At 36.1% G+C, this 72,089-nt stretch overlaps 2 protein-coding genes and 1 pseudogene across 2 annotated transcripts; 1 reads left to right on the plus strand and 2 right to left on the minus strand.

Annotated features, from left to right (window-relative positions):
- Positions 1–32,564: 32,564 nt before the first annotated feature.
- On the minus strand, positions 32,565–32,903 carry LOC132613141 (ubiquitin-conjugating enzyme E2 variant 1D-like; annotated as a pseudogene).
- Positions 32,904–33,431: 528 nt separating this feature from the next.
- Positions 33,432–41,217, minus strand: LOC132615187 (probable peroxygenase 5). The gene is made up of 7 exons (XM_060329755.1): positions 41,199–41,217; positions 39,424–39,462; positions 39,240–39,338; positions 39,027–39,112; positions 35,670–35,764; positions 35,048–35,173; positions 33,432–33,733 (listed from the first exon to the last, which is right to left on the minus strand). The coding sequence occupies exons 2-7, from the start codon at positions 39,455–39,457 to the stop codon at positions 33,598–33,600; spliced, it is 576 nt and encodes a 191-aa protein (XP_060185738.1). The 5' UTR covers positions 39,458–39,462; positions 41,199–41,217; the 3' UTR covers positions 33,432–33,597.
- An 11,628-nt stretch (positions 41,218–52,845) lies between these two features.
- On the plus strand, positions 52,846–54,452 carry LOC132613142 (uncharacterized). Its single transcript, XM_060327190.1, has 3 exons — positions 52,846–53,098; positions 53,365–53,948; positions 54,042–54,452. The coding sequence occupies exons 1-3, from the start codon at positions 52,846–52,848 to the stop codon at positions 54,450–54,452; spliced, it is 1,248 nt and encodes a 415-aa protein (XP_060183173.1).
- The last annotated feature ends 17,637 nt before the right edge of the window (positions 54,453–72,089 follow it).

A 72,089-nucleotide genomic window follows, 5' to 3' on the forward strand; every position in this document is an offset into this window, starting at 1 on the left:
CATACCTTCCAAACAAATCATGTTGATTTCAAAACTATTTTAAAATAATGAAGACTTGGATCATTCTTTTTAGACATTAAAATCCTCTCTCCGATTTCCGACGATTTCGTCATATTTTAATACCGTAAAACTTTAAAACTTTAAAACTTTACCGATATTAATCTTATAATGATTCTTTTAATTTGTTAATCGGTATAACTTATTCTCCTCAAATATTTATAAAACGTTACACAATCCTGCGTTTTCTTTAGTTTATTTACAGCTAAAGTCTTTTAGTAAAATTATTACCTTTTCTAAAAAGTCTTATTTTAAACAACATTATTATATCTCTATTTATAACTTTAGCAACACTTCAAACTATTTTCCCAAACATTTAAAATATTATATTTGTATATTTTTAGTCCTAATTAATTAACATAAGTCCGGTCGGTTAACCATTGTTAAATGGGTCTTAAAGGATGCCTAATACCTTCCCTTTAGACTAGTTAAACCCTTACCTAGAATCTTAAGTTAGTAGACCTTAAAACGGAGTTAACTTTAAAAATAACTTTAATGAACTTTAGGTGTCCTAATTCACCATAAATAATTAGGTGGCGACTCCTTAAACTTTAATTAACCCCGGAATTACCGAGATGTTATAAACTATTTTGACCTCGGTTAAAATAGGGTATAACAGGAAGGTGGGAGGAATTTCTTTTGAAACTCTAGTGATTTCACCTATATATCTATAATCCGTATTCAAAGTGCTAGGTTCTATTTTATTGAACCCATTGTTCAGCTGCTCCATCCGTCGTTGGCCGTATATATGTTGTAAGAAGTAGCAAGTGAGTGTATAGTTGAGATGCGTGCAAGTTGGTCAAGCCATCACTATTATTTATATGAAGGGAAAAAACTAAAAAATTGATATGGTATGTCATAGCTCGAGCTCATAGCGTGTATCATTAACTTTTGCGGCCAGATACACTTCACAGATATAATTGTCTCCTTCGAGCTATGCTATCGTTGAGTTAATAAACGTGCGCATGTGAATCCGATTCTGATATGATATTTGCTTAAGGTATCATTTAGTGCACCCCTTCTTCAAAAGCTTACAACCTTATAAAACTGCCACATGCCTATATCTTTTTCTACCCATCCTCTGTCATGAGCGTCATAATAACTCTAATTTTGAGTAGTGAATGTCTTGCTTGAGTTAATGCTAATTAATCATCGTGGATGTTAGATGCTAATTAACCTTGCGGCATACTTTAACAATTGTTTCTGATAGATAAGTTAGATTTACACAGATAAAAAGAGGTCAGAGAATATACGACTACTTGTTAAAGTGATACTTTTAAGTCATCACTTTGTCACATAATTTAGGCTAGATTCAAGATGACGCTCGAACTTTTTGCTGCACTTTCAGAAGTTAGAGAGCTGGTCATCTTGACGAAAGTGATTTCCTTTTTTAGCTAAATCAATAAATGAAAATAATCAGAAATTTCAGTTCTCTCTGTATTTATACTTTTATTTATTTTCTTTAGCTTTAATCCTTACGCGTTGGGTGCGGCAGGGGTATGTAAACAGTTGATTTTTTTATGATTGCTCAATTAATAATTATTTCTCAGCAATATTATTTTTTTGGTTGATGAAAATTGAAATAAAAAAGAAAGGTGATACTCCCCACCACGCCAAACATAAAGAAAACACCCAATAAAAATAAATGCTGAGAGTGAACTTTTTTAGGTTATCATTTGTTAATTGAAAAAGAGTGAAAATTACTCATTCGTCAAGTTGTAATGAGAAAATTCTGACAGAGCAGCAAAGCTGTGAGCAATTTCTTGAATCTAGCCTGCATTATGTACGAAGTAATGACTAGAGAATTTTATACTTTGACAAGTAGCCTAATATTCCCTAGCCTAATTTTGTAAAGATAACTAGACGGCCTATGCCCCTGCTGCGCACGGGCCCAACACTTTAGATTATAGTATATATATATATATATATATTATGTTCAAAATATGATTAATATAACATTGTAGTTTGTGCTCCGTATCTAAAACTTTATTATATTAGTATTTGCTACGAATACAAAATCGGCAAAAATTTATTAATATTTTTTAAAAGAGAAGACTTGTTTAAAAGAAAACTATTTTCCTCTCTTTGAAATAAACAATAGCAATATTTAAGCATCAGTTGATACTTTCAATTTTAATTCGATTAATTTAAAGGTGTAAAATACTTATTATTTTTTATCAAATTTTGATTTGGATACTTCTAATTCAAATTATTAAATTAATTTTACATGTTTAAAACGAAATAAAGTAGAAATTGATTTTCTATTTAAACGAATAAATACTATTTTTTAATTTTTGGTAAATATTCTCGGTTTAGCTCATTTTACTTGTCATGTTGTCTTTTGCATGGTTTTAAAAAACGTCGATTAGAATTATAATTTGACTAATTTACCTTATTCATTATTTGATCTCCATTTGATATTTTTTTTTTACGACATTAATCTCTTTTCACATTTATTAGAGTAAGAATAGAAATGAAAAAGTAATTAAATTCTATCTTATTTTAAAATATAAATATTTTAAGTATATTTATTTTAGTAAACATAACAAATAAATGACATGGCGGAATAGCAAATACCACAGTTCGATATTTAGATTAGATCTCAGGCTAATATAAAAAAAAAAAATTGCATGGTTTGGCTACTTAACCTTTTGAAGAAAAACAATAATATGGGGTCCATATTTTTTGTTGTACAATAATTTCATTTGCTCACACTAATGAATTGATAGGCATGTGGCAATGAATCTATCATTATTGACTTAATGGGATACTTTGAAAATTACGTGAATATTGTTTGATTTTTTAATATGGGGTGCACTTTTTTTTTTCGGGACATTATTAGTTTGCACTATTTTTATGCATATATATATATACTATGTTCAAAACACGATTAATATAACATTGTAGTTTGTACTCCGTATCTAGAACTTTATTATATTAGTGTTTGCTACGAATACAAAGTCTGCACTTTTTTTTTTAACATTGTTTTTTTTTAATATGGGGTTTATTTTTATTTTTTTTATATTGCTTGATTTTGTTAATATGGGGTCCACTTTTTTTTATTTTTTATATTGCTTGGTGTTGTTTAGTATGGGGCCCACCCCTTTTTTTGACATTATTAGTTTGCACTGTTTTTATGCATATATATATATATATATACTATGTTCAAAAAACGATTAATATAACATTCTTAGTTTGTACTCCGTATCTAAAACTTTATTATATTAGTGTTTGCTACGAATACTAAGTTTGCACTTTTTTTTTTCAACATTGTTTGTTTTTTTAATATGGGGTTCACTTTTTTTTTTTTTTATATATTGCTTGATTTTGTTAATATGGAGTCCTTTTTTTTTATATTGCTTGGTGTTGTTTAGTATGGGGCCCACCCTTTTTTGTTTTTTTTTGGTAATGGACGGACGACGAAGCATGGGTCTAAACCCATGCTTCTATATAGTTAAAATTTTACAGATAGTCATCATTCAACCTTTATAATTGAAAAATAATCACTATTATGAAGTTTCAAATTCCAGAAGTAAAATTTAAGACAATATTATCATGAAGTGTCATATGTAAAATTTGTAACTCTATAAGACTATAACAATGACTAATTTTTCGAAACAAAGCTAAAAAGTAACCGGTGAACGCTATCTCTATTTATTTATTTTTCATTTCAAAATTTGATATCCCTTTCAGCGTTTTTCGTAAATTTTAAGCCTCTTACGCGGTTAAACAAACATACAAAGGGAGGGCAAAAGAAACAATTCCATAATCAAACATATTTACCAAAACTAGCTAGTCCTCCAAAGTACTCACAATTAGACTTTGGAAAATGCGATTGTTGGGATCCATTTATAATGGAGAGTAATTCAACTGCATTTGATTACTACTGATTTGAATAAATATAGAGTTTAAGTTATGTGCACTGATAATAGAAAGAAAATTCAGAGCATCAGGTTAATTAAGATCATGAGCCATAGCAATCGGCAACTGCCTATGTTTTTTTTTTTTTTTTCAATTGCCTATGGTAATCCTAATATATAGGAGTAATTTTTAATTTAAAAACCTGTTGTAATCAGTTAAAATATAAAATCTTTACACTATAGTATATTAGCTTGTATTGATCAGAAGAGATACGTAATTAATGTTCATGACAAACAAAGAAACGTTACAAACAAACAAAAAAAGGAATACAAAAAAGAAAGAAAGGTTCTGGAAAAACTAGAAAGAAAGGGAAAGGCATATGTACTGATATTATTCAACTTCCATAGTAGCCACATTTGCAACCAGGTTCACTTCAGTAATACATATTCATGTCCCATCTGCTGTGAGCTTCTTTTAAAGAAGAAAACAGGCTATAAATAGGAAAGTGCAGCTAAGAGTAAACAAACAAGTGAATTTAACAATATATGGAGATTACAAAAAGGGGATGAGATATAAATAATTCAGGGTCTTTCCTATAGTTTCTCTGAACGCTTCATGAGGGTCCTTGCGATGTAAATAATTCAGGGTCTTTTCTGAAGTTCCACTGAACGCTTCATGAGGGTTCTTGAGATGTAAATAATTCAGGATCTTTCCTAGAGTTCCCCTGAACGCTTCATGAGGGTTTAAAGCTAATCCTTTTGAAGTGTTTGGGGGAACTCGCGGATTCATTCTGATAATCCCAAATACTCAAGCCTTGTATAGCTCCTCAAAAGTCAACTATTTCCTTGTTGTGAGTTTTGTTCTTTTAGTTGATTTATTCCATTTATTTCCTTTAATTGGTCATATGTTACTTAGTGACATAAATTCATGCAGTATACGTTGAATATCTACAACATCACATAGGAGCTAATTCAGTGTGTGCATGACTCTTTCATGAAAAATTGTTGTTAGAGATTTCCCATTCAACCAATTAGGAATAGTATGAGGAAATTTGCCGTACGTTGCAACATTCAATCAAAAATTAATATTGATTAGCCGTGTCTATCATTATTTTATGTGAGACAAGTACCTTAATTGTTTACAATTATATTTTATTTTCGTAATTAAGTATATTATTGTTACATGTTACAGTGAAAAATTAAAATATTTTCAACCGACTCAGAGTAGTCATAGTTATAGTTATAGTTTGCTCGCATGCTACATTTGCTGTGATAGACCCTGGATCTATCTTTTCATATGTGTCTCCATACATTTCCTCTTATTTAGAGTCTGGAGAGAGGACTTGAGTTCTTACTTGATCCTTTTGTGGTAGATCGAGTATACTAGATCGTACCTTTGGTTGATCTCATTGTGCTACACGTGCTTGACTTTAATGTCATTGTGAGTCTGAATTGGTTGGCTTTATGTCATGCATGATGCACTTGATTTCCATGCCAAGATAGTGAGATTTAACTTACTGGGCAGTTAAGTTTAGAATGGAAGGGTATATATGCCAAGGAAACTTAAGAATCATGTCATCTTTTTCTCTAAGGCTCGCAGGTGGATTAGTCATGATTTCTAGGTTTCATAGCTTACCTTTGTGATACCCAGACTGAGGATGTTGCCATTGATAGTGTTCCATTGTTTTGTGAGTTTCCTGACATGTTCCTAGGGGACTTGCCGAGATTACTCATATGCGGGAGTTAAAGTTTTGCATGAATACTTTACCAAGGACTCAACTCATTTCTTTTCCCCCGCACTATAACAAATTTGACCTAAGGCCACACTAGGTTTAAACAATATGACTTACAAAGCATTGTCAAAAATATATAAGGGCACACTTTCAAAGTGTGGCCTTTGTTTAACGCTTTTGGCTACGGAACATAGGCAACGCCTGAAAAACTTGCCCTTTTGAAATATAGATTACGTTTTATAAGTGTTGCCAAATTATAAAATAATTGGCAATGCTAAATTATACGTTTTATAAGTGTTGCCAAATTATAAAATAATTGGCAATGCTAAATTATGAAAATTGCTACACTTTAAGCGTTATATATTTATTTTTATAAAAGCTAACGCTCTATAAAAATATTTTCACAATAATTAACATTTCCTCCATATTTGCTTTTAGGGAAAATTTCCCTCACGATCAATAATTCTGAAAGGGCAAAAGACTTCCCTCCTCCCTAAAATTTCCCCTCGATCAATTCTAAAAGGCAAAAAAATTCCCTTCTCCCTAAAATTTTCCCCGTTCAATTCCGGATATTAAAGGAGCGTCTAGGTTGAGAGTAGGATCTTGGAACATTGGAACGTTAACGGGGAAATCCATAGAGCTAGTTAAGATTCTTCAGAAAAGGAAGATTAATATAGCTTGTATCCAAGAGACCAAATGGGTAGGTCCTAAAGCTAAGGAGGTAGACGGGTATAAGTTGTGGTTCTCTGGTAGGTCGAAGTATAGAAATGGGGTGGGCATTTTAGTAGATAGTGAATTAAGGGATCAGGTGGTAGAGGTTAGGAGAGTCACTGATAGGATGATGTCGATTAAGGTGGTCGTTGAAGGACTCACTTTGAACATTATTAGTGTATATGCGCCGCAAGCGGGCTTAGGCGACGAGGAGAAGAGGCGCTTTTGGGAGGATTTGGACGAATTAGTGGGAGGCATACCGCCTACTGAGAAGCTATTCGTGGGAGGTGATTTCAATGGACACATCGGACCTATTTCAGGAGGTTATGATGATGTGCATGGAGGCTTTGGCTTCGGGGACAGGAATGGAGGAGGAGTCTCACTTTTGGATTTTGCAAGAGCTTTTGGATTGGTGATAGCCAATTCGAGTTTCCCAAAGAAGGAGGAACACTTGGTAACCTTCCGTAGTTCGGTGGCTAAGACTCAAATTGACTTTTTACTCCTTAGGAAGGATGATAAAGGTCTGTGCAAGGATTGTAAGGTCATCCCGAGCGAATATCTTACAACCCGACATAAGCTCTTGGTGATGGATTTAGCGATCAAGATGACGAGGAAGAAGAGGGTCGTGGAGGACCGACCTAGGATCAGATGGGGGAGTTTGACCACTATTAGTGCCCTGGAGATGGGAGAGAAATTGAAGGATATGGGGGCCTGGGATAGTAGTGGGGATGCGACCAGTATGTGGGATAAGACGGCTAGTTGCATTAGGGTGGTAGCAAGGGAAGTGTTGGGGGTCTCGACAGGTAGTCGTGGTCAGCATCGAGGGGACTGGTGGTGGAATGGAGAAGTTCAAGGGAAGGTGGAAGCAAAGAAGGTGGCGTATGCGAAGTTGATAGAAAGCAAGGATGAGGTGGAGAAGTGGACGAATACAGAACTTTATAAAATGGCGAGGAAAGAGGCGAAGTTGGCGGTTTCGACGGCAAAAACGGCAGCTTTTGAACGCATGTATGCTGACCTAGAAGAGAAAGGAGGGGAACAGAAATTGTTCAGGCTAGACAGGTCAAGGGAGAGAAAGGCTCGGGATGTGGATCAAGTAAAATGCATCAAGGACGAGCATGGCAAAGTATTGCTAGAGGAAACTGTCATTAGACGGAGATGGCAATCATACTTCTCCAAACTCTTGAATGAAGAAGGGGACAGAGACATTGTGTTGGGTGATTTAGAACATACAGAACGGCGTCGCGACTTTGGATATTGCAGGAGTATTAAGGTTGACGAGGTTAAGGGTGCTGTTCGTAGGATGCGCAGGGGAAGAGCAACCGGACCTGATGAGATTCCGGGGGAATTCTGGAAGAGCGCGGCCCCGGAAGGTTTAGAGTGGCTGACTAGGTTGTTTAATGTCATCTTTAAGACGACATTGATGCCCGAAGAATGGAGGGCGAGTGTAATGATCCCTCTATACAAGAATAAGGGAGATATCCAGAGTTGCAACAACTATAGAGGTATCAAACTGCTAAGCCATACTATGAAAGTGTGGGAAAGGGTGGTGGAGATGAGGGTGAGGAGAGGTGTGTCTATTTCAGAAAACCAGTTCGGATTCATGCCGGGACGTTCAACTACAGAAGCCATCCATCTTATGAGAAGGTTGGTGGAGCAGTATAGGGAGAGGAAGAGGGACCTACACATGGTATTCATCGACCTAGAAAAGGCTTATGACAAAGTTCCAAGACAGATCCTATGGAAATGCTTGGAGGCTAAAAGTGTACCTGTGGCGTACATTAGGGTGATCAAGGACATGTATGAGGGAGCCAAAACCAGGGTGAGGACAGTAGGAGGAGACTCAGAGCACTTTCCAGTTGTGATGGGGTTGCATCAAGGATCAGCTCTTAGTCCATTTTTATTTTCCTTGGTGATGGATGGATTGACACGGCAAATTCAAGGTGAGGTGCCATGGTGTATGCTTTTCGCGGACGATATAGTCCTGATTGACGAGACTCGTAGCGGAGTTAACGCTAAGCTGGAGTGTTGGAGACATACTCTGGAGTCTAAAGGGTTTACGCTGAGTAGGACCAAGACAGAGTACTTGGAGTGTAAGTTCAGTGAAGCAACTCAGGAGGCTGACTTGGAAGTAAGGCTTGGTACCCAGGCCATCCAGAAAAAAAGTAGTTTCAAGTACCTTGGGTCTATTGTGCAAGGCAGCGGGGAGATTGACGATGATGTCACACATCGTATTGGGGCAGGGTGGATGAAATGGAGGCTTGCTTCCGGAGTGCTATGTGACAAAAAGGTGCCACCAAAACTTAAGGGCAAGTTCTACAAAGTGGTGGTTAGACCGACTATGCTGTATGGGGCGGAGTGTTGGCCAGTTAAGATCTCTCACGTTCAAAAGATGAAAGTTGCCGAGATGAGAATGTTGAGATGGATGTGTGGCCACACCAGGAGTGACAGGATTAGGAATGAGGATATTCGGGATAAGGTGGGGGTGGCCTCGGTGGAAGACAAGATGCGAGAAGCGACATTGAGATGGTTTGGGCATGTGAAGAGGAGAGATACAGATGCCCCAGTGCGGAGATGTGAGAGGTTGGCTATGGATGGTTTTAGACGAGGTAGGGGTAGGCCGAAGAAGTATTGGGGAGAGGTAATTAGACACGACATGGCGCAATTACAGCTTACCGAGAACATGACCTTAGATAGGAGGGTTTGGAGGACCCAAATTAGGGTAGAAGGCTAGTAGATAGTCTCGTTATCCGTTCTTATTAGTAGTCGCATTATTGCAATATAATTTCTTGTGCTCCGATTTCTGCTATTATCTGTTATTATGTGTTATTTCCTGTGCTTTGGTTATCCTGTGTCATCTGCTCCGATTTCTGCTATTATCGGTTATTTTCTGTGCTCTGAGTATCCTGTATTATCTGTGTCGCTTGCATTATTTCATTTCCATATCACTTTAAATCTCTTATCCGAAACTCCTAACCTTATCTAACCTTATCTGACTTCTCTTTATGCTTTTATTGAGCCGGGGGTCTTTCGGAAACAGCCGTCCTACCTTGGTAGGAGTCAGGTCTGCGTACACTCTACCCTCCCCAGACCCTACGATGTGGGATTTCACTGGGTTGTTGTTGTTGTTGTTGTAGATCTATGCTTCCACAATTCCCAACAAATGATCGAAGCTAGGCGTTGAAGTACACAAGCATGCATGGACAAGATTAGTAGGTTTGGACAGCCACCAAATCATAAGAGTCCTCTTGAGATGATCAGTTGCTGGAGTGAAACCATAAACCTGGCTAAAGAAAAAGACCGATTTTTGTTAGCGATATCACCATTGAAGAAAATATGATGCACGTTTTCCTCCACTAGTATGTAGCAACAGTATCAATTAGAGGGACCAAGAAATGCATATATATAAGTATACAAAAAATTGGGGCAGATTCAAAAGTGGTCAAGTTTACAATGATTAATTATAGGCTAAAATTTACAATGATTAACTACAAATTCTAATTTACAATATAATTTTTGCGACAAAGTTTTTCGTGTCCAAAATCTAACTAATTTTAGGACAAAAATTAGTTTATCACAAATTGAATACATCATTAATTACAAAATAATGTGTCGTGGCTAATAGTACTCAATAAATACCGCCAACTCATTTTTTGGAGGGAAACTTTAGTGGACAAAACTTTGCTACGAAATTTGTGTTTCGTCGATAAAAATATGTGTCTCATGTATTAATACGAAATTCAATTTTTATCACGAACACTGAACAATTAGTGACGAATGTTAGGAGCATAATATGACTTTTGAAGAAGAATGATCATAAATGTTGTGAGCTCTAGGGTGGATCACTGTGATGATGACCCGCCTGGGCGTGCCCAACGGCGATGTTAATTTAAAAGTTGCTTTCTCATCGTTTGGTTGTAATTTTGTTTCTTTAATTTCTTGCTATGTCCTAATTATAGATTATTACTTTATTTAGTTTAAGCATTTGCATGAGTAGTTTTCCCTATCAAAAAGCAAGGTTGCTCTGGCTCACTGTACTCGTAGTTTTCTATCTCTGTTCATTCTGTCTTTTTCGAAAATATAACCTCCAACGTTTGACAATAATCTAAACTTGTGAGAGAATTAATGCTTTATGCTATTCAAATATTATAGGCAGAACACCCAAAAACATTACATATCTAATTTTGGCATGGACTAATAATTGCATACTTAAACTCATATTCTGAATTATCTTTTGGAGTTGGCTATTTCATAGCCTTTACCCCGTTAGATGCTGACATGACAAAGAGCGTAGCTACACTCTCTTTTAGGCACATGTGAATAAAAAAGATCGGAAAATCAACTCACAAACAGAGTATTTTGATTAGTCAATCACTACATAGTCATGTGCATAATTTAATTGTTCCAATTCTGCATTTCTTATTGCGTCAACTTAATTTACAATGCATATTTTACCTCAATTCTGAATTTTTTTAAAACTTTTATTTAGATGCAATGGCTATTTGTTCCAACTGTTTATTTCTTTTTTTTAATTTTTTTTTCAGGCTAGTTTATTAAAAAAAAAAAAAAGGCTCTAACTCCATTATTTTAGCCAAATAAAATTAGTTTTATCCAAAATAATAAAGTATCGGCTGTGTATTTTTTTTTTAAATGCAACTAATGGCTATTTTTTTCAATTGTGTATTTCTTATTTTTCAGGCCTGCTTGTTAAAACATAATTGGCATGAACTCCACTATTTTAGCCAAATAAAATTAGTTTTATCCAAAATAATAAATTGTATTTCTTCTTTAGATGCAATATCTATTTCTCTTTCCGGGCCAGAATCAATTTATGAAAGCTAAAACTTAAAGCTTCATTATTTTAGCCAAATAAAAAAAGTTTAGCTAAAATAGTGGAGTTGCAATTGCGTACTTCTTCTTTGGTAAACTTACAGGAATAGCTATCCTTTAGTAGATTCTTACCTCTAGTAGCTATCTTTTTAATATTACCAACCATAGCTACTATTTAATGAACATATGTAATTTAATGGGTGTATTTGTTTGTTTTCAAATACATAGTAATTTTTTTTTTCTTTGATATATTTCATTGATTTTTTTTTTTTTTTTGCTATAATGTATTTTTGTGTCTTTTTTTTTTTTTATGCATTTCAGTGATTTTTTTTGGATGTGTTTTAGTGATTTTTTATTTTTATTTTTGACGTATTTCAGTGGCTTTTTTTTATGTATTTCTTTGATGTATTTCAAATACATTGTGTACGTTCCAACTACATATGAAGCCAAATACATTCAAATTTGAATAGATTTCAACAAATACATTCAGATACAAGACAAAAAAATTCAAATACATGATAAATGCATTCAAAAACAGTGTGTTTGGCTATTAACAAAATACACTAAAAAATACACTCAAAAAATACAAACACAAGTACATTCAAAAAACAATGTATTTGTGAGATGTAGATTTTTTCAATGTATTTGTATTTGGCTTTTAACAAATACACACAAAAATATAAAAAATACACACGGCCAGATCTGAGACACCACCGCCACCAAAAACCCTGATCTCTCCATCACCACCAAAACCCTAATCTGAAACTATGCCATTCACTTGACGAGAGAATATTGGGATTGATTTCTTGCATAGCATTCTGCTAACCTATATTATGTTTATGTACTGAACTTAATATTTCCTTTGAATGGTGCATTGATTAAGAAAAAGAAAAAAGACAGTAAATGAGTTAGAAGAGAGGGGTGAGCACAGAGGAAGAGGGAGAAGAGAGAGAGAGGGGTGGCGCGGCCATGGTGGTGGTGGTTGAGAATGGGGGAGAGAGATTTTTTAGGGTTTTGAGAAATAAAAAATCTGAAATGGATAGTAATTGGGAAAAAAAGAAAGATATATGTGTTTGAGTATGTATTTTTGATATAGCTATCAATTGTAATTTAGAAAAATTAATTAGCTACTAAATATAATTAAATAAAAGGGTAGTTAATATTAATAGTTAGGTCTTAAAAGAAGCTACACTGAGTAAAAATTCCTTCTTTTTTATTTCTTCCTTAGATGTAATGAGTAATTATTGCAACTATAGATATTATCTTCTTCGGGTATAAAATAAAGAACTTGGTTAGAGCTCTATTAGTTTTAGAGAAATAAAAAGATTTTATCGTGAATAATGAAGTACCAATTGTATTTTTTTCCAATTTCAATTATATATTCCGCATCTTTTCCCCCAGGTCAAATCTGTAAAAAGTTTCAGTTATATAATTCTTTGGAGTCTAGCCAAGATGTTTACTAATATGACTAGAGAAAGAAGATCAAAAACCTAATGAATTTGAAAAGGTTAAAAAAATTAAAATATCACGTGAACAAAAGAAATCCACGTGGCAGAAGAACAGATGAGATCGTCCACGAGTACTAAAGCCAATCAAATAAGCTTTTACAGGGGAGTAATTACAAATATAAACTGTTTACACATACAACTAATAATTCGTGTCAAGCTTTGAAGGGGTTTCAGGTAGGAATTTTTATTTGGTGTAACTTCTTCTAAGAGGTAATTATTGATAATAACTATCTTTTAATTTATTTATATTTAGTAGCTATAATGATTTTGTAAATTGTCATTCGTAACTATATCAAAATACATCAAGTTGGAGTGGTTTAACCCAAGTTCAAACCCAGTCAACAACATTACTTTTCTTATATATTTTTCCTAGCTTCTTCTCCTTATATTTTGAGGGTATTTAAGTGTATTTCGTCATATATATCATCAAGTTGGAGTGGATGAAGTGGTTATTGGGCGTCGAACCCAGCCAACAACATTACCTTTCTTACATATTTTTCCTAGCTTCTTCTCTTTGTTTTTTAGTGTATTTTTCGTCATATGTATTTGACCTGAGTGTCTTGTATCTGAATGTATATAAGTCAAATACATATGAGATGAGTATTTGGCTTAAGGGTGTCAAGTGGGCCGGGCCAGCCCGGACCCGGCCCAAGCCCACTAAGAGGTGTAAGGGCTGGGCTAGGTGGGTTTTATTAGCTGGCTGGGCCGGACAAGGTGGACAGCCCACCAGCAGCCCGGGTGATGGCCCACCGGGGCACCGGCCCGGCCCGACCCACTTCAAATAAAAAAAAATAAGTACTACATTTATTACTAATAATAAATATTTTAAAAACATTGTATCCCAATAAAGTAGTTGCAGCTATAATTGTGGGATTCTTAAAATTTTGGAAGCAAATATATGAAATATTTATTAATTATTCAAACCATAGTTAGAATCTTATTTTAGTTAATTAAAACTTAACCATTAATTTTAACTCATGTAATGTGTCTCTTATTCAAGTAAGAACTTGGGGAAAATGGAGACAATGAAAATGGAGAAGAGTCGGTACAAACATCTCCAATGTATGAAGATATAATGTCACTTGGAGATCTATCGGTACAAACATCTCCAATGTATGGAGATGTCGATTATGAAAATTTTGAGCCAATTCCTCCTAATGTTAATATGGAAGAATTGAATAAAATGGTGGAAAATATGGAGATTTAAATTTGAAGAGTTGTCAAATTGAATTTTCTTTTTCTAGTTTAAGTTTACGAAATCAAAGAAAAGTAAATGAGCTTTAAATTCGACTTTGCAATTATCGATTAATAAAACTAAAGGCTCACTGAGCCTTTGAATTTCTTTTCAAATTTGTGTTATAATTTTATTTACAAGAATAATAATCTGTACGCAGTCAAAATAGAACTATAAATGTAATTGTGTAAAACTAATCCTACACAAGCAGCAACTCCAAGATAAATTTCTGCAAGGCGGGACAAACATTGATCAGTGCCCAAAAGCAACAAGACATTATAAGAGGCTGACAAAATCAGTGAAATGACAAGCCTCTGAAATTGCTGATGCGTGAAATAAATCAAATACCCCTTTTAAGTTACTATCTTGCTGTTGGCTTACACAAGTTCAAAAATATTTCAATAGGTTATACAGTATATAATAATATAAACTATTAGTTATATATATATATATATATATATATATATATATATTAATAAAATCTTATTAGTTTCAAATATTTTATATATAATAATAATTAAATATTTTTTTGCGTATTGAAATGTCTCCGCCGATGATGGAGGTGTGACAATCTGCACGTGACATTAGGACTTAGGATCAGATGAGATAATTAAATTAAGAACTTTGGTTTAATATCAAAACTCATGTGCATTGTTCCCATTTAGATGAGTAGGAAATTTAGAGAAAGAGGAGAGTAGGGAATTGTGAGATAATATGGAGAAGAATGAATGGTATTTATAGATTGAAAATACGACCAAAGTATAATTTAAGGAACTTGATGTTTAAAATAAAGTTGACAACAACTAGATTTTAAAGTATCAAACTTAATAAAATTAATTATTAGATTTTTTTTTTAAAATAATTAAAATCTGGCTCGGCCCACTAACTAAAATCCGGCCCGACCCACTAACTAAAACCCGGCCCGAGGTGTAGCCCCTATCCGAGGTGGGCTGGGCCGGACACCCTTTCCCTCTCCAAGCTCGGCCCCCAGCCCGGCCCCTTAACTTACGGCCCGGCTCGGCCCCTTGTGGCCCACGTTAAAATTGCCCGGCCCGGCCCACTTGACACCCATAATTTAGCTTGCTCAAATACATATGAGATGAGTGTATTTTACCAAATCAAATATATTAGCTACGAATTGTAATTTGGCAAATGATAGTTACGTATAGTAAGTGCCTCATATAAGGTAATTATATCTGTAAATTTGCCTTTTAGGTATTCTGGCAATATTATAGTATGAACGACACCCCCAACAACTCAATATAAATAAGTCTCTTGGTCTTTGCTTGACTTCATATGAGTTGGTACATATTCTTGAACTCGTAACTGCCATATCTGCACCAATCGCCAGCCTAGTTGGGCTATAAAATCAGCCCATGGTGAAGTCCAAAATTAAAGTGATGGAAAAAATTGGTCAAACGACTAAAGTAATATCTACATTTATTATAAAGTTAAGCATAGATAAAGTGATGTGACATCTCTTTATGACCACCATTCTTATTTATCTTTTTTCTCCTCCATCCTATTTATTTAGCTTAATTATTCTTATTAAACGGAACTATCAATACGCTTTAATGACTGCGCTTTTAATCTTCTTTGTATTCTGCGGATTTTGCTCATTTTTACCGTTCATGTCTATAACCATTTTAATCTCCAGTTAAATTGAACAATTAATACATATTATTGCCAATGCCTGTTTATCTTCCAACAATTCACTAATTAAGCTTAAGCAGTTACAAATGTTCTTCATATATAAAACAAAGTTTAATCATATCTGCTACTGCATATAATCTTTCAAGCGTTCAAATAGTGAGTGTCATGATTGGAAGGAGGCGAATCATTACAACAAATACTAAGGGCCCTAGGAGGCACGTCAATCAAATTTTGCTTGTCACTCTATTAAGTTGTGTTAGACAAGATTCACTTTTCACTAATTCAAGTTTGTCTTTGACGTATCTCCTCATATGTAAGTCTAAATTCTGTTTTCTAAGCACGTGATTTTTATTTAAGAGAAGGATGAACATGATATGTGTGTGTCTTTTGTTTCCATTCATTCTTCCATTGTTGTAGCAGGTGGTTTGGGATGTGAGAATTTCTGGGGGCAGAGGGAGATGTGTGAGGATTGAGTAGAGTGGTTTGGGATAAAATATGGGGGGTCTATTGTGAAGGTGGTGATTGGTATCCTCAACAGGAATATATTCTTAATCAGGATATATGTTAACTGTCACGCCCCAAAACCCATCCTAGACGTGACCGGCATCCGACATCGTGAACAACATCGGAAGAACCTAAACGACACAATAATAACACTTGAACCCTCCAGGTTCAACATTCGCCTCCAATAGTTTATAAAATAAATGTAACATCAAGTTCCTTTTTAATAATCTTTCCTTATTAAATTAAACAAAGTTATAAGTAACTGCATATATCAAGATCACAATTATGAAATAAGATCAGCGGAAGTCTAATATAAGTAAATAGTCATACACGTGATAAACACCCATTAAGTCGTACGAGACTTTGACAATCTACCCACAATTCTGACAACTATCTATGGAGCTTCTAAGAGATAAAACAATCATCTAACTTCGGGACGCAGCCCGGAAATCTAGAATAATAAATGAAACAGGAAGTGTCCCACGAACAAGGATGTGGGCTCACCAAATCAACAGCAGCAACAAGTTCTCCTAAGCGTCGAGAGTATCACGAACCTGCTCTTCTCCGTTACCTAACATACCATCAAAACAACAATGGTATGCCTGAGTACTTTCGTACTCAGTGAGTGCCTCGGGGACAACAAGTATTATAAAAATAAAATATAATAATACATAAAGAAATCAGTTCTAAAAGGATAGTATAAAGCCAGTCATTCCACTTTGTGATTCTTAATATCATTTGTTAAACAGTTTACAAAGGCATTAATCAATATAAAACAGCTATTCAGGTCAACAACAGTTCCATGAGAGAATAAGAATATCACGCATGCCAATACAGGCCCAAGAATCAATCATATCGCGCATAGTGCACCACACCGGAACATATAATTCTCGGTGGCTATCCTTCCTCCTGAATAGCTAGGCATAAATCACACCTGACTATGTAGTACGCGGTGGCTATCCATCCTCCCGAATAGCTAGGCATAAATCACACCCTGGGTAGCGAACCCAGCGGTGACTATCCTTCCTCCCAAATAGCTAGGCATGAATCACACTCCGGGTAGCGAACTCGGTAGTGGCCACTCTTCCTTCCGAATGGCTAGGAAATTACCACACTAGGATCCATAGTGGCTACCCTTCCTCCCGAGTAGCTAGGCCAAACACAACAACAAAGTTCATAGCATAGAAGCTGATTCACAATTTGTCTCAAGGTATGTCACATCATCAATTAACATTAAAGTTCATTATGCCATTACGAAAATCCATGACTTCATAGATAATCTTGAAAACGTTTCCACTTCTTTAAACAAGATTCCTTTGTCATAGTTCCTTTGTAAAATCATCAATACCAATAATTAACCATCATCACTAAGCATTTCTCATAGAGGAAAACATTCATAATACCTTATACATATATAGGGTTTGTTACAATCTAGGTTCCATGTGGGCTCATCCCCTCACGCACGTTAACCATTAATCAAAGCATGTAATAGATTTCAAGAATGTCAAACCAATTCATCATATCATTCAAAACATGCTTTTATAAAGAATCAATCTTTTAAGAGAGTTTGTAAAAGAGACATACGAATTACCTTTATATTCAAAAAAGATTTTATTTTTAAAGAGACATACAAATCATCCTTATAGTCAAAAAATGATTTTCAAAAGAGACATACCTTAATATGTTAAACAAAGTTTAACAATTCACTTTCCTAATGAAGAGCACCCAAACCCTAGCTTGAATCACTTTAGGAAGAATTAGGCTACAAACCCTACGTTTTGATCACAAGAATCATGGTAAGAATCATGGGTTTGATGTTAGAATAGATTAATAATGTTAAGGGTGTTCTTACCTTTGATTTGAAGACTTGGAGAGATGATTTTCTTCCTTGAAGGATGAAAAAAAATGGGAACAAAAGAAGACCATACCCATTTTAAACCAAATTTTCTGCCAGAAACGGAGAAAATACGGCCTACAAGTACGTCCCGTACTTTGAAGTACGTCCCGTACTTGTAGCCCGTACTTAGGTTGCCAAGACCAGTGAAGAACGGAAGAAGTACGTCCAAAAGGATGTCCCGTACTTTAAAGTACGGCCCGTACTTTTTGGGCGTACTTTGGGCGAATTCTCCAGCTTTTGTGCCCTTCAGTAAAACGGACATAACTGTTTGTACATAGCTTTGGTCGGGCTGGCCGACCTACCGTTGGAAAGATAATTCAAAGATATACAGATTTCATTAAGGAAGGTTTTCCAAATTCACAACACATTTTCATGAAAATCGCCCAGAAGATAGACCTACCAAAACTTAGGCGAAGTTAAGAGCCCTTAAGAACTTCAATTGTTGGTTTGACTTTAAAACGACCATCTTCCACTCGAATTCATCAAGAATGGATTCATATAGATATAATATCATCTTAACACTAGATTGTTACACATTCGCACCTAACCCGAATTTACGGAGTTTTACATTAACGATTAGGCGTGTCAGGACTATTATTTTTCCCAAATTTTGAAGAATGTTTTGTTCTCATGTTCTTTTATTTAACTCCAAGAGATGTTTTTCTAAATTTAGTTAACTTTATCAAGTACATTAACAATAAAATGCATTAATTTCCTACATCTGTTAATTTTTGAATTATTCTTGAACAGCTTCTCATACTCTACATCTGTTAAACTAAATGAAGTTTTTATCTTATTCTATTTAATTTTCTTCCAATATGATTTACAAGGAAAAGGCATGGCGTCTCCCCGTTCCCTCCCACCAACCAGAAAAATGAAATGGAAAAGATTTTTTTTTACCTTTTCTCTTTTTTTTTTCTTCCTTTTTATATCTATTGTAAGAATAAAGTCTCAATTTTTTACTTCTTAACCTATCATATCTCAATTACTATTTTTCTGTTTTTTATTATGCAGGAACAAAATGTTGGAGTCTCAATTATTATAATCTACCAATTTTTTCTTAATTTTCTTTACTTTGTGTGTATGGGATTGTAAGTTTTCCTTGCTTTCCTTTATTTTTCGCTTCAGGTGGCCCTCCATGAAGGTTCTCTAGGCTAACGAACATGTGTTTTGTTCATGTTCCCTTTTTGTTTTTGTTTTTGCTTGTATTTATTTCTCTTTCTTGTAGTATTATAAATTAACTTTTTTTTAATGAAAACAAATGTATTGCGGTATAATATCTTCGTATTATTTGATATTATTTGGTAGCATATTTGTAGGGAAATAATTACCATATATTAGTTAGTTTCCTTGTTTCACTAGGATCTTAGTTTCCTTGTTTCACTAGGGTTCAAGATTGTATCCTATATATATTCTCTCTCGGTGAATGAATGGAACAAGTCAAGATTGTATAGTTTCTACATGGTATCAGGCCACACGTTTTTTTTCTTCTCTTCATCGTAAATTTCCATGGCCGGTGACGACGTACCTCCTCCACCACCACCCAAAATTGAGTCTAATTCTCTATATTTTCTCGGTCCTCAAGACCGACCCGGGGACTATATCACGCCTACTCGTTTCAAGGGCGACAATTTTGATGAATGGGCAGCCGACATACAAACGGCGTTGGAGGCACGACGTAAATTTGAGTTCTTGGACGGCACTATCACTGAACCGCAGCCTCCTTGTACAAAGTCCGATTGGACTGCAATTAACGCAATGTTAATCTCTTGGATCACAAATACCATTGATGCTGATGTCAAATCTTCCTTGTCAAAATTTATAGAGGTCAAACCCTTTTGGGATCACCTTAAAAGGAGGTTCGCGCAGACTAATGGACCACGAGTTCAACAACTTCGGTCTTCCCTGGCTAAATGTGAACAGACCAAAACCATGTCAGTGTCCGTATATTACGGAAAATTACATGCTCTATGGAAAGAATTGGATCATCATGAGCCCCTGATTTCTTGTACTTGTTGCTCCGGTTGTACGGCAGGTCGTTTACATGAGGTTCGTCGTGAGCAATCTAAACTTCATGATTTTCTGATGGGTTTGTATTCCGAGTATTACTCTTCGTTGCGGACTAATATATTGTCTCAAGATCCGTTACCAAGTCTTGATAGGGCTTATCAGCTTGTGATTCAAGAGGAGCGTGTTCGTACGGCCAAATAAGAATCCGAGACACAGCCCACCGAGGCTCTTGGATTTGCGGTTCGTGCTACTGCAGGACGGGGTCGTGGTTCTGCAGATCGTCCTGTGTGCTCACTTTGCAAGAAGGTAGGATATGTGACTGAAAAGTGTTGGTCGCTTTTAGTGTGCTCTCATTGCAAGAAGCGTGGTCATGATGTTAGTAAGTGTTATGACATCGTGGATTATCCCGAAGGTTGGACTGAAAAAAAATGGAAGGCTGTCTTCCGCTGGTCAAGGTCGTGGCTTGCTGCGTGCAACTGCCACGCCTTCACCCGAGGCAAATTGTGTAACAACCGCATCAAATAACGCTGCCGTCGGTTAGCACTTTACTTCCGATCAATGGAAGGCTATTACGGGATTTTTTGGTAATGCTACAATTCCCGAAAATCGCTTGAATGGTAAGTTTGATGTTTTTTCTTGGATTATTGACACTGGTGCTACTCATCATGTTACCGGTGAGAAATCTTGGTTGTTTGATGTCCATACTGTTGATTGTCCTGTTGGTTTGCCTAATGGTGAAAAGGTGCTTGCTTCTTTGGAAGGTTCTGTTCGACTGTCAGATAAAATCACCTTACATCATGTCCTTTATGTGCCTTATTTACGTTGCAACTTACTCTCTGTCCCCCAACTTATTGATAATTTACATACTATTGTCTCTTTTAATTCTTATATGTGTGCTATTCAGGACCCACTGAAGGAGCTAATTGGAACGGGAGTTAGGAGGGACGGACTATACTATTTTAGCAAACCGGACGTGGTGCAACATGTGTCTACTGTCGTGGCAACGTCCGCATTGAAATTGTGGCATCGACGATTGGGGCATCCTTCCGAGAGAGTAGTTAAGTTGCTTCCTCATGTCAGTAGTGATAAGAGTAGTTTAGCAAAGGATTGTGAAGTATGTTTACGTGCTAAGCATCCTAGAGACAAATTTCCTTTAAGTGATAATAATGCATCTAGAATATTTGAGAAAATACATTGTGATTTGTGGGGCCCATATCGCCATGTTTCGTCGTGTGGAGCTCGCTATTTTTTAACAATTGTTGATGATTTTTCCTGAGCTGTTTGGATTTACTTGTTGGTTGATAAAACAGAAGTGTTTCCGATGTTTATGGATTTTGTTGCTATGGTTGATCGACAATTTAATCAAACAATTAAAGTTGTACAAAGTGATAATGGTACCGAATTTAATTGTTTGATCGATTATTTTTCCGCCACTAGTATTTTGTTTCAAACCTCTTGTGTGGGTACTCCGCAACAGAATGGGAGGGTAGAGAGGAAGTATAAACATGTGTTGAATGTTGCTAGGGCTCTAAGATTTCAGGCCAATTTGCCTATTTTTTTCTAGGGTGAATGTGTTCTTGCTGTATCTCATCTCATAAATCGTACCCCCACACCCAAATTGGAAAATAAAACACCTTTTGAAATTTTATTCCGTAAACCTCCTTCTTTTGATGCTATTCGTACTTTTGGGTGTTTGTGCTTTGCTCATAATCAAAAAACTCAGGGTGACAAATTTGCTAGTCGGAGCAGAAAGTGTTTGTTTGTGGGATATCCATTTGGTAAGAAGGGGTGGCGGTTGTTTGATCTTGATACGAAGGAATTTTTTGTCTCTCATGATGTAAAGTTTGTGGAGGATGTGTTTCCTTTTGCTTGTCCGGAAGATGTTAATATTTCGTCTAGTTTTTTTTATGAGGGTGCTGAAATTGATCGTGATTTTATGGTGTGCGGGGATGAATAAGGGGGCGAAGTTGATAGTTCGGAGGCTGCCGAGCAGCAGCTGCAAACCACTGCCCAACCAGCACCTGCTGGCAGCCAGGCCGAGCTGCAGCCAGCGGCCACTGTCCAGCCCGCTGGGAACCAAGCGCCAGCTGGCAGCGAGGCTGAGCGGCTGCCAACAGCCACTGTACAGCCCGCTGGGAACCCAGTGCCCGCTGGCAGGGAGGGGGGGCAGCAACACTATACCCCAGTCACGAATGTGGAAGGTGGCTTGGGGCGTGGTTTTCGGGAGAAATTTCCCTCTGTTGTGCTTCGTGATTATGTGACACACTCAGTTTTTGCTAATAGTCCGTCTCCTACAACTCTTGTTAACAATCAATCCTCAAGTACTCCCTATCCTTTGGCACACTATATTAATTGTGACAATTTTTCTGTAAATTATCGTAAGTTTCTCGCAGCTATTATTTCGGGTAAGGATCCTAAGACCTTCAAAGAAGCCATGAAACACGAAGGTTGGATACATTCAATGAAAGAAGAGATACGTGCATTGGAAGACAATGGTACATGGACTTTGGAACATCTTCCTCCGGATAAGAAAGCACTTGGTAATCAATGGGTGTACAAGACCAAGTTTTTGTCAAATGGAGATGTGGAACGGCTCAAATCGCGCTTGGTTATGTTGGGAAATCATCAACAAGCGGGGATTGACTATAATGAAACTTTTGCTCCGGTCGCCAAGATGACTACTGTTCGAGCCTTCCTAGCCATTGCAGCATCCAAAAATTGGGAACTTCACCAAATGGATGTTCATAATGCCTTTTTACATGGTGACTTTGATGAGGAGGTGTATATGAAGCTCCCTCCCGGGTTTGAAAGTCCAAATCCTACGTTGGTGTGTCATTTGCGCAAATCGCTGTATGGGTTGAAACAGGCCCCTAGATGTTGGTTTGCAAAATTGGTGATTGCTTTGAAAGGGTACGGTTTCCCTCAATCTTATTCTGATTATTCTCTTTTTACATTCACTAGAGGGAATATTCAGATTAATATCTTGGTTTATGTTGATGATCTTATTATTTCTGGGAATGATTCCGCTGCACTTGCAACTTTCAAAGCCTATTTGAGTGATTGTTTCAAAATGAAAGACCTTGGGTCTCTCAAATATTTTTTGGGTATTGAAGTAGCTCGTAGTTCATCAGGGTTGTTTTTGTGTCAACGCAAGTATACTCTTGATATTATCTCTGAAGCAGGATTGTTAGGTGCAAAGCCAAGTGGGTTCCCTATTGAGCAAAATCATAAACTTGGCCTTGCAAATGGAGATTTGTTGTCGGATCCGGAGGTCTACCGTAGATTAGCCGGGCGTTTGATTTATTTGGGGGTCACTCGACCGGACTTGGAATATTCTGTTCATATTTTGTCTCAATTCATGCAAGAACCCCGGATTGAACATTGGGAAGCGGCCTTACGAGTGGTCGGCAGTGAGTTGACTTTGCAGGGATGGTGTGATTCTGATTGGGCGGCTTCCCCGCTTACTCGTCGTTCGTTGACAGGTTGGTTAGTATTTCTAGGTCAATCTCCCATCTCTTGGAAGACAAAGAAGCAGCACACAGTTTCTAGATCTTCTGCAGAGGCTGAATATAGGTCCATGGCTGCGGTCACTTGTGAGTTGAAGTGGCTAAGAGGTCTGTTGTTGAGTTTAGGTATACCACATCCCAAGGCGATCAAATTGTTTTGTGATAATTAGTCCGCTTTGCACATTGCAAACAATCTGATTTTACATGAACGAATAAAGCACATTGAGGTAGATTGTCACTTTGTTCGTGATGCAATTAATGAAGGTTTGATTTCTCCGTCACACGTTTCAACATCTTTACAATTGGCAGACATTTTTACCAAAGCTCTCGGCAAAACTCAGTTTGACTTCTTGCTTTCCAAGTTGGGCATTTTTTATTCCCATGCTCCAACTTGACGGGGGGGGGGGGGGGGGGGGGTATTGCGGTATAATATCTTCGTATTATTTGATATTATTTGGTAGCATATTTATAGAGAGATAATTACCATATATTAGTTAGTTTCCTTGTTTCACTAATTACCATATATTAGTTAGTTTCGTTGTTTCAGTAGGATCTTAGTTTCCTTGTTTCACTAGGGTTCAAGATTGTATCCTATATATATTCTCTCTTGGTGAATGAATGGAACAAGTCAAGATTGTATAGTTTCTACAAAATGTCTTGTAGCTAATATGCAAGGAATATTAATGCTATATCTTTGTTTTTCTTATCAATTATAAAATTATGTGATTTTCTTTTTTACGATAAATTTACGAAGATTATGGTTATATAGTAAATATAATGTAAGGACTAATTTATATTATTTAAGGACCTTACATAGCAGAAAAAAATTGGAATTGATGAATAAAATGTTTATACAACTTTTTGAGGATTAAAACTTAAAATCTAATCTTTCTGGTTTAAGAATTATATAAATAATATTTTAAAACTATTTTCAATTTTCAAATACTATAAAAGATTAATTTTTGAATTTAATGATTATTTTTATGACCGCGCGAATAAGTTCACTAGTATACAAATAAAGGAGCAAAAATAGGTATAGCGCATCTGCACATGTTTTACATGCACTATATTAAGTTTAAGCTAGTCCAGACTAATGTTAACTTATATAGCGCATGTACTACATAAGTTATAGATCCGCTTCTTAAAAGACCTAGCCCTGCGATAGAACCCCTTCTATGGTCCCGCTTTTTTATTTAATGGCCCACCCAAGATTCCCACCACCCCTTTTTAATCAAATTTACCAAAATGAATCAAGTAAAATACACATAATTTAAAATTAAAATGGGAGAATATAGCACATGATTTACATACGTTATGTGGGGTTGCATTTAGCTGACGCCAATTAGCCTGGGCTTTAGCTCAAACTTATATAGCACATATATGCCATCTATAGCTACTTTAGTTCCTTTTTATTTTTATTTTTATTTGGGGAAAATAACATTGTATGACAATTATGGCAAAGTAATTATCCAGTTTAGCCCATCATTATTTTATTACCTGCTATAGCCATTTTTTCACTCTTCTGTTTTTTCCTTCCCACTACCCTAGCTCATACCAATGGACAATGGGAAAGAGGAATACACTGGAGTGTTAAATTCTTCTGCTTCTCTCCAAACGCTTCACCAGAATTTTGCTCGTTGATCCATGATAGAAACACCCATGAGAAACCCATACCAAAAGAATGCCAGGGAATCGTCAAAATTATGTTTTTTTAAAAGTCGAACTTGTCTGCAAGTTTTTGCTGGTATTCTCTTAGTTGTCTGGAACACTACAAAATATAAGTGTTTGAATTAGTGAAGTCTAGAAACAAGAAACAACCTTGTTGAGACTAAACAAAAACAACTCCATAGAAGGGGGAAATTGAAATTGGAGAGATAAGACCTCGATCAGACTCATTGTTTTAGCGCTCCGTTTCAGTAGATCGGAATTTGGGTCAACAATGTTTTTTGGGCTGCGCCGGCTAACCAGATCTAGTCTTTCGATATACACACCTCTTGTATAAGTTTGTATAATATTGTATACTAGTCTTCTACATTATTTTGCACCTTTACACAAGGTTGATACGTTGTCTACTCCAGGCATATAAAGTTGTGTATTGTTGTATAATGTTGTATACAGTGAAAAAGGGGCTATGCGGGTGTAATTTAAAAATATGGCTACGCGAATGTAATTTTGTATGTTGGGATTGTACATTACTAAAATTTCCCCTTTTATTTTTACACGTACGTTATTTCGATTTTTTGAAAAGATTTTGGCATCACTTTAATTTCGGACTTCCTATAGTGAAAACAGAGTTTTGGGCTAAAATTATCCCTTATCTATGGGAGTAGGTTCATTTTCATCCCTCAAATATAGCTCTGAGCATATTTAATCCCTTAACTTTGTTAAAGTGGAGCACTTTTGATGTTTCTAACGGAACCCGTTTAAAAAGTAACGTTAGGGACCATGTTTCTAATGGTGTAAATTTCAACTGACGGTGCTATCTCTTTTCTTGATTGAAGCACATTTTATTGGTTCATGCATATTAATTTCTTAGGATAAGATGTGATATATATATATATATATATATATATATATATATATATATATATATATATATATATATTAATCAACCCCTCTGATCAAGTGGCTATTTTATTCAAATCAGTTTAAGTACATAACAGAGGAGTACTATCTCCCTGCACCTACCTTGTATGGACAGTCCCATACTAAAATCATGGTAGGATTTCCACTTTAGCTACAAAATTTGTCACCGAAAGAGTTGCAACTCTTCTTCTATACAAAGTTTGAAATCAAGGGACATCAAAAGAGTACTTTCTATCTAACTTTCTATTCATATTACAAGAATTCTTAATGAGATTATTCAGGAATGTTGGTATTTGTAATATGTCCATGTTCAACTCTTCTCTAACTTCTTTTGGTAATGATTGAAAGTCAGTTATCCGAGTAGTTGAGTTGCATTCCAATCCTCAGTATGACAAACAGACTTCCACTCTATTACCTTCGCTATAACAGTGTAGAATGCTTTATTTTTTAGCATGTTCCAACAGTCTTTTGATCTTCCAAATAGTGTCCATGATGTTCCATGGAGGATTGTAGCTATTCATAATCCATTCCACAAGCAGCTTGAAATCAATTTCTAATTCCAAACACTTGTAACCATTCTGCACACACTATTCAATCCCAATTTCCATAGTCAGAGCCTTAACAACATTGTTGGTAGCAATTCCAAAGTTTATCCCAAATGCAACAATCAAATATCCTCTATGATCTCTTATTACACCACCTCTACCACTGATATCAAGATTTCCTTTAGAGAATCCATCAGTATTCAACTTCACACAACCATTAACAGGAAATGACCACTTAACAGGGAAGGATCTAAAATAGTACTTGGCCTGCTCCATGGTTTGAATAATTGAATCCAATTCATAAAAGGATTAACATTAGGAAACTGTTTATGAACCTCCATAACACATTGTTGATAAATTCTTATTTGATTCTTTTAGTGGACTTTTTTTTGTCCTCAAACCTTGCTTTGCACCTATCAATCCAAATTTGCCACATGATTATCCCAGGAAGCACCTATAGAGCCATATTTTGTATGGGATTCTTGCCTTTAGTGAGCTGCCAGGTTACCACTAGGTGTCTCAAACTGTTAGTATTCTGAAAAATCCCAAAATATTGATTGAAATGAATCTAAATCTCTTGACTTATTTTGTTCTTATAGAACAAATGTTCCACATCTTCTTGGTCATGACTAACATAGCAAGAACAAATAGATGGTAAATGTACATTGAATTTCTTCAAATTCAAATCCACTGCCACTTTATTTTTGAAAACTTTTCATAGAAAGAAGGAAACTTTGAAAGTTGATTTTTTGTGCCACATCATCTTGTTGACTAAAGAGGGACTCTGAGAACTCTGATAATACTCCAGGCAGATTTACAACTAAATCTCCCATCTGTTGTAACTGTCCAAATAGGATTGTCACTAGGACTAGGAGAGTTAATAGTAATTCTTAGAATATGCTCTACAACATTCTTAGGGAGTTTTAGCTTAAGCTTTTGAACATTCCAAGAGCCTTCTTCCATATATTAAGAAATAGTACCCCTCACAGAAGTGTTGGCAATACCAAACTGAGCTAAATCACCCAGCCCAGACCAGTTGTGTCGCCAAAAACTAGCATTACCTATATTAACCTTCCATTAGATAAGGTGATCAATTTTCTTTTTAATTTTCATCATCCTTATCCAATTATGAGACTGAATGTAACTCCATTTGCTACCAACAAGATGAATTCTTCTAGCATACTTAGCTTTTAGAAAATCAGCCCTCAAAGAATCATTGGTCCTAAATTGCCACCACAACTTGGCAGAAAAGGACTTAGAAATGTCATGTAGTGATCTTATGTCAATATCTCCTTCCATAGTGGGCAAACATAGACTAGGCCAATTTGCCTAGTGGTATTTATGCTTGCCCTCATTATTACCCCACAAAAAGTTAGCAAAAATTTGTTCCATTTGTTTGAAAATAGTTTTTGGGGGTTGGCAAATGGCAAGAAGATGCACTGACATTGCAGAAAGAACATGCTTGCTCAAGATAATTTTTCCCCCAGTGGATAGTCTAACATAATTCCAAGAGTTTACCATTTTGAGAATTTTTGCAGCCATATCAGCAAAGTATTGAATCAACTTTCTACCTTGCAACAATGGACATCCCAGGTAAGTAATGGGAAATTCTTGTCTTTGAACTTGAAGAATATTTGCCACCATGCTGCTTCTTTTCTCTGAAATTTTGTTATCGATTATGAAGCAACTCTTGTTTATATTGATCATTTGTCAATAGAGTTTCTGCAACTATTATGAATAGAGTAGGAGATATAGGATCTCCTTGTTTTACTCCCCTTTGGGATTTAAAAAATCCGTATATCTTACCATTTATCACTACACTATACCAGTTATTTGAAAGCATGTTTCATATGATAAAAAATCATTTCTCTTCAAAACTCATTTTCCTCATAATAGCACACATAAAATATCTAGATAGTCTATCATAAGCTTTGTCATAGCAATTTTGAAAATCACATTACCCCCTTTGTTATCATGTTTAATCTCATGAATGATCTCTTGGGCTAATAATACATTTTCCTCAATTGATCTACCGTTAACAAATCCAATTTGATTAGTAGAATAATTTTGGAAATAATATTAGACAACCTATCAGACAACACAGAAATGATTTTCTAAGTTACATTACTAAGACTAATAGGCCTAAAGTCTGAAAAGGTTTCAGGTGAATCAATTTTAGGGAGAAAAATCAGACAAGTATTGGTGAAATATCTTGAAATTTTTTTGCCATTTAAAATAGTTCTAACCCGTTTTAAAATATCAACACCCACAATTTCTCAAGATTTAAAAAAAAAAAGACCACTGAACTCATCAGGCCCAACATAATTATTAGGATTTATGTCAAAAATAGTTTTTTCACCTCCTCTTCAGAGGTTTTTTTGATAAAAAATCATTATCTACAGAATTAATGCATTTAGGAACATGTTTAAGGATATCAAAAGCAATGTTGTTGACTTACTGTGAGAAAAGGTTTTGGTAAAACTGTGCAACAACATTACCAATCTCCTCTTCAGCCTCTATCTATGCTCAATTGTCACAAATTCTGTTGATATGCAGATCTTTCCTTGTGCCCTTCACCACTGAATGAATTTTCTTTTTTTGCATTTTCATCCCCTTCAAATTCCATTTTAAATTTGCCTTTTGTCTCCAAAAACTATGAACATGCTTACGGTGTACTATAATTTCGGCCTTTGCTTTATTCATAAGCATTCTTTCACTTTGATCCAAAGTTCCCATATATTTTCTCTTCAGCTTTCTTCACCTCCTTCTCTAGTTGTTGAACTCTATCAAAAAAATTCCCCACCGTAGATTTGGACCATTCTCCTAAAGCTCTACTACTATTTTTAAGCTTTTGTTGCATCTCCCAAAATATGTTACCCCTAGTGTGAGAGAACCAATGATTTTTGACCTCATCTTGGTAACCTTCAATCTATGTCCAAAATTTTGAGAATCAGAAGTATTTCACAAAAGATTGTTAGTTATTCTTGCAAGTGATTAAAAGAGGAAGTAATCTGAACTTACTCTTGGTTAGTGAATGACATTAGAGTTGTCAAAAAATTCAAACCATTTCTCATTACTAACCATTCTATCCAATCTTTTCCATATCACTTCCTCTTCCTTTCTTTCATTTGACCAAGTGAATGGACTTTCAAAGAAACCATTATCCTTCAAGCCACAGTCTTGCAAGCATTCCATGAATGGGATACTTTTGCTCAAACTATGCGGGTTACCTCCCAATTTCTCATCAACAAATAAAATACAATTAAAGTCACCACATACTGCCTAACGATCATTAATAGTGAATGCAAACACTCTCATATATCTCCATATCCCTGCCACTTGATTTTGATTTTGCATACGCCACTGATATAAAAACCTGTGAGAGGAATTCAATACAATTCTGCAAGTCACCATTTGATCTTCTGAACAGTAGATAGAACAATGAATATCATTTCCCCAGAAAATCCAGATCTTATTACTAATATTAGCAAAAGCCCCTTGCATTCCCAGAGTATATTTGTAAGATTCAATTTTAGAATCATTTATAAAAGGTTCTTGTAAAGCAACAAATGAAATCTTGTGCTCTTTAATCAAATAGTTTAATCTCTCAATAGCAACCTGAGATTTCCTCCCTCTATTACTATTCCAATTAAGGCACTTAATCATTAAGAGGATGTTTGAGAGATTATTTTGAATTCTTCTTTTGGTTCCTTATAATAGGAATCACTCTGCTTTGCTCTTCAACTTTGTTTCCTTTCATTTTCTTGGGAGGGTAAGATGAAATTAACTTGACCTTTTGTCAATTTGTAGAGGAACCATGTATTACACCTCGTCGTTTTGTACGTTGAGATTCGTTGGATGTTAGGTGCCCTAGTCATGGACACCAGAGTTATCTTCAAGGTTATATGAGATTATACATGCCTATCTTATGGTTATGAGGGTTTAAGTTCATGTTTAGTAAGTTATGGAAAGATTGGAGAACAAGCGCATCAAATAAATTAAGTTTGTCGAAACTTTGGAGAAACCTGGCAGAATTTTGGACAAGATTTTTTGTCCAACTTGAGAGAGGCATATCTCCTAGAATATGAGGAGTTATGTAATGCATAACCTACGTAAATTCAAGTTCAGTGAGTCTTCTTTCCAATGCAACTGACAGAACGCAAATCTGAGAAACAAGGACATTTTCACGGACCGTGAAAATGAAAATTTTCCATCGTGAAAAGGTGACAATGAGGAGGAACCACTGGACTGATTTCACGGCCAGTGAAATTTTTTCACGGTCCGTGAAAGTGACCATGGAATTGAAGCTGTGGAAAATTTCTCTTTTGTTATAAATTAATGGGGCATGACTTGGGGCTTATTTCACCAAAAATCAGATTCTTCTAGACCCTCTAAGCTCTCTCAACCATCCTAAATCTTCCATAAACATCTTAAGCTAATTCAAGTGAAGATCAAGCTTTAAAACCCTAAGCTAGTTCATGGAAGATGATTGTTCTTGCTTTTAGTTGAAGTTGTGGTGGATTTAGTTTTGAAGCAAGATTGTGTGGGTTGAATTCAAATATAAGGTATGGTCTTCACTCTATTACTTATATTGAGTTGATTTGGAGGTCAGTAAGTCAGAAAGGTGAAGAGAATCATGGTAGAAAAGGCCATAAAGTATTGTGTTGTAGATGTTGGCTATGAATGGAATTTGAAAGGAAATTTGGGGTTGATTTGAGTCTAATTTGAATATAATCTCTTGGCTATGGTATTGTTGATGTTGTTATTGATATTTGGGAGTTGTTTTGGAATTTGGTGGAAGTGGGTGATATAGGGGAAATGCTGCCCAAATTTCGCTAGCTCACTTAATAGTTTAGTTTGACATTATGAATGTTCCAACGACTTAACCCTGGTATGAATCATCTTGAATGTAGACTTGTAAGCTCGAGAGGATAGACGTTGAGTGGTTAAGTAAGCGACGAGGTATGTAATGGTTATCCTTTCTTTTCTTGATATGATCAGTAAATAATAAGCGTCTATCAAATCTTAAAGAAAGAGAACTATTGTTTAGAGCTGTCATAGAGGTGTAACGTTTCTAGATGTAGTATTGTATCTTCCGAGGGATTCCTATCCGCTCCTTAGTTCTTTGTTGATAGAAGAGTTAGAGAAAGACATGTTGACATCATATATTTCAGTCTACCCATGATATACAGCATGCTATATACATATATTTTTCTTTAGCCTGGCTACTTGGTTAGTGAGACAAATATGCCAGGCCTACGGGTCAGTGAAACAGATTACCTGGCCTTTTGGTCAGTGTGATATATATATATATAACTGAGATGTTTAGGGCATTCTTTGGCCTCCAGATTACTATGTTTTCAGTTTCAGTTATATCTTGCCTCACATACTCGGTACATTATTCGTGCTGACGTTCTTTTGTTTGTGGACGTTGCGTTCATGCCCGCAGGTAGACAGGAAGACGGTTCAGAATCCTAAGCTTCCTTCTCAGCGGTTGTACAGGAGTACTCCACTTGTTCAGGAGTTGCAGTCTAGTTGGTATGGTTCTTTTGTGTACAGATGCGTATGGCGGGGCCCTGTCCCGTCCTTATTATGTCATGCACTCCAGTAGAGGCTCGTAAATAGATATGCACAGTCAGATGTTCCATGACCTTCTCGGTCTATGTTTAGTTGTATCATCATTTTGATAGCCTTTCGGCTTGTATACTCGGGATCAGTTTGATGACGTATGTATATTATCATTTGGGCTTGTGTCCCATACAGCTTATGGTATCTATGAGTTAGCATTATGGCCTATTCAGGTATGGATATGAGATGCATGTATGTGTTGTGGTGCTCGCTAGGTTAGCTCCGGGTGCCCGTCATGGCCCTCCGGTTGGGTCACGACACCATATCCTTTTATAACAATAGTTGATTGAACAGATGTGGTTATGCTAGAAATAGGTGCCTTCCTGGGGTTGAACTAGCTTGCAATTTTGAGGAGCAGCCATCTTATTTTTTAGCTGAACCAGTATGTCTTCCATGGTGTACTCTCGCTGTCAATTTGCAAGTAAAGCAAATTTTTTTGGTTCCACCACTCCTGTCTCATGGTTGATATATGTCATGTTATTTCGAGAATGGAATCAGACATTTGGTAGCTTCTCTGGGTAATCTTTGTCGCAGAATAACTTCAACTGATATATGCGACCTTCATGAACAGAATTATGCGGACCAGGACCAATAATGATGCCATTCCAGGAACTCATATGCATATCATCTCCATCGTCACCCATCTCATAGCTTACTTTTTTAGTTTAATGAAAACTGAGATGGTGTTTCTTGCCACAATTGGGTACTTCACTATCAGGATCTAATAATCCTTGGAGAAGAAAAATTCAGCTTCTTCACTTGAGTTCTCTTCTTGTTCCCGTCGATCAAAGCTTTTCACAGAGAGGCTGGGGCTTTTCTGGTGAAGTGTTTCTTCGCGTATGAAGTTGGGGGAAAAGGGGAATGAGTTTAGTGTTTTTTCCCACGCGATTAGCCTCTTCCAAGTCACGTGAGTGTCACATGAGTTTAGCCCCGTTACTTTTTAAACAGGTTCCGTTGGAGATATCAAAAGTGCTCCACTTTAATAAAGTTAAGGAATTAAATATGCTCGGGGTTATATTTGAGGGAGCAAAATAATTATCCCAAAACTCGTGAGAACAAGAGAGACAAAGGTGGGGTTCTCTGGGATCAACGGTAATTTTTTTTAATCACTTCTAGACAACTTTTACGTAAAGCCCTCAATTTTTTCTTTCACTAATTCAGGACAATACAAATGCGTAAAAAAAAAAAAATAGTATTAATTTTTATTGCCATCTCATAATTTTGAGATATGAGAAGAACTAAATCACAACAACAACAATATTAACAGAAGACAATACATAACTTAATTATTACAACCACATGGTACATCAAACAATGATAGTGGAACTATATGGGGCACTACTTAGAAGCATGCTCTTTTGCCTTTTGCTCGAAAAGGCTTCCATCATAGACAGCTTTTACGGTTTCTTTCGTCAATATCCCATCCTTATTGCCTAAATCATATAAAGACTTCCAATCTACAAAAGCATTTGCCCTGCACATATAAAGATTAAGTTAAAATAAAAAGGAAATACGAAAAACAATCTCACCAAAAAGGAAATAAGGATTATTGCACCTTTGATCCATTGGTAAATTATAACTTTTGTGTTTTTAATATTTTTCTAAATATGTTAAATTTTTAATTAATTAAAATGCATGTTTTAGTCCCCTTCAACAAATATGTTATATTTAGATTTTTTTAATTAAATTATGTTGCTCTTAAATATGGAGTAACAATACAATTTTAACATAGCACATGAGTAACTGAATGAATTTATACTCAATTAACAATTAGTATAATTTGCGAGGATTTATAAACAGAATGATCAAAAGTGCACATTTTAATTAATTAAAAGTTAAAAATGTACTTAATTGAATATCAAAATGACCGAAATCAAAATTTGTCCATATTTCAAGGACTAAAAAAAATAAACTTGCAAGGAAACGATAGACGGCATTACGGCAATATACACTAACGAATAATGTCTCTGTCCAAATTTATGTATATAAGGGAAAAGGGTCAAACATACCCCTCTATTTTGGAAAAAAGGTTAAAAATATTCTCTGAATTTATTTTGGATAAAAAATATCCCTCTCATCCTTAAAGTTTTCAAATATACCCTTGTTTTGATGGAAATTAACCCCCAAAATAATCCGAAATCATTTTTTAAACCCGCTCCATTATTTAAACCCGACACAACTAAATAATAACCCATAAGATCCCCTTATTCCCCCAATTCCCTCAAACTTCAAACATACGTATTAGGGGAATAAGGGGATATTATGGGTTATTATTTAGTTGGGTCGGGTTTAAATGATGGAGCGGTTTAAAAGATGATTTCGGGTTATTTTGCGGGATAATTTCCGTCAAGACAGGGGTATATTTGAAAACTTTAAGGATAAGAGGGGTATTTTTAACCCAAAATAAGTTCAGAGGATATTTTTAGCCCTTTTTTCAAAGTAGAGGGGTAATTTTTACCCTTTGCCCTATATTTAATGTCTTTGTCCAAATTTATGTGATATATTTTTCTTTTAAGTCTGTCCTATAGAAAAAGTCATACTTCCTTATTTACAAATAATTTAATTTTATATTTCTCATTTTTTTAGATTTAGTGACATAATTTATAGCCACATAAATATCTTTTTTTTTTCATAGCCACATAAATATCTATGATTTGTTTCAAACCACATATTTCAAAATTTTCTTTTATTTTTATTTTTTAAATTACATGTCTAGTCAAACACTCCCACAAAAGTTGAGACGGAGGGAGTAACAACTAACAAGAAATAGAGGGAAAAAAGTGGATACCATCCATAGTAGTCCTTTGATTCTCTGTTTGTCTTGAGCAATTCTTTCACTTCGTTGTATGTCAAGGAATCTGCATTTTGATGTGCATGCTTCTTAAAGATCTCCTCAAACTTCTCTGGCACAAACCTTCAACAATAGCAAGTAAATTCAATTTATAATTAGTCACTGTACCAAGTGGAGCAACGGTAAAGTTGTCTCCGTGTAACCTCTACGTCACACGTTCGAGTCGTGAAACCAGCCACTAATGCTTGCATTAGGATAGGGTTGTCTACGTCACCCCCTTTGGGATGCGGCCCTTCCCCCGACTCTTTATTTCGGGATGCTTTGTGCACCGGGCTGTCCTTTTTTATAAAGTATAACAATGTGCACAGTGACTTGGTTATAGTTAAACAAAATTCACTTACGTACGGATGATTACCTTTTGGGGCCACCTTAAGAAATAATAGCCGGAAAAAAAATGTGTTTTGTATATTAAGTATGAATATATACATATAACATACATAAATATACATATTATATACCCAATATGTGTATATATTTTTGCTCGCGCCCGTAATTAATATCGGGGGAAAGACCAAAAATGAAAAAAGGTCATTTATTTAAAATTTAGTCATGAATTTACCTCCCTTCAGAGTCATAGGCACCAGAATCACTGCCATGTATAGCATACTTGATATCTTTTACCACAATGGGGAAGAGTGGAGACGGCCATTTTCCCTATGTGACACAAAAAAGCATATACATATTACTAATCAATTTCCAGCTTAATTGCTTTACTGCTTGTTAAAAAGCAACACTAAGCATCAAATCACTAGTTTTCATCAAGATTCTATTCTTCATTCGTATCACATAAAATTCGAATGAATTCTGTTGTTGAGAAAATTAATGCAAATCGTATCCAAATATCACTTGCTTGTGATCATTGTTTTAAAAGGCAGTATCAGGACTCGCCCCGGGGCTCGCCTCGGGACAGGGCAGTGGCAAAACGTCCTGGGGCTAACATGCGGGGCTTAGTTCCTATGAGGCTTACGCCGTAAGCGCCCAACCGTACGCCCTAAACACGCCTAACGCCCAACACCCAGGGCTCGCCTAACAGTTCTTACACAAATTATATTTTAAATTCTTTAATTAAAATCATTCACCCTCATAATTGTTTAACAAAATAATGATACTTAATAGTTTTTCATCTATAGAAATAGAAGATTGGGTGTAACTCATATAACAAGTCGTAGTATTGGATATTTACTATTTGAGAACATCCTGAGGGTGAATATCACTTAATTTTAAAAAAAAAATACATAGCGGAATTGTACATTTTCACTTGTCATTGGTCATAAGTCTTATGTATCAGAATTATCATATAATTTTATTTTTTGTTCATGAAGAAGTTATGTTTTAATTGTAATATTGATAAATTTTATTGATTATTTGCTTCTAAGGAGATAAAATGAATAGTATGATAGTAATAGTGTTTTAAGAAACTGTGTTTTTTTTCGTGTTTGAAAGTTAAAATGTTAGAATTGTTTTGCATTTCATAATAGCTTTTATTTCATTGTATTGTTTATACTTGTAAAATTATGTTATATATAATTACAAGTTATAAGCGGTGTATAATGGATTGCTTTGATCATTTTTTTGTGAGGATCACACACACACACACACACATATATATATATTTCATTTATTTATAGTTTTTTTTTTTTTTTTTTTTATGTAATTTTACCTATTTAAAAATATTTATTGTAATTATATTATTTTAAGAAATACTAAAAATTAAATACCCATGGGGCTTACGCCCCGTGCCTCGAGGCTTACGCCTCATCGAGGCGTATGTAAAACGCCTCGCCTTACGCCCCCGCCTTTTAAAACACTGCTTGTGATCCTCTTTGTTTATTTTGAAAAAAAATTCAAGTCTAAATTACTTTGCGAAACTTCATAAAAGGAACTAGATCATACACGTTGACTATGACCTCATTCACGTTGACTATGACCTCATTAAGAAAATTGATTTTTAACAATTTTTTATATGTATTTATAATACTAATTAATTTCATTGAATACCAGAAAAGCATTTTCACTCTTCTGCTATCTGATTTTACCTCACCTCCACCAACCCACTCGTCGCCTTCAATCATAATTTCACCTTTAGGCACTTAACTTTACCCACTATGATAGCAAAGTCAATTTGATGGGTTGATTTTGTCATTATAGTGAGTAAATTTAACGATTTTCGATTACGGTGAATAAAATTCGAAAACTTTCGCGGGACAATTTTTTTTTCTAATTTACTGTTAAAGTGAATAAAATTTAGTGGCTTTAATATCATAGCGGGTAAAATTAAATTACTTAGAAAAGACATCATTTCTCCCTGAAACTTGACAACAAAACTCACTTTAGCAACTAAACTTTACTTGTAATTATTTACCCCCTAAACAACTTTCAATTGAATTAAATACCACCTTAATAGGTGACGTGGCAAGAAAGTATACCCAATTTCTTAAAAGCGCTTGGGAGGAAAAAAATAACACTAAAAATGGTCCCAACTGTACAGATGTCATCTTCTAATTGGATGATATATTAAGATTTTTTTAATATTTTATTTTCTATTTTAAATTAACTTTTTCCTTTTCTTTCTTATTCTTTTCCCTTTCCCCTGCTTCTAACTCCTTCTTCCCCATCCTCCCCTGTATCTGCTCTCTATCCTCATCTTCTTTCTTCTTCTTTTTTAAATTTTTTTCCTTTCTTTTTCTAGATAAATTGAAGAGAGCAGATACAATAAGTTAACGTTAATGCCATTGAAGAACAAAATAAGTTAACGTTAATGCCTTTGAAGAATCGAGTACTGATTTTAATGCCATTGCGATTCCTTCACCCGTTTTTAATGCCATTGCGATTCCTTCACCTTTACTTTATTACCACTAAGAAAGAATACACTGCTGGGTATGTTGTTGTTGTTCAAACCCAATTTCTGAAAATTCCCCAATTTAAATAATACCCACTTATTTAAATCACTTATTTCTCCACTTTTTGTTACAATTCGTCCTTTGAAGCTTCATATCTTCAGTTACAAAGCACATAAAGCAAAAGATTCACTTGAATTGCTGTGGTAAGCTTGAAACGATGGGGAAGAAGGAGAGGGAGAGGAGGCGTGAGTGGGGGCGGAGGGACGGGGGCAGCAGCAACAACACAAAATAAAGAAATTGCACAGTTTGTCCTTCAAATGGGATGGTCTTTAATTTTGAGGAAGAGCCTCTAAAATGGTTATGGAAGAAATGGGGTTGTTAATAATAGTAATAATGAGTGAAAAATGATGACGTTTTGGAGTGAAGCATATGATGTTGGGTATAGTTTGATGTTGTTAATTTATGGATTGTGGAGTGCAGGAGAAGTGATGGTGATGAAGCTCACAGTGCATCTTTAATGGAGGAAACTTGAATTTGCCATTAAAGTGAAGATCTGCCATGGATGGATGTGGAAAAGAAAAGAAAATTGGGAAAAAGGGAAGAAGAAGGGAGAAACTAAAGAAATAATAAAATAAATTTCGAGGAATTTAAAAAAAATTAATGACGTGGACCTATCAGATGGCGAGTGGTGAACAACACCCACCTCTCAACTGGTATGGGCCACGTAAGATTCAAAATAATTGTTGTATAAGTTGTTTAGGAGGGTAAATAATTATCAGTTAAGTTTAGTTGTTAAAGTGAATTTTCGTGTCAAGTTTAAAGAGAAATAATGTCTTTTCTCTTACTTTAATGTAAGAAAAGATAATTTTAAATACTCAGTGACACCATACCTAAAATTAACCCACTCAACCAAATATGCATGTCCGCAAATCTGATTACTAAGTCAAAAGAGAATTTTGCTTCACAAATTATACAAGAATTTATTTTTTTACTCAAATTATATCGTATGTCCTATTAAACCATATAATAGAGAAAAAGATATAGCAAAACCATAGATGTAGAGCACTTTGAATTACCGGTCGAGTCTTGTGACTGAAAGAAATATGAATGAGAACAGAACCAAACATAGAACGGAAAATACCACGCCCCATCTTTCTAAAAGCTGACAAAATTATAAATCACAAAATAATTAGGACAAGTCAAGAAAGAATGAAAGTTACAAAAAAAAAAAAAAAAAAAAAAAAAGTGAACACTACATTTAGGAAATAAAGAAAAGAAGGAAAAAAAACCTTGGTACGTTTCTGAAGGGTAAATTATTCCATCATTATTGATATCAAAGAACATGACATGCTTTTCCAGTGGAGTGAGCTCCTTATTACCCATTATTCCTGCATGGATTGGATACAGATGTATGAAATATAGGAGAAAAAGATTGAAAAACTTTGATCATAAAGGAGAAAGAAAATTGCATACCGTCAGATTGATTGCTGCTAGTTGAGGTAGCCATGGAATCTATCTCCAACGAAAATATAAGAGTCGAAGATTATACATATGTCATATGTAGCCAAGAATGTGCAATAAGTAGAAGATGAAGGGAGAACCATAAATTGAGATTACGTAAAGTATTTATCTTTCCTCCGGTATGACTTTATATATAAGCCATAAAGGGGACATACTCTTTCAGAATTTTTTCATTTTTAAAGCTCCAACCTGAAATTTCTAATTAAAGTGGAAAGATATTATTCATTTCATCACAACTCTGGGTGGCTAGGTAAAGTATTAACCAGCTTGTACTCTTTTTATGCGCTTGATTTTATATATATATATATATATATATATATATTAACAATAAGGTCAAAAAGATACTTATAGCAAGCTTACATCTTCATTTACAAGTCATTAACTTACGTGTTAGTTCTTTGTATTGGCTCTTACTTCGGTGTCTAATAATAGCCAATTTATTCTATTTTTTCTTTTTAATAATTGCGGTTACTACTTTTTAGAAAGTCAGGTATCCGAGTCAACTAAGTCAGGTATCCGAGTCAACTTCATATTTTTCTCCTAGGTGTCAATGGCAGAGATTTATACATCGCAGTAGTACTATACAAGGGAAAAGGTCAAAAATATCTCTCTACTTTGGAAAAGGCTAAAAATATTCTTTATTACAAATTTAAGTTAAAAATATTTCTCCTCTCATTAAAGTTTTTAAATATACTCCTATCTTAACGGAAATCTTCAAAATAACCAGTTAAAAATATTTCTCCTCTCATTAAAGTTTTTAAATATACTCCTATCTTAACGGAAATCTTCAAAATAACCCGATTTTATTTTTTAACCCGCTCCATTTAAACCAGACCCAACTAAATAAAACACCCATATGGGTTACCCGCTCCTGTGCCTAGTGACTCCAGATGTAGGACTCGGGAACAAATTGGTCGCATATGAGTTTTTATGTAGTTGGATCGGGTTTAAATGGAGCAAGTTTAAAAATGAAATTGGATTATTTTGGGGAATTTTGGGGATTTCTGTTAAGATAGGGATATATTTGAAAATTTTAATGACAGGAGAAGTATTTTTGACTCAAATTTATAACAGAGAATATTTTTAATCCTTTTTTCCCAAAGTAGAGGGGCATTTTTGACCATTTGCCCTACTCTATATGCCATTCTCCAAAAAGATGAATGTGCAACTGCCAAGTGCCATGAAGGATAGATCTTTTTATTTTCTGTTAACTCTTGATTTTGAAATCACTAAAAGTGTCAAGTACATCGGATGAACACCTTTTGGGTTTAAATGACTTAACTTGCACAGTAATCTCTCACTTTTTTTTCATTAGTTCCTTGTATATATTAAAAATAAATATTTATTTACTCATCCATTATAGCAAATTAAAAGATTTTTTTTAAATATTACTCTTATCATCAAATAACTACATAATATACCGCAATAATCAAAATTAGATTTCTAAAATATATGAGTAATTTGATTAAACAAATACTTAATAAATAAGGTGAATGATAAGCCGATAAAGGACAAGTAAAAAGAGACTAAAGGAGTATTTAATTATACGCACTTTACAAGCTTATGTTGGGGCACATGGATGGATAATTAGACACGCAACATGCATTTCAAATCTGAAATTTATTTTAAACAGTTGAATAAGACCTGAAACTTATTTTACTAAAACAGTACTACATTTATATTTTATATGTGTGTGCATGTATGAGAGAGAGAGAGATGCTGCACACCTGAAAGCGGAGTTATAATTGACTTTCTATACCCAATTTGATCTAAAAAAGTTTGAATGCTGTTATGATTTCGAGCCAAAATATTTGCTCTTTATAGCCAATTTCTGTTCTTGTTAGACACGCTGTTGTGCTGCACTTTCAACGCAAGCCGTGCACGCCACATGAAAAAACCGTTTTTTTTTTAGTTATAACCGTCTACTCCCCACCATCTCAATTTATGTTAATGTGTTTGACTAGATACAAAACTTAAAGAGTGAAAGAAAAATTTATGAAATTTGTAATTTAAAGCAATCATGTATATATGTTTGACCATAGTCATCTCATTAAGGATAAAATTTCAGATTAAATTTTAAATTGTTATTAAATATAGAAATGTATCATTTCCTTTTAGATTGACTAAAAAGAGAAGAACGTCGCCTAAATTAGGAAAGAAGTAGTATTATTTCATGCACAGAGATCAAACTAACCACACTTTCATGTTCTGTAGGGCTCGAAGAAATAATTTTTTTACCATGAGTAATAAATTCTCTGGTCATGAACATGAATCCTCTCATTAAGATTAAGAAGTTGTTGCTGGTGGGAGGTGCTAAGTATCTCATGAAATTAGTTGAGGTGGGCACTAGCTGGCTTGAAAACCACATCATAAAAAATAAAAATAAAATAAAATTAAGATTTCATCCATCCTATTACACCCCTTGATGGTACATGGAAATAGAGGCGGATTTGCATGCATTAAAGCTACGGTTCACCCTAATTCTGTAATTTTGATTCAAACCGTATATATATTTAAAAAAAATATGAACAAACATTAAATTTTGAACTCAATACATTAAACAGTTAATTGGGTCGAATGATATCTATATCTTGTCCCAAAAGTTTAGTTGAAGTTGTAATGAAAAGTAAGAGGCGTACCGTCCATTGACAAAATCAAGTATCCAAAAATATTAAATCATGATCTGTTCACAACTGTATAGGCAGCATAGTTTATTAATATGAGAGAGAGAGAGAGTAACAATCAGATTGCGTCCTATATTGCGCGCTGGAACCGAATGAGAGAAAGTGACATGTTTTGCCAGCACAAAGATACGTGGTTGTTATTATTGTTATGCAAGTTATAATATGACACAATTAAATCGTAGATCGCTATAGCCAAATTCTAGTAGTTTCGACATCATGTATAAAGTATGAAATGTCAAATTCAATCTGTATCTTTTTACACACTAATGGATCAATAAAGACTTTAATTTTTTTTTTTTTTTTTAAAAGAACATAACATCGTAGTTATTAAATTGTTGCAGAAATATTGCGGAAAGCCTATTGCAATTGTAGATTATATTAAGTTGTACTTGTTTTTTTTCTTTTTTGATAATTGTGGTGTCCGGATGCACACCTCGATTAATTCCACGGGATACCTGCAACCTCCCACGAGCAACAGGTATGGGAAAACTTTGTTCACCAAGGCTAGAACAGATGGGGAAGAAATCACCTAGTGTGTTGTCTCTGCTGAGATTTGAACCTGAAACCTCATGGTGCTCAACTCACTTCATTGACTACTAGGGCACACCATTGGGTACAGTTTACATGACTTTATTCCTTTTTTTAATATAGTTTTAAATCTGAAAATGTTTAATTTTATTTTTTTTCATTTACTGTTTAATGAATTATTTTTATAGTTCACATAGATGTTATAATAAGTTTAAGATCACAAGTTCCAAATCTTATAACCACACAAAAAAGTTACTATATCATTTCTCTTTGCTAAATACTGTCTTTTTTCTAACACAAAATTATATATTTATATGAGTCGGTGTAAGATAATGTTTTTCTTGATTATTCTATTCCCTTGAATGGGTTGATATACATGATTTACAACAGAATTCTAGGCTACAAATTAGGAACTAATTTGACTAAATAATTCTAACATATGCTATCCTAAAATAGAAGATTACAAAATATATTTCACTAAATAATTACATAATCTAACACACCCCCGCAGTCGAAGCGGGAGGTTTACGAACGGTTAGACTATCCCGAAAATCATCAAATAGTACGCGCGGAAGACCTTTGGTGAAGATGTCAGCAATCTGATAACGGGACGAAACATGTAGGACACGAACTTCGCCACGTCTAACCTTTTCACGAACAAAGTGAATGTCCATTTCAATATGCTTGGTACGTTGATGTTGTACCGGATTTCCAGACAAGTAAATGGCACTCACTTTATCACAATAGACCAAAGTTGCTGTACGAATAGGACAATTTAGTTCAAGCAACAGATTACGAATCCAACAAGATTCAGAGACAACATTAGCAACCCCTCTGTATTCTGCTTCAACACTTCACTTAGATAGAGTAGGTTGGCGCTTGGAAGACCAAGAAATCAAGTTATCCCCAAGATAGACACAATAACCCGATGTGGAGCGTCGAGTGTCTGGACATCCTCCCCAATCAACATCTGTATATGATAGTAGTGACTGTAGAGAGGATTTGTATAAATGTGTGCCAAAGTCAATCGTACCTCGAATGTAACGCAAAATGCGTTTTAATGCTTCCATATGCTGGACTTTGGGGTTATGCATAAACAAGCAAACTTGTTGGACGGCGTATGATATGTCAAGCCGAGTGAATGTCAAGTATTGCAAAGCACCTGCCAGACGACGATACTTCGTAGGATCCTCATACGGGGCGCTTGAAGAAGCGCTGAGTTTGCCTTTTGTGTCAACTGGAGTGGGGCATGGCTTACAGTGTGACATGCCTGCCCTGTCAAGAATATCCTCTGCATAAGAACTCTGAGACATAAAGAGACTATTTTTGTCCTGGGAGACAGCAATCCCCAAAAAATAGCTCAACGGACCCAAGTCTTTCATTGTAAATTCCGTAGCTAACTTGGACATAATACCGAGTCTGAGAGAGTCTGAAGATGCAGTTAGAATAATATCATCCACATATAACAAAATGTAAGCAATATCTTTTCCACGACAATAAGTGAAGAGAGAGTTGTCAGATGTACTATGCAAGAAACCAATGGTTGCCACATATTCAGCAAAACGCTGATACCAAGCCCGTGGTGCCTGCTTCAAACCATAAAGAGACTTACGCAAGAGACAGACATGATCAGGACGAGCTGGATCCCGGAATCCCAAAGGCTGATACATATAGACGGTCTCATTCAAATTGTCATGTAAGAAAGCATTCTTTACATCAAGCTGGTGAATGGGCCAAGAGTGAGATAAAGCAATAGTAAGAACCACATGGATAGTTGCCGGCTTGACCACCGGACTGAAAGTCTCGTCACAATCAACACCTTCCCGTTGAGACCTGCCATCACCTACAAGACGGGCTTTATGCCTCTCAAAAGAACCATCAGATTTCTTTTTATGCCGAAAAATCCATAAAGACCAAATAATATTAGCATTTGGAGGACGAGGGACCAACTCCCAAGTCTTACTATCAATAAGAGCATTATATTCATCTTGCATAGCATTTTTCTAATTCGGTTCATTAAGGGCACCAACGGGATTCCGAGGAATGGGGGAGATGGAATTGTTGGTGACACTTAAGGCTTGATTATGGTATTTCAAGTTCGGCTTAAAGATCCCATGTTGATTACGTGTAGTCTGCGATGAACAGATGGGGGGCTGCTACCGTGGTGGGGCAGCGTGGGAGAGGGAGGGGCTGGCAGTGGGGGGACTGTCGTGTGGACCGTGGGAGGATGAAGAGGCTGGCGAGCAGCTGGGGCAGTAGAGGTGGACTGATGGGCTGTCGACGATGAAGGAGAGGGGGAGGGGGAGCTCGGGTGGTGGGTTGCACGAGAGGGAGGGGGCTGCATTGGCGGAGCAGTGGCCTGGTCATGCAACAATTGAATTCTCAATAGGGAATTATCATTATCCAAAAATTCATATGAGGTAGGAGATGGAGTATTTATTTGTGAAAATGGAAAGGAATTTTCATCAAACCACACATGCCGGGCTACGATTATTTTTCGGCTCGATAAGTCATAGCATTTGTACCCCCGATGATTGGAAGGATATCCTAGGAAGACACACGGAGTGGACCTAGATTGCAGCTTATGAATTTGTGTGGAGGGAAAAAGAGGAAAGCATAGACAGCCAAAGACTCGGAGATGAGAGTAGGATGGATTCTTTTGATAAAGAATGTGAGTGGGTGTCTTATATGCTAAGAGTTTAGAAGGAAGAATATTGTGTAGGTACGTTGCCATGGCCAAGGCGTGGTGCCAATAGGAGGGGGGCATAGATGCATGGGCAAGGAGTGTATGAACAATATTATTGATGGATTTAATTTTCCGTTCCGCTTTACCATTTTGGGGGGAAGTGTGGGGACAATAAAAGCGGAAAATCATCCCGTTTTGTTCACAAAACTTATGAAAAGGAGCATTATCAAATTCACGCCCGTTGTCACATTGAAAAGTTTTGATTTCTTTTTCAAACTGAGTGCGAATGAAAGTCCAGAGAGACAAAAAATAATTATAAACTTGGGACTTTGTTTTGATGGGAAAAGTCCAAAGAAAATTAGTGTAATTGTCAAGAAATAAAACATAATATCTGTGACTTGAAGAGCTAAGAACAGGTGAAGTCCATAAATCACTGTGAACAATATCAAAGGGCATAGTAGTAGTTGAAAGAGAGTCATAAAAAGGCAATTTAATTAATTTCCCCAGAGGGAAAGAATGACAAATATTGTTTCGAGCCTTATTACATTCAATCAAATTACTACTACGTAAAGAACTAAGAATAACATCCCCTGGATGACCTAAACGGGAGTGCCAGATATGAGGAGAGATAACACTAAAAGCAGATGGTGCGGAAGACGAGATGGGTCAAAATTTTTTGAAGAATGGATAAAGATCACCCGAACTCTCACATCTTATGAGTTTGCTCCCAGTCCGTAAATCCTTCACATAAAAACCAAAAGGATCAAATTCAACAGAAACCATATTATCTATAGTAAATTTACGAATGGAAATAAGGTTTTTGATGAGTTTAGGTGCATGTAAGACATTTTTCAGTTTTAAAGAGGGACTTTCTTGAAGGGATGTATGACCATAACCACGAATTGGAATCATGTTACCATTACCAACAACAATGCCATTATTTTTGCTCAATTGATAATAAGACGAGAGAGTACCTTGGGAGTTGGTCATGTGAGATGTGGTTCCGGTGTCCATGTACCAATTCTTGTCATCGGGCGGATTCAACGACATTGTGTGCATAGCTTGATCAATATCTGTGGGTGCATACCCACCATGTGATGACGAGGCTGACGAGTAGAACGCCTGTGGAGGACGAGGGCCAAGAATTCCCTGCTGCGAGGGAGCTGGACGCGACTGCTGCCAGCCGCGGGGCTGCTGCCATCCAGCCGTGGGGTAGGGGCACGGTGGGGTGGCCCACGGCTGTGGCCCCCAAGCTTCCCACAGTGGAAAATACCACGACGGGGAAGTGGGTCCCTGCTGCTGCGACGCGGCGGGCTGGTATGCCTGTGCATTGGTTCGGCTGCCCCCGCCGCTGTTTTGTCCATTCCCGCTGCCACCGCGGTTATGGTGGTTGCCGCCGCTGCGACCGCGGTTATTTTTCTTTCCACGATTTTGCGAGTTTCCACGATTGTTGAAGTTATTTTCAGAATTATTAGGCTGTCCATTTCCTGAGAAATTCTGAGGATTAACATTGTGGGAAACAAGAGCAGCATTCGAGCCGGAATCGTGAATGGCGTCCTCGGCATGGCTATCTTCCTCAAGTTCAAGCATTGACCGGACAACGTCAAAAGATGGGAGAGGAGTACGGTGATGCACCGTCGTGCGAAAAGTTTTATATTCCTCCGAAAACCCTCGTAGAAGACGAAGCACAAGTCGTTCGTCGCAGACTTTGTGTCAGACGTTGGCAAGGTTGTCTGCAAGAACTTTCAGCCTGGTGCAGTATGCTTTCATATTCGGGAAATCCACCAATTTGGTGTTGGTGAATTTTGCATCAAGAGCAAGAGCCCTAGCCTATTTGTTATCCTGAAAGAGATGAACAAGGCGGTCCCAAGCCTCGGCTGCAGTGTCCTCTTAATGAATGATCGTGTTGAGAAGATCATTCGATATCGTACCATATATCCATTGCCGAACAATTTCATCTAGCCGTTCCCATAGGGCCTTAGCAGCAAGTTTTTCGACTGCAGTTGCCGGTGGTGGCACGGTGGGGGAGGCAGGAGGTAGGATGTGGTCGATTACCAAGTTTGCACGACAATGGAGCTTGAAGAGGGTAGCCTAGTTATTGTATTGGCTTCCTCCGTAGTCAAGCACAATGGGAATGCATGATTTGATTTTGGTGACGGTAGTCGCAGGATGCAACTTGGAGGCGTCAGCCATGGAGAAGAGGAGGGGGAATAGCCGAAGGAGAGGAAAACGAAAAGAGGGGGGGGGGGGGGGGGTTCGGCGGCCAAGGGCTAGGGTTTTAGGATGCTAGGGTTTTTAGGAGAACCTGCTCTGATACCATGTAAGATAATGTTTTCCTTGATTATTCTGTTCCCTTGAATGGGTTGATATACATGATTTACAACAGAATTCTAGGCTACAAATTAGGAACTAATTTGACTAAATAATTCTAATATATGCTATCCTAAAATAGAAGATTACAAAATATGTTTCACTAAATAATTACATAATCTAATAGTCGGGTTTTAGAAGAAGAACTAGCTAATAGACTAACTAGCACGCTTATGTATGGACCTGTTTCAATAGCAATTTCCAGCCGCATGAAATAAAATACAAATCACAGGGAAAACAACATCTAAGAAGACTTTGATGGCACGTTTTTCAAATTGATTTCTATTGAAAGAATGACAAGGAAATGGAAAACCATGTTAAATTGGGTATGTGGTTTTTGTGCGAAAGAATATTATAACCTCATGAAAACGTTCGTACAAGGAATAACGGCATGTGCCTAGGCGATTATGACCACAGAGAAGTAGAGATATTTGATTTTAGAGGAATATGTAGTTTTCATATGTATTTTTTTTTATATCCCTTTTCAGGCATAAACATATTTGGGGTGTGTTCTGTATAAAGGAAAATGCTTTTTAGAAAGATAAGTGGGTTTTTTCTTCATTTTCTTGTGTTCCGTACGTAAACAAAAATATTAGTCTAAAACATTTGTATATAATCTAGACAAATACTCAACCCTAAACTACCATCCCACAATCACGACCCTCCTACCACCCCACCCACCATCACCCAGGCGAATTTTTCATGTTACATTTTAATAGGTAGTAATTGTTTTTGAAGACACAAACACCTCAATTATGAGGAAATAGTCATATAAATAGAGTTAATATCCAATGAATAGATATTGTTGACACTCAATTTTGGCCCTCCTTTTCATATAATTAATTTCACTATGCTTCTCAGTCGTGAAAATTCCCCAATAAATGAGTTTGGAATATTTTCGCTAATTATTACACTATTTTTTGAGATATATTTCTCTTAAGTTAAGGACGTTTTTTATCGTTTCCTAAAAATTACCAAACATCATATTTTTATAATTAAAAATTACTAAACAACATTCTTTACAATTAAATCACTCAAAATAGTGTTGATATTCCTATATCAATATTGGCATTGACATTTTTCCTTTGATCCTATTTATTACTATGTTAATCATCGTTTATTCTATTTTAAACTAAATACGTATAGTAAATTACTTGTATTATAATTTTCATATGTACACGTTTTTGGGAATTAATTAGGACAAAGAAGCATGTTTTTATTAATTGATTAGAAAATAATTCATCTACCAAACATTGGGCCAATTCCCTTCTACTCCAAATTAAATCTCCTTAACCCAAAATGCCCCAGCCCAATATTAAACGCCCCTACCCAATATTCAACCACCCCAGCCCAAAACCCAACCGACCCGGCCCAAACCCCCTACAACTAAACCTACCCATCTTCAGTAACTAAACCAAACGAACCAAACAACCCTTCCTTCTCCTTCAACCAAACGACCTCTCTCTCTCTTCCCCTTCAACCAGCGCAAACCCCGACGCCGCCATCCCACCCTGTCACGTCACTTCCGTCACCTCGTCACCACCACCACGACCATCAGACTGCCAAAACCACCTTCCCCCTCTCTCGAATCGAAAAAGGGTAGCGAAATCTGTGGGTTTAGAACGTTCCATCGCCTCTACTGCTACCACATCTTTTGACTGACGCAGTGGCAGAAGGAACCAGTAAGGGGTCGTATCAACCTCTGTGGGGGAGAGGTGTAGTGAACCGTCGGTTCCAACTCCGACCCGATGGGTAATGGCTCGCCGACTGTTAAGACGCGCGAATCCACCAAATTCAGAGTCCCAAGGAACCTCTGGATTTGAAAACCCATCTGAAAAGGTGAAAATCCGTCACTTTTTCTTCATTTTTCATCTTTTGAAATTTCAGAATTCCCCCCCCCCCCCCCCCCCCTCTTTTCCTTATTTTTTGAATTTCGAATTCAAGCTGTTGAAACCCTCAGTGTTTGCCTATAAATACGGCCTTCTTGGGCTGTTCTAGGGAGGTTTTTTTTTTAAGGCTGAAAACTCCCCTTTGAACAAAGCTTTCATTGAGAATATCTCTTTCAAAGGTTCCATACGCAGAAAAATCGTCTTTAACTTTGAGTTTCTTTTTGGCTGTCAAAATCTCTTTTCAAGTTCTCGGCTGAAAAAACAAGCTTTCGAGTGGATTCGGAGACTCGACGACGACAATAGCCTCAGTTCGCTGTCACGGAGAAGGTAATCACACTCGTCCTCTTTTCGTCTTTCATTTTATAAGAAGTAGAAATGTAGTCGTTCAAGTATTTCTCGTCGTTTATTTGGTTTGGTTGGCTGGAATGTGTTCTCTCCTCGTTTGTTGTAAATTAGTGTAAGGAGACTAATTTCGTCGAATATGTGTTTAACCTCGTCGCTTGGCTAACTTTATGTTTCAGTCATTTTTTTTTTAGTCCGTGACGTTCCTATTTCTAACATAAATCAGTGAAAAAAATGACGTATAGAAACCATGAATTTAACAAGGGAAACTACTGATTTGTGAGAGTGTAATATGAGCTTCTATGCAGATTTGGTATTCCCTTGTTGTTATCTTCTCGTATGATCAAGTAATTTTTTTTTTTAAAACAGTTCTACTTCTTTTCCCATAGAAATTTGTAATGTATCATGGTTAAGGTGATGGGGTAATTCTTTTTAAGTATATTTTGAGTTGGAATCTAGACATATATGAAAACTTCTCCTCGTTTCATTCTCGGTTTACAGAATTAACATGTAGTCGTTTGATTATCTGGGCTGGTTCATTTTTTGAGTTCTGTACATTTTTTGGGTCTATTTTTATTTTAAAAAAAATAGCAGATGAGCCATCCTGAACGTCAGCATGTGAAAGGCTAATAAAAACTAAGGGCGTTTAGGAAGGAAACCACTGACTTATATAATTTGTATTAGTTGAAACTTCTAGTTGTTGAAGTAACTTTATCGCTTTTGTATATCTTCTTCCTTCAAATACTCTTAAGGACCGTTATGCTGTGACTTTGTGTAGAAGCCAATATGTGAATATATTGTGATATCATATAATTGAAAAGAGAGGTTATCACTTGATTAAAGGAAAAGTTACTATGTTGATTTTTTTTTTCAAAAAAAAAAATGTTTCTATTCTAATTATGTTACTGGTTTTGACATTTTTAAAAAAAAAAGAGTTACTGTTTCGTTAAAAATAGGGCATGACAGATATTACATCTTAAGACATACATAACAATAAAATAGCCAAAATTATTCCTAATTTATATTTTCTTTGGAAACGTATAAAAAAAAACAACAAGTAGTTTGATATATACAGAGTAAGAGATTCAGCAATAAAGCTTCGAAAAGGAGTTGTTGAGTAGCCGGACCAGAAATTAATTAGCAAATTTATGCATCAGAATCTAACTATGGATTATGAAAAATGTCGACTTTTGGTGCATCAAGTTGGTAAGCCAGAAGCTTCTCGAGTCGGCTTGTTTCTCTCTCGGCGCATGTTAACTAATATGCGCCGGTCATGGAGAAGAGAGTACGCATACCTACCGTGAAGGCGCAAATGGCACAGGAAGCTTTACAAAATAAGACTAATCGAGGAAAGAAGAATACAACGATTGTAACAAAGAGCACTGCAACAGCAGCACCGGCCAAAGTGGGAAGCGAAACTCCGGCGGCAGCAATAAGGCCTGAATCAACAACACCAGCTCGTATTGAGGAGGAAATTACTAAATCGGAACATCACAGATATGGATGGAGGTCACACAAGAATCGGCTAGCTCGGGTAAGAAATCTTCTTCTAGTAGTGGAGTTAAATCATGGGCTGATCAGGTTGAAGAGGCAATTGAAACGACTAGTCAGGGGTCAATTTGGGATAATTTCGATATCAATAAGGTATCAAATGCAGGGTTCAAATTGGATTATGTTGCACCTAAAATGCAAGGGGAAACCCTAATTACTGAAATCGAGTTTGATGATATTGAATCGGAGATACTATACTGGAAAACAGTGGTTGTATGCTATGTGCTAGGTGCACATCCTCCCTTCGAAGTGATTAATGTCTATAAACATAGAATTTGGGTGAAGCATGGTATAAACAAAGTATCTATGTTGAAAAATGGCATAGTGCTTGTTCGATTTGATACAGCGGAGGGGAAGAATGAAGTTCTACAAGGGGGAATCTATCACTTCGACAACAAACCATTCATAGTGAAGTCATGGAATACTGACATGGAGTTTACCAGAGATGAACTATACACAGTTCCTATTTGGATAAAATTGCCAAGCCTGGATTTTAAATATTAGAGCGTAAAAGGATTGAGTAAATTGGGGAGTCTAGTGGGCACACCACTTATGGTTGATCACAATACTGAGCAGAAAAAGGGGTTACATTTTGCTAGATTGTTGGTAGAAGTCAAGATGGATGTGAAATTGCCAGACACAATACTGTTTCGTAATGAAAGGGACTCAATTGTGGAGCAGAAAGTAGTGTATGATTGGAAGCCTACTTTGTGTAACTACTGTCATAAGTATGGTCACTTTAAAGGGGATTGTAGAAAGAAGAGAGCTCCTATACAGAAGGAACAACCACCTGTGCAGGCTGAGACTACTGTAGTTCAAAAACAACCTGTAGCTGCAGTAGCAACAAAGAGTGGAGCACAAAAAGGTGCAGTAGCAGCAAAGAGTGGAGCACAATCAGTAGATGAAGTAGCAGCAAAGAATGGAGTACAAGCAGCTGCAGTAGTAGCAAAGAAAGGAGCACCAGCAGCTGTAGTAGTGGCAAAAAAATGTGTTGAAGCAAAGGAAGCAGTGCAACCAACAACATCTAGCCCAATTAAACATGGGCAGGGCACTGAGCAGGTTATCCCAACTTGGGTTACTCCATTTAAACCAGGCAAAGCTCCAGGGAAATCACATAATCAAGTGACCAGTAAAAACACTTATCAGGTACTGCAGAAATCTGATTATGGGCAAGTAACAGTAGCAAGGATTGAGAATGTGGGTGGCACTCCCATTCCTCAAACGGGGAATGGTTAATATGATTTGTTGGAACGTGAGGGGACTAAATGCCCCTAATAAGCAAAACGAGGCAAAACTCCTTTGCAATAGAGAGCAGGTAGGAATGATGGGGTTGTTAGAAAATAAAATAAAGAGTAATAAGATTGCTGAAGTAGCTAGCATAATGTTTGGAGGTTGGCAATACGTCACAAATTTGGAATCTCGTTATAATGGAAGAGTGTGGTTGGTGTGGAGACTTGATTTTTATACAGTGGTGCCTCTTGCTTCTTCATCACAAGTTATCACTTGTGAAATCTTGTATATTCCTCTTCAACTCAAGTATATTATGTCCATAGTATATGCTTATAATACGAAGGAAGGTATGAGAGAATTGTGGGAATCCCTGGTTAGGCAAAATGTGGGATGTGTTACACCATGGATAGTGTTGAGAGATTTAATTCGGTGCTGAGAGGGGAGGACAGGCTGGGTGGTAATCCTGTTACATAGAATGAGGTTGCTGATTTTCAAGACTGCTTGGATACTTGTGGTCTTATTGAAGTACCACACCAAGGGAAAAAATATACTTGGAATGACAATAGTTCTCCAAGAGTTTTTTCGAAAATTGATTTGACTTTTATAAACTCAGCTTGGCTTAATAATATGCCTCCATGTACTGCTGTTAATTTACCAGAGGGAATAAGTGATCACTGTCCAATTAAGCTTACTTTGACTGGCCAAAACACTAGAAGGAAAAGAGCTTTCCAATATTTCAATGTTTGGGGCCAACACCCTTCTTTCATGAATACAGTTAGGAAAGGATGGGATATAAATATAAATGGGTGTAGCATGTGGAAACTGGTGAGAAGGCTGAAGCTACTAAAGTCTGACCTTAAAAAGCTCAACTCCCAATTTTTCAGGAACATTGTTACACAATCAAATGATGACAGAGAAGAGTTGTTTATAGCACAAAGAGCCTTGCAGACTGATCCTTTGAATTTGGTTCTTCAGCAGGAAGAAAAGGAGAAGCTAGCTAAATTTAGGCAATCCTCATACCTTGCAGAGATGTTTCTTCAGCAACAGAGCAAGGTCACATGGATAAAACTGGGAGATGATAATACCCAATACTTCTATTCAGTAATTAAACATAGAAGGCTGAAGCAGGTTACCACTCAGCTGAGAGATGACCTAGGGAACTGGCATTCAAATAATGAAGAGATTGCAAGTCTGTTTGTCAATTACTATAAAGAACTGCTTGGTAAACAAGCTTAGGTGAGAATTAAAGCATTTAGAAGCTTCTTTATAAATGGCCCATTGTTATCTCAGGAACAACAGGTCCTGCTCTTGCAACCATATACTGGTAAGGAAGTGAAAACAACAGTTTTTCAGATTGATAGTAATAAGAGCCCTGGGCCTGATGGATATGGCAGTGGCTTTTTTAAATCAGCCTGGGAAATAGTGGGAGAAGATGTGGTGACAGCAGTTCTGGAGTTCTTCACAAATGGCAAATTACTTAAACAGTTGAATGCTACTAATATTGCCTTGATCCCCAAGATTAGTAGTCCAGAGCAAGCAAGTCAGTTTAGACCTATTTCTTGCTGTAATGTGCTTTATAAGTGCATTTCCAAGGTGATATGTCAAAAGACTGAAGGAAGCAATACAAACAATAGTAGCAGAAAACCAATCAGCATTTGTGCAGGGCAGGTCCATGCTACACAATGTTCTTATATGTCATGACATCCTTAGACACTATAATAGACAAACTACCCCAAGGTGCTTAATGAAGATTGATTTGAGGAAGGCTTATGATATGGTGAGTTGGGAATTCTTGGTGGAAGCGTTAAGGGGATATGAATTTCCAAACAGCTTCATCAATTTGATAATGACCTGTGTAACTTCTCCAATATTCACAGTTAAAGTCAATGGTGAAGGGCATGGGTTTTTTGCAGGAAAGAGGGGACTTAGACAAGGGGACCCAATGTCACCCCTATTGTTTATGTTAGTAATGGAGTATTTGTCAAGAACTTTGAAGTGCATGGGGGAGCTGCCTGATTTCCAGTACCACCCAATGTGCAAAAGAATAAAGCTGACTCATTTGATATTTGCAGATGACCTCATGATTTTTTGCAAGGGTAACATGAGCTCTGTTTCTAGAATTATGGAAGAACTAACTCATTTTAGTGATGTGATTGGACTACAACCAAATACGGACAAGTCTAATTTGTTCCTGGCAGGTGTTGATGATCAGACCAAAGAGCAACTTCTATTGAGGACAGGGTTTGTCTTAGGTTCTTTTCCTATTAGATACCTCGGATTACCACTGACCTCAAAGAGATGGTGCAAAATGGAGTGCCAACATCTTAATGACAAAATTACAACAAGGATAAAAAGCGCATACTCTAAACAACTATCTTATGCAGGCAGGCTGCAGATTATTAATGCTGTCCTATTCTCAATCCAAAGCTTCTGGAGCTCTATGTTCATTCTACCTCAGAGTGTGATCAAAGAAGTGGATATAATATGTAGAGCATACTTATGGGGGAGCAAAGAGGATACTAGAAAGATTGCTTTAGTGTCATGGGAACAAGTCTGCTGTATAAAAAAGTTTGGGGGTCTAAATATCAAAGGAAGCAAGCTGTGGAATAAGGCATCAGTGGGGAAGCTGTTGTGGCAATTAGCAATGAAGGAACATATTTTATGGATAAGGTGGGTGCATGAAATTTATATGAAGAATAATGACAATATCTGGACACATATACCACAGCAGGACTCCAGTTGGTACTGGAAGAAAATAAATGTGTTAAAAGTGGACATGCACGGATGGTACTCATCTGGGAACTATGTGCTTAATCCAGGAGGGCAGTACTCACTTACTCAGAGCTATAATTCATTATTGGGGCAGCTTACCAGGCTTGGAATCTCGGAGCTGGTGTGGACTAAAGTTGCACAGCCTAAACATAGATTTACACTGTGGTTAGCAATGCAGGATAGACTGTTAACTAAAGAGAGACTCAAAAGATTGAATATACAGATAGAGGATGATTCTTGCTGTTTATGTGATAGATTGGTGGAGGAAACTCATAAACATCTGTTTGCTGAATGTGAGTGGACAAAAAGGGTCGGGTCTGCAATGGAACAATGGTCTGGCATAAACTTTCCTACTGGTACAGTGAAGCAGATTCTAAGCAGGGTGAGGAACAAGCATTGGAAACAGCTCCACAAGGAATTGATAGCAGCGTTATATGGAGCAGTGATTTATCATGTTTGGAGATCAAGGAACTGGAAGATTTTCAAGGGAATCAATGTAGATACAACTGGAGTAGTGACACAGATAAAGAGGGAATATGTAGATAGACTTGAGGTAGTTAAACGATCTAGGAAAGCTTACAAATGTAGATGGCTGATACAGAGATTCTTGATGTAATTAGAGATCAACTGGAGGCTCTTTGCTCTTAATACCCTTCCTAGAAGGTGATTAGTGAGATTGAGTGCTCTTTGGTTGTATGTTTTCTTGTTGGTTTGTTAATGGTAATTTACCTTGGTTACCAAAAAAAAACTTGGTAAGCCTCGTCCAACCTTGTCTTGCTCTCCACTCATTGTACTTGATATTTCCTAATAATATTAATGTTTTTTTTTCTTTTATAGTATTATATTACATCTTTTCTCATCGTTCTCTTTTAATTGAGCATTTGAACACATAATAAAATATTTTTATTATATACTTTCGATTTAATAAAACAAAATTAGTGTGTATTCTCAATCGTCTATTTATGTAGATAAGTTAAATACATAAAACATGACACATTCTTTAATTCTACAAACCAGCCTCAATTGGGAAGGTTTTACGGCTTATTGAGGCTAATGCATAAAATTAAAGAAGGTGACATATTTTAAGTGATTGACATATCTACGAGTGTGGGCTTTAGGACATGCGCAAAACATTTTCAAAATTTGAGCCAGAATTGTCTAATTGAAATATGTTACTCGAGCCAAGGGTCTATCGGAAACAACTTCTCCATCTGCCAAGGTAGGGATAAGGTTTATGTACACTTTACCCTCCCCGGACCCCACTTGTGGGATTATACTGGGTATGTTGTTGTTGTTGTTGATGTTGTTTTGTATTTAGGTGCTCAATCGCAATAAGTCGTAGTTTGAGTGTCCAAATGAAATCTAGTAATAAATTAGGGTGGGTTGATGTATTCCGAAAATGAAATTAATGAATTGAGAACGTCAAAATAAAAAATTGAACTTTAAAACGTGAAATAAGATAGAGAACTTTTAAGTCCTTTCCTTCTTTTTGGGAGATACTGTTGTCGAGATGTTCTAATCATAATCCATATCATGATCAACACCATCTTACCAAAATACATAAAGCACAAAAATGCTTATGCTACAGTATTAATTTGAAACAGTGCTTTTAAAAATCCGGATCGTGAGACATAATGTACTTGGAATGGATACTAGAGGCAAATTTACAGTGGGAACAACTTTCAATTTGTTGAGGCAGAGAATGGATACTAATGAGTTGTACAAGAGAATTTGGATAAAAGGATTACCAGTGAAGATCTCATTTTTTCTATGGAGACTATGGAAAGCTAAAATACCCCTAGATGAGATAGTGAAGCAGTGGGGCTTTAAGTTTCCTTCCAGATGTTTCTGTTGTGATGAGCCTAAAGAGGAAACTATAGCACATTTGTTTTTAAAGTCCCCTGTTGCACAATATACATGGAACATTTTCTGCAGACCCATGGGATTAAATATTCAAAATCTTCAGCTGAGTCAAGTTATTAATTTGTGGTGGGATGCCCCAGTAAATCACTATGTAAAATATATTTTCCAAGCAGTGCCAGCTATTATTGTTTGGGAACTCTGGAAAAGAAGAAAAGTTATTAGGCATGGGGGCAAGATGTCTAAGGTCAAGCTAGTCTACCAAATCATGCATTCAATTATCATGTTTATGAGGGTGAGGAGAGGTAATTTTAAATATGCTGCATATAGATAGAGTACTCTGGTGCAATCACTTTAGAATTACTCTCCACGAACCAAAGTGATTCATGTTAAGTGGGAACCACCAGAGGTAGGATGGGTGAAATGCAACACAGATGGTGCCTCAAGGGGAAATCCTAGTAGAGGATCCTGGAGCTTCTGTATTAGAGATGAGAATGCAAATCTTTTAGTTGCGAAGGCTAAAGAGATGGAAAACCCCCAGTGCACCAACACACAAGCAGAAGCTATGGCTATTCTACAAGCGTTGAAAGTGATTGAGGTGAAAGAATATCAACAGGTTATAATAGAAACTGATTCCCTATTGCTGAAAACATAATCCTAAGATTATGGGAAGTGCCTTGGCAGATCGTAGGAATGATGGAAGAGATTTGGGAAAGGATGAACACTAGAACTGTTAGAATAGCTCATATATACAGGGAAGGAAATCAGATAGCTGATTATTTGGCAAATGTAGCACTAGATGAAAGAGAAGTAGATATTGATTCCTTTCTGGGACTGGACATTCAAGACAGAAGGCTGATCAACAATGATAAACTAAACTTGCCATACTTGAGAATCAGACCAAGCAAGAGATGACAGGAGGGTGGGAGAGAAGGAGGAGATTCATTGGTTTTCTTGCTCAAATCCCGTAGAGGGAAGAGGGCATAAAAAGCCTCTTTTCAACTAACATTGTTTATTGTTTTGCAGGAAGAAATAAGAACACAATCCAGAGATTTTACAATACCTTCAACAACATGCTGGTTTACCTAAGAATAGCTCAATGGTTGGTCTTAGCACTGTTAAGTGCTCATACTATTGAGCAACAATCAGGGGAATTTAGTATGAAGCGAAGGTACAGACTGAAATCTCAAAGAAAGGACATACAGAGGTGGAGGACAACAAAGCACAGAGTGAAGATTCTTACAAGAACAATTACAAGAGGACAGCAACTAGCACAACATAAACAACCCCAGAAAGCAGTAGAAGGCAAAGGAAAGCAAAGGACTATAATAGAAATCCAGAGGAAAACATCTAGAGGACAGCAATACACACAAAGCCATAAAAATCAACAAATCCAAAACATGAGAGGAGGGGGGAACATAAATCGAAGCCAAGGAGAACATACAAGAGCAGATTCGGACCAAAAACAGAAGCAACATCAGCTACAGGCTCAGCAACAATCAACTCAAGTTCAGCCACAACTCAGCATACCCATATCGATTCAAAACTTTGGAAGCATAAGAGCTACAAAGGAGCGGAAAAAGAACTTACCAGATAGAAATCTTTGGAATCTTCAAACCTCGAATTTCAGATGCTTTTGTTTGAATCAAACAACATATGTCAACTTTCATTCATCATCTGAAGCTACACAACACCGAGTGGCATTTCCCAGATCTTCAGCAGCTTGTGGATGGTCACACATTGGATTTCCCTTCTAGATTGACTGAGATTAGTATAGGGTTTCTTCTCTTTTGAGTTTTCGTTCTTAGCTTAGTTTACTTTCCCTTTTTGCTTTTTCTTACTTTATTTGTTGAACCTTTGTTTTTTTGATTAATTAATAAAAAGCCCTTGTGGCATCCATTTTAAAAAAAAAGTACTTGGAATGGATTATTTTAAGTCAGAAAAGGGCACCAAAAAGTATTTATGGATTATTTTAAGTAAGAAAAGGGCACCAAAAAGTATTTTACATTTTAGCAGAAAAAGATATTTTTTTTATCAAATTTATTTGTTTGATATTCCTTTTCAGTTTGAAAAGAACGTCCACTTTCTATATTTGTTCACTCTTAATTTCAGTATTTCATATGACATACTTAAGACTATAAGATTTCAAGAATATTTTAGTATATTATACACATCTTTAATTTAAGAGAACGAGAGTCATATACCCCAGTTAATACACATCTTTTACTTTATTAAATTCCATAGTTAATAAACTAACGGCGAAGGCTCAAATATGCCCCTAACCTTTGCGAAATTGCACACATATACCCGTCGTTAAAAGCTTGGCTCGAGTATGCCCCCAACGTTTTTTTTGCACCATATCTGCCTTTATGCTAACGGTGCCCACAAAAACTCGGGTCCCCCTCTTTATGACCCGTACCCGATGCCCCGCCCGAACCCAACAAATTAATACCCAACGTTATTTTTTTTCTCTCATTTCACTCTCTCTTCTTCACCTCTTCTTCAATGGAGTTTTTTTTCCAAAAAATTAGGGTTGTAAATTCCTCTTAGATTGAATGATATTTTAACTAGTTTAGCTTTATTGTTTGATTTTGCTCATTATTGCTCTTGAAATGTCTAAAAATTCGAGCTCGTCAACTGGTCGGGTTTGTGGTTGTGGAGTTGCTGCACTCCATTTGACTTCGTGGACTCCAAATAACCCCAGTAGACGCTTTTTCAGGTGCCATAAGCCCGATGTAAGCTAGCTCTTTTCGTTTTCATGGTGTAATTTGTTTTGTGGTTGATTTTGATTTTTTTTTTGTTTTGCCGTTAATTTTCTGTTTGTCCAAGGCATTATCTTATGGATACTGGGTATGGGAAGACAAAAAAATTTCAACAAGAGCTAACCAAGTGATCAATAAATTGAAATGTGAAAAGGATTCTCTCATTAGTGAAAGCAATATTTTGAGGAGTGAAAATGATGCGCTTATTAACGAAAACACGTTTTTGAAGGATAAAGTTGAGTTTCTTCAACTTGAAGCTTTGAAGGAAGTTGTGGATGAACTTGATGAGGCTAACTCTACAACAATTCATAATGATGATTTTAAGGAAATTGTTGATGAACTTGAGGCCAATTCTTCAACTATTGATAATGTGACTTTTAAGGACGTTGTGCATGAGCTTGAGGCTTCTTCTATCGATAATGAAGATTTTAAAGAAGTCGTGGACGTGGTTGATGCTTCTTGTATTGGTGGAAGTGTTTGGAATTTGTCGATAAAAGTTTATGTTGTATTATTGTGTTGCTTTGTTTGGTTTGTGTTTAGTTACATGTTATGAGGGAAGATTTAAAAAATTGATCTAATGTAAGGGTTGGAACATTTGGTTTGTGGCTTTAGTAGTTCTGCTATTTAGATGCAATGCGATGTAATGGTTTCGTTGCTAGTGTTAGGTAATGTTTTCGTTACAAGTGTTTTTGATGTTAGGTAATGTTATGTAATGGTTTCGTTGCAACTCTTTTGACGTTTGGAATGCAATGAAAGTTTGATCCCTAGTGTTTTTGTGTCTTCATGTTCTTGTTCCTTTATGGTTTTGTTGCAAATTCTGATTGTAATTAGGATCTTTACTTCATAGCAATGTCTAAAACACTTGCATCTTTACTTCATCTTTCAAATTTTGTTGCTAACATTCAAAGCGGAAAGAGATTACATAAATAAAACGGTTACTTAAATAGAAATACGGAGACCTAATCCTCTATTTCTATGATTTCCGTCTCAACATTAACAAAGAAGGTTATGCGCTCGTCAACTTCGCAAGCTTGAAAACGTAACACCATTCCTATTGTCAGGTTGTTAGCGTCGATAAATTTTTTCCAACCATTACATAAGCGCTTGTATCAGCCAACCTTGTACTTCATGTAGTGCGCACCACCGTTGTAAATCACGGCTGCTTCACGGTTGTATCTTGGTAGAAATTGGAAAACATCAGGAGGAAAGATTAAATCGTCATTTTCAATGTACGATTTGGTTAATTGTTTGTCAAACGTCACTAGAATGTCGGTCATTTTTGTTGGAGATAGGGCTGCCTAGAATTGGAGAGACAAAATGAATTCTGTGGGGTGTGTTAACAAATCTGAGCAAGGGCCACTAATTTATAGTGCATTGTGAGTTATTACCTTCACCAAATAAATGAGTAATTGCCAACATCTAACCCCCCAACCAACTATTTAATGATTTGACCACATAAATGTCCCTATCCACATGGTCTTGGCAACATACATTCATAAAGGTTCAAAGTACCAAGACCATAACACGTCTGAAACTGCCACTGATATTCATATTCACATTCACATTCGCATGAAATTCATAATCACATTCACATTCACATGTCAACAGTAACAGTCAACTGAAATTCATATTCACATTCAACCTGAAATTCATAATCACATTCACATGTCAACAATCGACATGTCAAATGTGTCAATGAATTCACAAAAAAACAATCTGCTACAGCAGCTAAGATAAGCTTAAAGGTTGTCCATCAACCATCATTAAACATTTGTCCAAAAAGGTAACCAAAAAGTTGCAACACATGTTATACTCCAGAATCTGGTACAACAGCTGCATTCCCTTTTGATCTAATCTTCTTCCTCTTTCTTCTTGCTTGAGTTTCAAGCTGCCTGGGTGTAAGTGCTGCATTGCCTCCCCAAGTTGTTTTAGTTGGTGAATATGGAAAGTCTGTGGGCATTGACACTCCATCAACACCTTCAATAAATTGAATTCTTCTTGTACCAGTTGGTGGCCTCATTTGCAGCTTTCTTGCCTTCAGTATTGTTTGTGACTCAGAGATAATTAAGGGCCGCAGCACTGGATCTTCCTCATGGCCAATATCTGGACCATAGGCTTGTGATTGTTGTGTGGTGGCTTGAGAAGAGTCTTGTGTCATATCTTCAGTTGCAGCATCAGTGTGGAAGAAATCTTCCAACCAGTCATCAAAGTCTTGAGCTTCAGGTTGTGTGGAGGATGATGCAATGTTTGAGGCACCCTTTTGCTTTGTTTGATCAACCTTCTGTTGTTAACAAAGGATAAATGTTTAAGAATTTTACATGAATAAATTCTGAATGGAGAAATTAAAAGACTGTCTTACCTTGAAACAGCCTCTAGCATTGTGGTTCTCTCCACCACATTTGCTGCATGTCATAACCATACCCCTTCTTGATAGACTCCACTCTCCCTTCCTTTTCCTTGCTTCATCATGTTCTCTATTTCTTCTCTCTTTAGGCCTGCCCACAGTCTTGGCAACATCAGGTGGTTCCATGGCTTGAGCTTCAGTAATCTTCCAGAACTGTTGTCCTATAACAGGTTGCAACTTGTTCTTGTAAGTCAAGGAATATGCCTCCTTGCTGTAGAACCAGTGCATTTCATCCATAGGTTCACCCTTCAAAACAAATAAATACCACCTAGTAGTTAACTAGAAAAAACTTCTAAACCAAAAAAAAAAAAAACTTGCATTACACTAATTTGATACCTTGTCATACAGGATAACTTTGATAGTATAGAGGCAAGGGATTCCAGATAATTGCCAAACTCTACATGTGCATCTTTTCTGTGAAAGATCAACAGTATGCCTATCTTCACCTTCAGATATTTCGTAGCCATAGTCACCATTATACTCAACCTTGCAGTAGTGAGCAATTGCCCTGTAGTCATCATACAACTTCAGAGATTCTGGACTAAAGTCACCATCCCATTTCCTGATTTCATCTTCATTTTTAACCAACAACCTCATAACCTTTGTCCTAATTTCCTCCAGCATCCTGATGATTGGTATTCTTCTAGCTTCAAGAATCCATGAATTAAATGACTCAGTGAAATTATTGTCAACCACATGTTTTTACACTTAGTGTCTAAATATGCTCTACACCAAGATTGCGGAGGATAGTGTAACAGATCCTTGGCAGCAGAATAATTATCTTCCTTGGATAATTCACCCAACTTTTTGAGTTGGTCTTTGAACTCTTCTTCATAAGTGCTCCAAGCACACCACCACATCAACTTCTTCATTTGTCCACTTCTTCACTTCTTTTGCCAATTGGCCTCAATGTGTCTCACACAGTATCTATGGTGAGAGTTAGGCAATGTATTCTTCACAGCATCAACCAATCCCTATGACAAAAACAGAAACACACAGTGAATAATTTGATACTAAATCAAAAGGAAAACACTCAAAAAACTGAAAATGTTACCGTTTGCATATCTGAGATGAAAGTCACCCCTAGTCCATCTTTTAGTTCCAAAGACATCTTCAAACACTCAAAAAACCAAGTCCAAGTCATGGTTGTTTCTTTGTCTACCACAGCCCAAGCAAGGGGATAAAATTGGTTCATGGAGTCTTGAGCAAGGGCCACTAATATCTGACCCTTATATCTACCCTTCAGAAATGTACCATCAACTCCTATCAATGGTCTCAACCCACCTTTCCAACCCTTCTTTAATGCATTGAAGCATATGTACATCCTCAAAAAATTTCTTTTACCTTCTTCAAGAGCACTTCTTGATATATTTATCACAACATCAGTGCCAGGATTAGATTGTCTAACTTTTTGCCCATAAGCCTCAAGTTTCTTGTAATCATCAACAAAACTGCCCTCTAACTTCTGAAGAGCTAACAACATGGCCCTTTTGAGCTTAGCCTTAGTCACATTTAAATCAAAATTATTCTCCAACTCCCCACTCCAGTCTTTCACCTTGTACTTAGGATTGCATTGAACCTTTTTCTTAAACAACTGAGCTAAAGTATTCTGATCAGCCCTAGGATTCTTGAAAGCTGGTTGACATGTGTGTTTATCAATAAAGGTCTTGATGCTCAAGCAAGTAGTATTCTTTTTGTTATCTGTTGAGTTATACAACCTAAAGGGGCAACCCTCCTGACATTTGTAACTAGCCCTAGTTCTATCTGTTTTTTTTTTTAAAACCAGCCCTCTCTTATTGACAAGTGCATAAAAGTTAACTGCAGATCTAGCTTCATAAACATCCTTGAAAGTCATACTTATCTCTAACTCTTGAAACTGTTCCAACTTATCAGTTACAACCCTCTTTTTTTCTTTCACTGACACTTCATTATCTGCAGAATCAGATTCAGAAGAATCATCTAATTTTTCTTCATCACATTCAGAGGCTACATCAAAGTCTATGGAAAAGGTTTCTGTGTGGTGAGTGATATTTCGAGCAAAAACCTTTAGTTCAGATGCATCAACAGCAAAGAAGTTAATATCCTTGAATTCTTTAGAGAATAAGCATTGTAGAGTCCTTATACCCTCATCAGCAGTAACCAAGTAATACCTCCCGGAGGGGCCAGTCACTAGAAGCTGCTTAACAACTCTAAACCCACAATGTTTTGTAAATTCTTTACAAATAGATTTATAAGTAATCATACAAGCTTCACAACCAGCCAAAGTGTGCATCAACTTCCTATTATAGACTATGTCATGTGAAAAGACCCAATTACCCCCATAGGGGAAGACCAAATCCACTTTCTCAATCATCTTCACGGACAACACATGAAAACAATAGAAAAAGCGGACACAAATGGGGGACCACATCAGTAAATAAAGCCATAAAACATCAAAACCAGACAAAGTGTTCCCAACTACCAAAACATCAGCACCTTTAAAGGACCACAACAGCTAAAAAAACACACCTTTAATGACCAATTTGTTCTTTAGTATATAAAGGTACACAAACAGCTAAAAGAGGAATACTTTACTTGATTATGAACCACAACAACCTAAAAAAAAAATCAACTTTAATGACCAGATATGTGTTCTTTAGTATTTAAACGTACACAAACAACTATAAACAAGAATAAAATACTCGAATCTCACTTACTATATAAAACCCTAACTGAACCCACACACAAACACTAAAAAAAAACACTAACGGGCATATTTAAATCAGAAATAGATGCCTAAAAACACAATAAAATACTGGAATCTCTCTTACTATATAAAACCCTAACTTAACCCACACACAAGCAGTTCAGAAAAACCCTAACTAGCATACAAAATGATAAATAGATGAAATAAAAACTCAGACCTTAGCTAATACGACCGGAAAACTGCAACGACGACCCTTCTCCGATCAAACAGCAACTCAGACCTTAGCTAATACGTACGACGACGCAAACCCTAGTGAAATGGGTCGGTCTCCTAAACAAAGAGGTGAAGAAGAGAGAGTGAAACGAGGGAAAAAAAATAACGTTGGGTATTAATTTGTTGGGTTCGGGCGGGGCATCGGGTACGGGTCATCAAAAGAGGGGGACCCGAGTTTTTGTGGGCACCGTTAGCGTAAGGGCAGATATGGTGCAAAAAAAAACATTGGGGCATACTCGAGCCAAGCTTTTAACGACAGGTATATGTGTGCAATTTCGCAAAGGTTAGGGGCATATTTGAGCCTTCGCCGATAAACTAATTAACATATAGAATGACACGAAAGAAATAGCTTATATAGTCTGACAAGCTTATTTATGAGTGGAATATAAATTTCCAACAGTCAGCACGTCTCATAACGTGACTCAAAATGTAATGAACGTGTTGCTTTAAACAACCACAAATGAAAATAGTATATTTTTTTAACGAACTACAACAATGGGGCACAAAAGAATAAAATAAATCTTCCAGCTATTATTGAACAGAACATTAGTTACGATTGAAGTCTTAAACTTTCCAAGAAACCAGCCATAGACCCGTAGTAGTGGATTATAAATAAAACAATTGAAGAGAGAAAAAAAAAAAAAAAAAACCAAAACAGCCTAAGGTTTAGTGAATTATAATTTTTGGCTTATTACTTAAGTAAAGCAACATGGAAAATTTACTGAAAATATGTAAGGTCACGTTCTCCATATAATGCCTATATACGCAATGTCATGCAGTCATGGTACCAAATCTTAGGTCCCAATTTAGGTTAGAAAATCATGGGCTACAATTAGCAAAAGATAGGATGAGTGATTGGACTAATCACCATTATTTCTGGAGGAATTTACATAGAATACAATTTTTTTAAAGTAATTTAAAAGCTACTTTCAAATAGATTATAAATATATACGATTTATTTCAAATTTTTAATTAAATTATATACAACTTTTCATTTCATTAGAATGGAAAATATTCATATTACCAAATATGTAAGAAACACCTTAATTATATAGCTGTATCTTACTAGGACTAAAGAAATATTTGAAGTAAAAGTGTATATGTTCTGTATCAAGACTATTCCAGAAAAAAAAAATCGAAAAATCCGAGAAAACCGAATAACCCGAGAAAATCGAGGTTGAAAAACCCGAATTTTATTGGTCTGGTTTGGTGTATAAATTTTAAAACCCGGCGCAATTGGTTTGGTTTGGTGTTTAAAAAATCTGAACCAACCCGGTCTATGTATATCCCTAATACTAACAGTAGCAGGAATCAGATCGTGACTATCATAATCTTCATTTTTGGAATAGGCTGTCTGGATTGGTTTGGTTTGGTGTTTAAAAAATCCGAACCAACTCGATCCATGTATACCCCTAATATTAACAGTAGCAGGAATCGGATCGTGATTATCATAATCTTCATTTTTGGAATAGGTTGTCTGGATACAACTTCAAGTGACATGATCTCTTCAAGATCTTTGTCATCTAAACAATCTCATGGTCTTTCTTGATTTCTTCGCTCAAAGCTACTCCAGTTATGATACAGACTAGAACATCCATAGCAGAGGCGGGGCCAGGATTCGAAGCTTGTGGGTTCGGGGTTCTAATTCTTTAAAGTTAGTGGGTTCTTAATTAATAATTTGTACATATTTGACAAAAATTTTAATACAAATATATGGTTCGGACAAAAGCTACTGGGTTCGGCCGAACCCCCACCCGAAGGGCTGGCTCCGCCCCTGATCCATAGCATTGCTACCCAATGAGTGTCAGTGAGCTGCTCCCACCCTTGCTAAATGTACTTGCTGAGCCCAAGGTTGAAACTGGATCGTTTAGCACGTCTCGAGCCATTATGGTGAGAACGGGATGCTGTCTTGCACTGTTCCTCCACTACTCAAATGTGCTAATATTATTCGTGTAGGACTCCACCATTTGTGTCATATAAAAATTGAATTCGTCAAAGTTTCTATTATTTTGTTGTGGAGTAAATATTTGGTCCCAAATAGCAGATGCCGAACCATATCTTTAAGAAGGTGTTTCTTCTTCAAAAAAAGTTGTAATTTAACATTTTAATCCCTTTTTCTGAACATTTGCATTCCATTTTATGTTTTGAACCTTCGTACAAGTCAATATAACCATTTGGACAAGAACTTGTTGGCGTGGTTCAGAATGAGATTTGAGGTTTGGTACGTTTAGAATAAATTGAGAAATTGCAGAAAATTTGTAGGTGCGTGCTTTGATACGTGTGACACAAGAAATCTCATAGGGAAAATGCCCAGTTGATGGTTGTGCGATGCATGGGTCATGATGCCACAGGTCAGGAGTTTTACAATCAGTTTTTAAACTCGATTAAAATGTATCAATAACTTGCCTATCTGTGAAAATTATAGAGTCTCCATCTAATTATTTGTTTAGACGAATTAGGAAACTCATTTTTTAAAGGTCTTAAAACCTTAATGTTTTTTAAAATCGGAGAAAGTGCAAGGATTTAACTGATTTTCTCTAGAAAGGTGTTAGGCATCTCTGGAATCCATAAACGTAGTTACTGGCAAATTTAAAACACTTTGTGGCAAAAAAATGTAACTTATTTGTAAAGGGAGAGTTTGAAAGTAGTTTTAATTGAAATTGTTTGTTTAGTGCTTAATTACTCTATTAATTCAATTACTGAATTGATTTATAATTCGGTTATTTTTGTGAATCGGTTATTCTTTAAAATGTTTGCTCATGTAATTATTTAGACTTTGAATGAAATTAATTAATTCAATCTCTAAACTTTCATGAATTCCTTGTTTATAACTATGAGAGATATAAAAATCCTTAAAAAGTTTTGAGCCTCAACTTGAATTTTGAAAATTTGCTTTGGGCCTTTATTAATCTGATGAAATTAACACACTATAGGAAATGAGCCTATGGTTTATTTGAATAATACTTTCAACAAACTCCATTTTCCTCAAGAGGTTATGAAAGTCCATGGCATCTTATCATAGGCTTTAAACATATCTAATTTTATCACAACATTACTGCCCTTGCTGTGTGACCTGATCCCATAAACAATTTTTGGGTAAAAAGAATTTTCTCAGTAAACTGTCTACTTTGACAATATCAGACTGGTTATCAGATATGAAGTTAGTAAGAAGGGACTGATTCTCATAACCAAAATTTTGGATAGAATTTCATTGGATAAATTGCATAAGCTAATTGGTCTTTATAATGATCTAACTCTAAACTTTAAATTTAAATTCCTTGTTTTAGAATTCAAGGTTTTCACTAGTCAATATAACAAATGGGGATTCGTTTGAGGAGTTTGGGTGACTTTGGAACAACAAAACACAAAATAGACTATACGGATCTACTTATTCTTAGGTGTTGGTGTAGACATTCGTGATCGCAAAGGTCAATTATGTGATCTCATTGTGTGGATTTTTTGTTCATTGCAGTCGCCACTTCCTGATCGTGGTCGTGTATAGATCGTGATCATGTAGAGGAGGTCTGCAATGTATAAAAGTTTAAGTTTTGGGAATTATTTCATTCCAACATATTTTTGGGGTTTTCAGATCGGCTTGCTGCAATTTTTGAGAGGAAATCATCAATTGAGTTGGATAAGTCTTTCAAACTTGTTTTTTTATTATATATTAAACTACCCGTTAGATTTAAGCCTTTAATCATAGACTTTAAAGTATTAAATTTTGCTCTGGGTCTTAGAACAGATAATTTGGAACTTGGAGGTCGATTTGGGGTCAGATTGAGAATCTAATTAAAGATTTGAATCCGTGAGGTTATGAGTAACCCGATTAAAAATTTAATTTTAAATTTTGATCATAGGGCTGGGGTTTAACAATTTTTTTTTTTTTTTACTTTTGTTGACTTTAACCTAGATTGCGTATTAAATTATATAAAAAATATTCCTTAACTTCGTTTAACACTGTGAAATATTCTTTAGGCTAGAGTTGAGCAGATTGGACACACTTGGGCGTGGATAGACAGCTGTGAAATTGAAAGCTCACTTTAGTCTAGGTAAGTTAAGACTTTGACCTCAATAGGGAAATTTTTTCAACTTATATGTTGCAGATGACTTGTAATGTGTGAGGATATCGTATACATGGCTTGACGAGCATATACAATATGACTACATTTTAGCTGTAGTTCTCATATATGTATTTTGATAAGTTAATAATTATATCTATGCTTTGTGGATAAATTTGAACTAGTCCTATACTAGACAAGCATGATCTATCTCTGTATCTGTTGATATTCATGGTACTATATGTTGTGCCTTGTGTCATTTCGTTCTCTGATTCTTATTTGTGATGTAATACTATTGTGCATATTTGAAATGGAGATTCCAGAAACGTGTGAGTCCGATGTTGACAAAATATTGAGGACCGTGGGAAGATACAATAACCTCATTGAGAAGAAATCTGATGGGGAGTGAAAATCACCAAAGAGTACTTATCAGGTTCTGTAGTTCTTCATTAGCTTGAGCCTGTTTCTGAGGATTAATGTTATTGGAATTATCGCTTAATAACCCATTTCATATTTTTTCCTCTCAACATTTTCCCTTAGCCCCTTTTTAGTTAGCTGGTTTTTGGATCTTCTGTGTTTGGATTTCTAGGCTATTTTCCTCTCAAATTTATTTTCTTATCGTTTGGTAGTGATTTTGTTTCTTTATTTCCTTGCTATCTATTAAATATTGACTATTACTTTATCTAGTTTAAGCGTTTGCAAGATTAATTTTTCCCTATCAAACTCAAGGTTGCTCTGGCTCACTCTACTTATATTTTTCCATCTTCGTTTCTTTCTTTCTTCTTTTTCCAAATATTTTAGGCAGAATGCCTAAAAGTATTACTTCAACTTTGTGCAGGTTAATAGGTGCATACCTAACTATTCATAGTCTTAATTGCCTTTAAACTTGGTTATTTGATATCATTACCCTCCTAAATGTTGGAATGGTAAAGAGCGCAGCTCCACTCCATTTTAGGCACGCAGGGACGACAAAAATCGAAAAATCAACTCCTAGATAGGATATTTTCAATAGTCAATCGAAAAATACTTATTACTTCATCTTAATATACAATGCATATTTTGCCTCAACTTTGAAATTTTTTAAATGTCTTGTTTAGGTGAAATGACTATTGGTGATAACTGTGTATTTCTTCTTTTCCAGGCCAACCGCTTATAAATAAATTTGTTCGAACTTCGTCATTTTATCCAAATAGTGAAGTGCCGACGATGTATTTCTGTTAGAAAAATAAGTATCAAAATTGGGGAAGAACTAATCCTGATTCGATAGAGTAATCTCTGTCCTTGAGGAGTTTAAGTCTCCCACTTCGTTGTTGCAGGAATGATAGCAGAATTCGTCCAGGATTTTACAAAGCCTATGAAATTCAAGTTTAGCAATTAGCTTGAATTTCCCCCAAGAACAGAATTGTGTTTTGTAACGAGTATTTAGAGAAGAAGAGAAGAAATCTGTAATTGTACATACTTTGTTTTGAAGCAGTAGCAGGTATTTATAATATCTTAGGAATCTGTTCGCAGCAGACACGTCTTTTCAAAGAAGGCTTTTCGTAACAGAAACATCCTTTAGGAATATGCACTACAACCATAAACAAAAAGTGTTTTTACTAATTTTGTACTTAACCACGAAGTTTTAACATCTAAATTGAGTAACTTTATTTACTCTCCAAAGTTCATTCTCTCATATACTCTCATCAACATTAACTATTCCAACAATCTTTGCCCTCTTAACAATCTTATGTGCTCTTCCTTGATTTCTTCACTCCAAGCTACTCCAGTTCTGAAATAGATTAGAACATTCATAGCATTGCTACCCAATGAGTGTCAGTGAGTTGCTCCCCTCCCTTGCTAAATGTACTTTCTAGCTCACGATTGAAACTGGATTATTTAGCACGTCTCGAGACAGTATCGAGAGAACGGGTTATTGGCTTGCATTGGTCCTCTGCTATTCCAATGTGTTAATATTATTCGTGCAGGGCTCCACCATTTGTGTCGTATAAAAATTAAACTCGTCACAATATCTATTATTTTGTTGTGGAGTAAATTTTTGGTCCCAAATAGCAAGACATGCCAAATCATATCTTTAAGAAGGTGTTTCTTCTTCAAAAGAAGTAATTTAACATCCTAATCCCGTTTTTTGAACATTTGCGTTATATTTCATGTTTTGAACCTTCGTACAAGTTAATATAACCATTCGGGAAAGAACTTATTGGGGTGGTTCAGAATGAGATTTGAGGGGCTTGGGTGAGTTTTGACACATTCAGAATACATTGAGAAAGTATAGAAAATCTGTAGGTGCGCGTTCTAATACATGTGGCACAAGTTGTGGCATAGGGCAAGTTACCTGTGTGATGGGTGTGTGATGCATGAGTCATTATGCCACAAGTCAGGAGTGTTATGATCCGTTTTTAAATTCGATTAAAAATGTATCAATAACTTGCCTATTTGTGAAAATTACAGGTCGCCACCTAATAATTTGTTTTGAGGAATTAGGAAACTCATTTTTAAAGAAGGTATAAAAACCTTAATGTA

Source organism: Lycium barbarum, chromosome 10 (assembly GCF_019175385.1).
Source record: "Lycium barbarum isolate Lr01 chromosome 10, ASM1917538v2, whole genome shotgun sequence".
NCBI classification, from domain to species: domain Eukaryota; kingdom Viridiplantae; phylum Streptophyta; class Magnoliopsida; order Solanales; family Solanaceae; genus Lycium; species Lycium barbarum.

Coding starts and splice junctions, on each gene's coding strand:
- LOC132615187 (XM_060329755.1), bottom strand. CDS start 39,457: ATGGCTACCTCAACTAGCAGCAATCAATCTGACG. Junction 35,174..35,669: donor GCCTATGACTCTGAAGGGAG/GTAAATTCATGA, acceptor CTATTGTTGAAG/GTTTGTGCCAGAGAAGTTTG. Junction 33,734..35,047: donor TCAAAGGACTACTATGGATG/GTATCCACTTTT, acceptor TTATATGTGCAG/GGCAAATGCTTTTGTAGATT.
- LOC132613142 (XM_060327190.1), top strand. CDS start 52,846: ATGGGGTTGTTAGAAAATAAAATAAAGAGTAATAAGATTGCTGAAGTA. Junction 53,099..53,364: donor TGCTTATAATACGAAGGAAG/GTATGAGAGAAT, acceptor TTATAAACTCAG/CTTGGCTTAATAATATGCCT. Junction 53,949..54,041: donor AAGAGATTGCAAGTCTGTTT/GTCAATTACTAT, acceptor TTGTTATCTCAG/GAACAACAGGTCCTGCTCTT.